We start from the raw sequence: 72,089 nt of genomic DNA on the forward strand, positions 1-72,089 counted from the left end.
GTGCTACTCAATAGATATTACATTGTACATGAACTATACAACTTATGGGGGAGGGAGGTTGAAAGGGAAAAACAGGGAGAACATGAGGAAAGAGGTGACACTATTCAAAAAGAAATGTGCTCATTATCTGACTTAAGTAATTGTAACCCTTCTGTACATCATCTTTACAAATTAAAAATGGACTTCATAAAAAGGCCAGAGGAGCTATACTAATATTAGATAAAATATGGTGTAAATTAAAAGTGGTATGAAACTTAAAAGAGACAAAGAAGTACATTAAATACTGATAACGAAAACTCTCCATCAGAGGGATATAACAATTCTCAATATCAATGCCCTGAATCCTAGAGCTCCCAAATTCAACCGAAAAATACTACTTACCCTAAAAACATGCATACATCCAAATACATTGTGGGTTGCTTGAACACATCAATCTTAACTGTGGACCAGCTATCAAGGTAAGAACTTATCAAAAAAACTTCAGAGCTAAATAACTGGATAGACAAGCTATACAGAATATTTCACCTAGGAGTGTCACAATATATATTCCTCTACAGAATACTTCACCTAGCAGTGTCACAATATATATTCCTCTCAGCAGCCCATGGAACGTTCTCCAAAAGAGATCATATCTTAGATCACAAGGAAAATCTGTGAAAATTCAAAAATAAAATGAAATTACTCTTTGTATCCTGTCAGATCAGGATGGAACCAAATTAGATCTCGACATCAAAAGGCATAACAGAAAATTATGAAACTCACAGACTGAATAACACATTGCTAAATAATCAGTGAGTCACTGAAGAGATATGGAGGGAAGTTTTAACGTTTAGGGAATTCAGTGGAAGTGAACACAAAATACTACCACCTCTGGGACACAACAGCACAGGCAATACTCAGAGAAAATTTATAGCTTTGAGTATGTACAGCAATAAGAAATATCTTGAATCAGCACTAATGATGCATCACTAGGTCCTTGAAAAACAGGAACAAACCAACCCAAAAACCAGTAGACAGAAATAATACAAATTAGGTTAAAGAAATAAATGAATCAAAGTCTCAAAAAAACATACAATCATAATTGACTTTTATCCACTAGTAGCTCACAAATTAGCCCAATGAATGTCAATGTAGCTATTTTCAGAAATAACTCAGCCAGCTCAAACCAGTGAACAAAACAAACTTCTAGGATTCTAAGAAACAACATATTGTTTGCCTTTGTAAAATAAATTTACTCTGTTGTTCTTACTAAGGTGGTATGTATATATCTGGGCTCAAATCATAAGGGCTACTGGAAGAAAATTTCAAAATCTAGAGCAACTAACACAGCTGTGCAGTTGTTTGTAGGTTTCACTACAGTCTCATCTGGACATCAACTGTACAAAGTAAATAATTCTACTGCTTTGCAGGCAAGAATGTGATGAAAAGCATACTTTTATCAACTTTGATGAAATAAGAAGACCACACTTGAAAAGCATACTAAACGATCAGCCCTTTGAATAACAGTGCCATTTTTAAAGCACTCTAGATAATTCAAGTCCCTTATCCCTCCACAACCATTAATGCCGTTAACAAATCATTGCCGAGGGGAATTTCCAGTTATATTTGGTATTCCAAATGCCTTAAGAGTATCATAAACAATAATTCAAGTTGTTGAGAAAATTTAATTTAGAATTAGCAAACTAATCAGCTTCAACTGCATAGCATAACCTTTAGGAAATATGAATTAAGGAATATGGCATGTCCTTTGTATTTTAATATTAGAAATTAGGGGAAAATGTTAGAAATAGACTTTGCAAGAAAGAAACAGAAGTCTTTGATAAGATATATTAATGATTACCTAGGGACAACTAATTTTACCTACATTTTGTATTATATGATAGCATATTTTTTCTGCTAATCAGAAGGACCCAAAAAGATTTTTAATTATGGTATGAGAAATGCATCATCATGAATGAATGAAATCAGGGAGTAGATGGCTCAAGAGTTGGTTGGTTCTATTAAATATTCTCATTATTTTGAATGGTCTGATATTTTGGTATGTGTGGAATTATGAATGTATTTTATATCTGGGCAAGAAAGTTTGTTTATTAGATCATTGCCTGATACCCAATGTCAGGAACCTAACATGAGTTAGAGTGGTAAATGTGTGTGTGTGTGTGTGTGTGTGTGTGTGTGTGTGTGTGTGTGTGTGTGTGTGTGTGTGTGTGTGTGTGTGTGTGTGTGTGTGTGCATGTCTGCAGGTCTGTATTTAGAAGCAAGTATCTTATTTCCCTCAGAGTATTTACTTAATTGTATTAGTTATGCTACATTAATGACAGCAGATAACGGTACTTAACATTTTGAGACATATATTTAATTCCAATGATTGCATGAACAAACTAAAAAGTTATGTTTGGGGTGTGAGTTTTGTGGAAGTTCAGCTGAAAATATTAACATTTGGGATCTTGAGAAAGCTATCAACGGCAATCATTTCAGTGTAGATAAATTTTAGACAACGCTTGCAAGGATATGTAATTCTTTATGAAAATTCAACACGTATTCATTTTCCAAAGCTACATTATTCTAGAAATTTGTAGGAAAATAGGTTAAATTATGGAAACATAAACGTAATGTGATTCTTTATTGCATACAGTTTTACATTTTAGTTTTGTCAAGTAAAAATATCATTTATTTCTACTGTATAGGAAGGAAAACCCTAAATATTACAGTTTTGCCATATTTCACATTGGGAAGCTTTTTCTATATCAATAAGTTTATTTCTTCTGTTTCTGCTTTCCTGTTCATAATTCTGCTTCTTTTGGTATTCTTCTAAGGACTTTTTTCTCCCAGTTTGGGGCATGAACATACCTCATGCTCTCAGTTTATTTGCAAACAGTAGTCAGTCTACCATTTGAACCATGCCTCCAGCCCAGAAATTTTTGTAGTTAATTGGAGATAGAACCTCATGAAATTTCCTACCAGCCTGAAAAACATTATCCCCCAAGTCACATCCTTTTTAATCACTAGGACTATAGAGATGAGTCATGGACACCAAGAGTCAATGACATTTCAGGTCTTATAAATTCCACATGTTTGCTAGTAATGTAATAATAAACTACCACAGGTTGTGTAGCATTAACACTGTAAATACATTGCCTCTGAGTTGGTAGATCTAGAACTCCAAGATCAGAGTTGGCTTCTTATTCCTCTTTCTTGGCATATTCAAGGCCTTCTCTATGGAGCACCTAGGCAGCAAAGATGGCACTGAGAGGAAGTTGAGTGGGCAGAGCCCGAGTTTTTTATGTTAAAATCTGACGGGATACCAAAATCAGGTGAAGTGACATCAGTGCGTGCACAGCAGGGAAAGTATAGAAAGCTTTGGCGCATAATAGGGCGCATATAATGATTGGTTGGTTCCTTTTCTTCCCTTTCCATGACACACAGTTATTTTCTTTAAAAAGTGCTTGCAGTTTCCCTTATTTGTAATAATGAGTATATATCTCACACCAATACTCCTCCAATTCTTCAATGAAATTGAAAGAGAAAGTTCACTACCAAACTCATTCTATGAGGCCATCATAACCCTCATCCCAAAACCCAGCAGCGACTCATCAAAGAAAGAGAACTGTAAACCCATTTCTTCGATGAATATTGATACAAAACTTCTCAACAAAATTTTGGCCAATTGAATCAACAATACATCGAAACAATCACACACCACGATCAAACAGGATTCATTTCAGGGATGTAAAGCTGGTTCAATATACACAAATTAATTAATACAATTCATCACATCAACAGGAGCAAGGATAAGAAACAGATTGTTATCTCAATAGATGCAGAAAAAGCATTTGACAAGATCCAACACCCCTTTATGATGAAGGTTCTGGAAAAGTTAGGAATCCATGGAACGTTCCTCAATACAATAAAGGCTGTAGATGACAAACCTACAGCAAAAATTGTATTTAATGGTGAAAAACTAAAACCATTTCCTCTTAACTCAGGAATGAGACAAGTATGTCCACTGTATCCACTGCTCTTCAATCTAGTACTAGAATGCCTAGCTACAGCAATAAAACAAGATACAAACATAAAGTGAATCCAAATGGGGAAAGAAGAAATAAAACTCTCCCTTTTTGCAGATGACATGATCTTGTATTTAAAGTATCCCACAGACTACACTCCCAAATTTCTCAAGCTGATTCAAAACTTTGGCAAAGTAGAAGGGTATAAAATTAACCCTCAAAAATCAATGGCTTTTCTGTATGCCAACAATAAGAAAAGTGTGGCTGAAATTAGGAAAGCAACTCTATTTGGAATAGCCTCACAAAAAATAAAATACCTAGGAATTAACTTAACTAAGCAAGTGAAGGACCTTTATGATGAAAACTTTAAAAACTTGAAAAAAGAAATCAAAATAGAACTTAGAAAGTGGCAAAAACTCCCATGTTCCTGGATTGGAAAGATTAATATTATGAAAAGGGCAATACTTCCCAAGGCTATCTACAAATTCATTGCGATACCTATTAATATTCCATCCTCATTCTTAAAGGAAATAGAGGAGGCAATCAAAAAATTCATATGGAACAATAAAAGAATAGCTAAAAAGATCCTTAACAGAAAGAACAGTGCTACAGGAATATCAATTTCAAATTTCAAACCTTACTACAAAGCCATAGTAATAAAAACAGCTTAGTATTGGGACAAGAACAGACCTCAGGACCAATGGAATAGAATTGAAATCCCAGAAATGAACCTACAGACCTATAGCCATCTAATTTTCGATAAGGGAGATAAAAAAAAATGGAGTGGAAAAAACACAGCCTCTTCAGTAAATGGTGCTGGCAAAATTGGTTAACTACTTGCAGAAAATTAAAGCTAGATCCTTATATATCACCCTGTTTTGTTTTCTGATTTCACAGTTTTGTACCCATGGCTATTCTTTTCCCAGGGAAAAGGGGTTTCAGAGGAGAAAGTAAATTTCTAACAGCAGGAGGGACTGAGGCCAGACAACGGAAGAAATTTCTGCCAGTGAATAGTAACTTGGATATTACAGAAAACCAAAGATCTGGTGTTTTAATGCATTAAGCTGTTCACATTGTAATCAAATTATCTGACTTCTCAAAAATGTAAAGGATTATTGCATTATTTTGAAGAAGAACGTTAGTTAATTTTCAAGTTTTTGCTAACACCAAAACTTGATGACTTTTCTTGGGAGTTTAAAACAACTCATTTATGTTTTTACATGATGATGACAAGCAGAAATTTACTGGTAGAACAAACTCCAGAGTTCATTTCAGGGGTTTCACAGAGCAAGGGCACCTGGGACTGAGGAATGTCTCTCAAGGCCTTCCACTAGGTGTGGCCATGTGGCCTGTCCCCTGACACAGGAGTCAGGTCATGACAGGTGTTGTCCTGTTCAGGCGAGAATAGGATCTCACTGGGGCATCCAGATGAAGTGGACTCACCCCCTGGACAAAGTCACAGACGCTGACCAGTATCTTAAAAGATAGTTTATTCAATTGATCAGCCAGGGTTAACTCATCTAGGGAATGAGCAGTCCCAAACTCAAATAGCTCAGGGTTTATAAAGGTTAAAAAAAAGCATTCTTTTAGAGCAGATTCAAGCAAGGTGGTGTACAGAAGAACTTCGCAGTTATTTTATTTTGCAAGCTCTTAAGTCACAAACATTCCCGAAACAATTAAAACCATAAGTACTCCTGTAACAATTTCTTGACCTAAAGCAACGGGCAGTTCCTGGTTTCGGGGCCAGGTATTTTGCTTTTTCAAATCTAGTAATTACAGTAGAAGGAACAGCTAGGGGGTAAATAGGCCTACTCCTTTCCTCGTAACTATTTGTTCCAGTTCAATCCTGCCTTGCATAGTTTGGCCCTATTCTTAAAATTCAATAATTTTGTACAGTTTCTATTTTAACATTTCACATTCTTCTTTTTGTCGGGGGGGGACAGGGGGTCATCACACTGCATTGATTAACTCCCTAAATGGCTTGGATCACCAGCCTCTGAGTAGCCTCTAAGCATACCCTAGATAGAAAAGTTCTGCTGGTACCTGAGTAAGTCCATTTAAGGTTTGAAATCTTCATAGTAGGGGAGGGTGATGCTCCCACACCCCCTCAGGTGATAGGCACCCCTGGATCCCTGGAGATGGGAGTGACTACTTGACTGATAGGTTACTGAACCTGTCAGTTCAGTGCCTGGGACTGAGGGTCATGTGACCCATCCCCCTAGTGGGGGACACCATGCCATGTGTATCTCCATGTTCCTGCCTGTCTCTCATCTCCTGGCTTGTCTCTAGTCATCATGGTGTCCAATTCAGCTATCCATCAGAGAGCTGAAATTTTGGTTTTTTGTTCTTTCCTCTCCAGCCTATTCCCTAGCTGTGTTAAGTGTATTTGTGGATTGCAGGCCTTCATTATTAAGTTAGCAGTCTGTAGGCAGTGCATTGTCACAAAAACTCCAATATTCTACCTCTCAAAATATGGTTTCTCTGAATTCTGATAATTTACCTTACAACATCTGAGACCCTTTCTGTAGACTTTTCTTCCAAATAAACCTGTGCTAGTGTTTAAACTACCTCTTTGCCTATCTTCTGTGGCTTTTAGGGGCCTAATAGCTATGTATCTTCTTTTGCTTGTTCTCATTCCTCCAGTGTTAAGATTCTAGCTGAAAACTTGAAGTTTATGGCACAAATGTGGTACAAAGAGCAGTGTTACTCATAAAGTAATCCCCAAACCCAAACATGTGTTAATATAGAACCTATTAGAAACTCAAATTCTCAGCAGTCCCAGCCCCATTGAATCTGAAGCTACATTTAAAATTCCCAAATAATTTATATGCACATTACTGTTCAAAAAGTAGTGCTATAGGCTGGATCTTAAGTGTCCACCTAATGCCTGTGTTTTAAAGGCTCGGCCCTTAGCTTCTTGGAGATGGTGCAAATGAGAATATAAGACCTAATGGGATGTCTTCTGGTTATGTAGGGTGTGTCCTTGAAGTGAGAAATGGAACCCCAGATTTTTCTTGACCATGAAGTGAATAGTTTTCCTACACCGTACAACCATCATGTCATCCCCATCCTCCACATAGGAGGCCTTAACACAATAGGTCTGCCCAATTATAGATTGGAACCTCAAAATTTTTGAGCCAAAATAAGCTTTTCTAAGGTGACTATCAAGTATTTGTAATAGCAATACAAAATTAACTCAAGCCTAATTGTAGAGAAGTCCACAAAATATTTTCAAAACCTTGTATTCGTGACATCTCTGCTAAAGACAGATTACTCCCTTGTGTGTATGTATAACTTACATAATAGTTTGTCACCATGCCACAATGGACCACCTTGAGCACATACCTAATTTGCAGATTTCTGTCTAGCACACTGAGTGAACATAGCATTTGACTACTTGCTCTGCCACTGCTCAACTTTATTCCAGGAAAGACTGCAGAGCGAAAAGCAAATTGCAGAAGGAGAAGCAGATAAACTATAACCAGAACCAAAGCTCCAATAAAATGAAAAATACCCTTGCTCACTAACAGACAGGCTCACCACCAATGGGTGCCTATGTTTTCAGAATAAGTAATGGGAGATGCTTATGATTCAATGGTTAAACAGAAAATAATAAACACTTCCGATTTGAAAGCAGGCCCCTCATGGAAAAGAATGAAAACAAAAGTTTGAAGATAGGCATATCTGAGTTAACATAATGCATCTTCCATTCTAAGACTTTTTAACCTTGTTAGCACAGTCTATAGTGTATTTTCTGTAAGTAATTTTGCTTACAATAACTTATGCAAAAGATATAAAAGGCAAACAAGAAACCTCAGACTGGAGCAAGAATCGGCCAGACGGGGAATAGGAAAGGTGAAAGTGATGGAGATGAAGATGATTGAAGTACATTCTATAAAGGTGGCCATAAAAAGGGGAAGAGCAATCAAATTCTTTAAAAGTACACCTTGTATATATGGAAGTAACAGTAAAATTCCTTTGTATAATTAATATACAATTTTAACTTGTGCTTTTCCAAAGCTATACTAAATAAGGAGTTTAAGTTCATCAGAGCAGTTGTTGTAAATATCTTGATGTTTTCTCCTATGTGACACCTCAGATCCCACAGCTCAAAAGGAACCCAGCAAGGCATAATTTACTTCTGCAGAAGAATCTGATACTGACAGGAAGCCAAGCAAGCATGCTGAGCAGGAAGTCAACCATATCTCTCACTCATCAGAATTTTGGGATCATAATCTTTCTTGCTCAGATACACTTTCAAATTAGGAAAAACCAGGGTATCTGGTCAAAGTTTGTCAGAAAAGGAGTCTTATCTTCTTGTAAGATAGCAGCTCATCTTTAAAAGGCAGTGCTTATGTCAAGCACTTTGGCAGAAAAGATTCTAACTCCTACAGTCCTGCCTTGTTTTATCTTTTTTTCAAACCTAGTCAGCTTTGCTAGACTTTCCCATTCAGCAGTATCCAAAGGTAGACTATTTAAGAAATGGGTGTTTTGCCCTCATTCATACAACAACCAACACAGGCATTGTTATGAAAACAAGTACTAGAGGCAAATTTGGACAGCACCATTCCTTTGTCTTCCAAATTATTGATCAACAAGCTAGTAAATGGCTCACCTTTTGCCAGCCTTCAATCTATGTAAGGCCTTGGCAGCACCACTTATTAATCACCACAGAAATAATTCCCTTTCCAGCTAAAATACCTAAAGCTAGTCTTTCCATGCAATCCTACTAGTGGCATTTAGTTGTTCTGTTATTACCTTGATGGTGTCTAGTATAATTATCAAGGATCTGCTGATAATAAATATAATCTATGAGTTCCGGGAAGATGGCGGAGGAGAAGCTGTAATCTGAACAAGCTCTTGCATAGAAAGCAGTTTTAGAGTTCCAGTGAACAGTCTTAAGCCAGAGAATCACACCAAGTGTGCCATCACAGGACAGAGAGTTAGACAAGAGAGGGAAACCAAGGCAAAAAGAAACACCTGAGTGCTCGCCAGCAGCCGCCGCGGCGGCGGCGGCGGCAGGGTCGCAAGCGGCAGAGACCGCAGCCGGGGGCCATACCTGAGCGCTCACACAGAGTGTCCAGGACAAAGGCGCCAGACGCAGTGGGCGAGCGGATTCTACTCAACACCAGCAAGAACCAACAAAGAGTGGACAGCTTCATCCTGCAGCTTGCAGACCAGAGACGACCCAGGATCCAAGACTCGGCGTGAGTACAAGCCCGACGTCCTCACTCCTTCTCAGGGAGCAGAGGAGGGAAGGCCACCCCTCCCCCCCCAGCACCGGGGATCTCCATCTTGGATACCGACAAAGCCCGGAGGAGCTGCCAACTCGAACCCAGGCCTTGGAATAAAACGAGTCATTTAGCAGGTCACAAGAACTTAACGGCAAAGTGACCTGCCAGACTCGGCTACATCCAGGGAAAAGTCACCCAGCTCAGGCGCCAGCCATTGGAGTGGCTTCCCTCACTGGGTAACCAGAGCCAGAGGCTGCCCCTCCCTCTAGCAGCCTCAACAATCAATTGAAAAACAGAATCCCTGAGAACGGCTCCAGGCTGGGCTCTGGGAGATTTTTTTTTTTTTGCACAAATCAGCCCCAGGAAAAAGCTACTGATTGTTGAAAGGCCACAACTCTACCCAGAACCTAGCCTCACCACTGCATCCCCCTCTTTTGTGATTCTCAAAGCAGATCACCCTCCTAGAAAACTAACCTGGGAGGGGGATCTCAAAATCTTGGGTAAAGCAGAGCATTTTTCTGCCTCTTCCAACAAATCAACTTAAGAAACCAATCAAGTCACAGGACCTCAAGCTGACCAGAGACTCCAACAAAAGGCTGGTTACAGACAAAAGGGAGATACAGGATTCTTCCCACCCCTCCCCCCCCAAAAAAAATCAAAGGATTTTTTTTCTTCTTTTCTTTTTTTTTCTTTTGTTTGTTTTTTGTTTTTTGTTACCTTATATATATATAAATTTTTTTCTCTTTTAAAACTTTTATTAATCTTTAATTTTTGCCTCTTCTGAAAAAATAATTGATTTCCAGTAACTTTTTTTTTGTTTTCTCCTCTTATAATTTTTATTTTAGGAATATGTAAATGAGCGTTTTCCTTTCTTTTCTTATCTTCTTTCTCTTTTTCTTTCTTTCATAATTATCTTTTTGTTTTTTGTCTAGCTCTACTGAACTTCTGTTCTTTTCTTCTCCCTTTCCCATCCTTAAAGTTTTTCACATCTTCTCTATGTCCCTCCCTTTCTCACAACATATTCACATTCCTCTCTAAATAGATGGTCTTTTAATCTCTACAATAACTTTAATTTTTACGTTTCTATTTTTTTTCTAGTCTCTTTTCATTCCCCTATCCCTCTCTTCTTTTTCTCTCTCTCTCTACTTGCATCCTACCCAACCCATTTCCTGCATTGTGATTAGGACATAGTTAACTCTCCCTGTGCTTCCCCACACCAATCTATTCCTATTTTTCACCCACATCTCTCCCTAATCCTAATAATTTCTGGTTTTCCAAATTCTTTTCTGCGGTTCGAAGTCCTTTAACATATAGTTGTTTGATGTTGAATAGATGTATCTGTTGAACTAGATTGTATCTGTAGACTATTGACTGTACAAATGCAAACTTTGGTTGATGGTTGCCTTAAGATAGTGTTCTAGCACAAAACTGGTACTATCTTCATCTCAAATGGGCAGAGTAAGCCGGAAAAACACAAGAAAAATGGCAAATTCGGGTATCTCAATTCCCAATCTTGATAATCAGGGGTCAGATCAGATAATGAACACTCCAGAGGAGAGTTCCCAAATAGCTCTACAAACACTGGTGGCAAACATGATAAATGAGAAGTTTGACAACTTACAAAGGACTCTCTATGAGCATGATAGGGAGAGAGAGGAGGCATCACAGAAGTTTAAACAGGAATATCATAAGCGTGAGGAAGCTAATCAAAAACTGATACAGGATTTGCGTGAACAACTTGAGAATACTCAAAGAGAAAGGGAGGAATGGCGTGAGCAGGCTGAGAACACTCAAAGAGAACTGCAGGAATCCCACGAACGTGAGGAAGCTAAACAAAGAGTAGTACAGGAATTGAGAGACCAGGTAGAGAACACACAAAGATCACTAAAGGCATCCATAGAATCCATTAACAAAGAGCTGAAGGAAGTCAGGGAGACCACAAAGGGAATGCTGAATGGAACCCAACAGAAGGAATGGGAGTCCAAAGAAACCATATCCAATCAACTAAGTGATTTGAGGACAAACACTGAACACCAAACTAAGGAAGTAAAGAGATTCATACAAGACCTAAAACAGAGCTTCAACAAAGAACTTGAAGCCATCAAAGCTGACCAATTAGAAGGAAAAGAGATTAAAAACAAAGTAGAGAGTCTTGACAGCAGGTTAGACCATGCAGAAGATCGAATCTCAGGGATTGAAGACAGCCTAGATATTATAGAGAAAGAACATACAACCATCCAAGACAAGTCCAAGAAATACGACAGATCTATCCAACACCTGGAAGACACCATCAGAAGGCCTAACTTAAGGATAATGGGTGTAGAGGAGCACCTAGAAACAGAAGTTAATGGTCTAGGAAATTTGTTCAACAGGATCCTAGCAGAGAACTTCCCAAACATGCAAAAAGATAGGCCTATTCAGATACAAGAAGCCTTTAGAACCCCAAATAGACCAGACCAGAATAGGACATACCACCGTCACATTATAATCCACACAGGATCAACTCAGAACAAGGAAAAGATCCTTAAAGCTGTCAGGGAGAAAACGGTAATCACCTATAAAGGGAAACCAATTAGAATCACCTCAGATTTCTCAGCAGAGACAATCAAAGCAAGAAGAGCCTGGAATGACGTATGCCATGCCCTAAAAACAAACAACTATCAACCAAGAATACTGTACCCAGCTAAACTCTCCTTCATAACTGAAGGCCAAATAAAAACCTTCCACAGCAAAGAAAAATTGAAACAATACATCTCCACCAAACCAGCCCTACAAAAGATTCTTAAAGATGTCCTACACATAGAAAACCAACAAGACCACAATAAAGGCCAACAAACTGCACCCAAACGGAGAATCCAAGAACCATAGGAAGAACCCAGTTTTCGCAGCCCCCAAGAAGGTAGATAACATGGCAGGAACTCCCAAATACCTCTCAGTCCTATCGCTTAACGTTAACGGACTGAACTCTCCAATTAAGCGACATAGACTGTCTAGTTGGATTAAAAAACAAGACCCTTCTATCTGCTGCCTGCAAGAGTCACATCTTGCCCGTAAAAACAAACACATTTTCAATGTTAAAGGCTGGAACAAAATCTACCAAGCAAACGGCCCTCATAAACAGGCGGGAGTTGCAATCCTAATATCAGATAAAATAGACTTCAAATTAAAAATCGTGAGAAGAGATAAAGAAGGTCGCTACATACTAATCAAAGGATCTCTCCTTCAGGAGGATATTACAATTCTCAATATCTATTAGCCAAACAATGGAGCACCCAAATTTATCAAAGAAACACTACTTTCCCTCAAATCCCATATAGATCCAAAGACATTAATTGTTGGGGATTTTAACACACCACTCTCCCCACTAGACAGATCAACTCGGCAAAAACTCAACAGAGAAACCGCAGATCTAAACAGCTGCATAGATCAACTAGACTTAACAGACATTTACCGAACATTTCACCCAGCAGCATCAGAATACACGTTCTTCTCAGCAGCACATGGAACGTTTTCTAAAATAGACCACATTCTAGGCCACAAAGCAAACTTGTCTAAATTCAGAAACATTGAAGTTATACCCTGCATTCTCTCTGACCACAAGGGAATAAAATTAGAACTCAACACCAAAAGCCACCAAAGAAAGTCCGGTATCACTTGGAGGCTGATCAACACACTGCTGAATCAAGAGTGGGTCATGGAAGAGATTAGAAAGGAAATTCAAATGTTCGTGCTATTCAACAAAAATGAACACACAAATTACCAGCTCCTCTGGGACACAGCAAAGGCAGTACTCAGAGGCAAGTTTATAGCTCTGAGCTCCTACATCAACAAATTGGAGAGATCTGAAACTAGCAATTTCATGACACATCTAAACCTCCTTGAAAAAGAGCAGCAAGATAAACCCCAATCCAGTAGACGGAAAGAAATAATCAAAATTAAATCAGAATTAAATGAATTAGAATCCAAAACAACTATAGAAAGAATCAACAAAACAAAGAGTTGGTTCTTTGAAAAACTTAACAAAATTGACAGACCCTTAGCAAATCTTATCAGAAAAAGAAGAGAACACACCCAAATTAATAAACTCAGAGATGAGAATGGAAACATCACCACGGAAACAACCAAGATTCAGAACATTATAAGGGAATACTTCTCAAAACTTTATGCTAATAAGTTCGACAACTTGACAGAAATGGACCTCTTCCTAGCAAATATTGACATGCTAAAACTAAACCAAGATGAGTTAAACTATCTTAACAGGCCCATATCAAGCATTGAAATAGAAACAGCAATAAGAGACCTCCCAGCTAAGAAAAGTCCAGGACCAGATGGTTTTACAGCGGAATTTTACAAGGCCTTCAAAGCAGAGCTCACACCAATTCTCCTCCAACTCTTCAATGAAATTGAAAGAGAAAGCTCAGTACCGAACACATTCTATGAAGCCATCATAACCCTAATCCCAAAACCAGGCAGGGACTCATCAAAGAAAGAGAACTATAGACCCATTTCTTTGATGAACATTGATGCAAAACTTCTCAACAAAATTTTGGCCAATCGACTTCAACAATTCATCCAAAAAATCATACACCACGATCAAACAGGATTCATTTCAGGGATGCAAAGCTGGTTCAATATACGCAAATCAATTAATATTATTCATCACATCAACAGGAGCAAGAACAAGAACCACATGGTTATCTCAATAGACGCAGAAAAAGCATTCGACAAGATCCAACACCCCTTTATGATCAAGGTTTTGGAAAAATTAGGAATCCATGGAACATTCCTCAATACAATAAAGGCTGTATATGACAAACCTACAGCCAGCATTATACTCAATGGTGAAAAACTAAAGCCATTTCCTCTTAACTCAGGAACAAGACAAGGATGCCCACTCTCTCCACTTCTCTTCAATCTAGTATTAGAATGCCTAGCTACAGCAATAAGACAAGATGCAGACATAAAGGGGATCCAAATAGGGAAAGAAGAAATAAAACTCTCCCTCTTTGCAGATGACATGATCTTGTATTTAAAGAATCCCATAGACTCCACTCCCAAATTACTCAAGCTGATTCAAAACTTTGGCAAAGTAGCAGGTTATAAAATTAACCCCCAAAAATCAATGGCTTTTCTGTATGCCAACAATGAGAAAAGTGTGGCTGAAATTAGGAAAGCAACTCCATTTGTAATAGCCCCACAAAAAATAAAATACCTAGGAATTAACTTAACTAAATAAGTGAAGGACCTCTATGATGAAAACTTTAAAATCTTGAAAAAGGAAATCAACACAGAACTTAAAAAATGGCAAAACCTCCCATGCTCCTGGATTGGCAAGATTAACATCGTGAAAATGGCAATACTTCCCAAGGCTATCTACAAATTCAACGCAATACCTATCAAAATTCCACCCTTATTTTACTTTTTCTTCCAACCTAAAGCACTGACTTTCCTATTCAGCAGTATCCAAAGGGTATTTTGATTAAAAAGTGATTGGTTAAGGCAGTTTTTCACTGAACAAAACCTCTTATACAGGAGATAAAGCACCCATCCACACATTCCTCTGAAAACAGTTACTAAAGAGGTAAATATTGACACCATGACTCATTTTTAAAATGCTTGTTTCATCATCAAGGTACTAAAGGGATCTGCCACCACACAGACACAAACTTTTTTTTTAATTTAATTTTATTTTATTTGTGAACATACTGTACAGAGGAGTTACAATTACGTGGGCAGGATAATGCGTACATTTCTTACCAAGCATTGCAGCCTCCTCCTTTGTTTACCCTTCACATCCCTTCCCAGCCTCCCCCCTCCCCCCAATCCCAATCCTTCTCCTTCCCCCCCCCCCCGCACCGACGTTGTAAAGCTAGTTTTGGACATGACAACTTGACAAACTTTTTTTTTAACGGACTGTAGGCTGGTCCGGGGTTTGATCTCATCTCTTTTTTTTGCTCAAGGTTACCACGTTAGCCACAACTCCAGTAGTTTATCTTTTTGCAGGTTAGTTGGAAAGTCTCATCTTTCCTGCCCAGGTAAACTTCAAACACAGATCCTCAAACAGCCACCTGAACATCTAGGATTACACTCAGCTTCACCTGAGTTTTTAGGTAACTTGTTTGCCAGTATTAAAACCTTGTAAGTCTTTCTGTGGCATTGGCCTCCAACTACCACACAGATTCCCTTTCAAGTATTATACTTAGAGCTAATTTCTCCCATTCAGTCCTTCCAGTGGCTCCTAATTTCCCCCCACCCCCGCCCTTGGCGGCATTTCCAATTAACAAACCCTGCTGATAAATAAAAGCATATATTGGAATAATCGATTGTGGAGATCAACAGAATAAAACTAATTTGAACTGCTGTTTCTGGTTTCTTGGAAAATTTTAGGGGCTCCTAAATACCATATTTGTAAATATGATTCTTGAATGAGCTACTATGAAGTCTCTCCTTACCTAAGGTATTTGAGAATGGTCAGGTGCAGGTTGGACAATTGAACCAAAGCACAGATTCCACTCCAGTTCTACATTGGTCTTCTGCAATACCACCAGATATTTCGCCTGGCTATGATTAGTGCTTATTGCTCATCTCAAGGGGTGGCCTTCACTACATCCAGGTAAGTTTCCCAGAAATGTCAAATTTTCCCCAGGTATAGTTGGCCTGGAAAGAATGGAGCTGATCAGTTTCAGGGGTTTTTGAAATAGACTCTTCCTTTTGAGAAGAGCAACAGGGTGTTCCAAGTTGTCTTGATGACTTATCATGCATTTCATGCCCATGGGGTCTGAGATCCATGACAGCACAAATAAGACCACTTGTGTGGCCTCCCTGCCACACAGTCATAGCAGTACTTAGACTGTGGACAGAATCACCACAGTATTTACCTCGCTTATCCGTTTCAATTTCAGTCCTGGTAGACTCAAAATTGGAAGTCATACACAGTGTCTGCTCCAAGACTGAAGTGGCAACCATATTGTAGGATTAACTAGAGGGTGGATTGAGGCCCTGGAGCCAAGCATGGTCACCATAAGGTCATTAAGACTGGAGTTCCCCATGCAGGATGTTTTCACAAGTCAATACCTGACAAACATTAGACACTTATTTGGGCAGTATGAAACTGAAACAATTTGATCAGAAGCCCCCTCCTTACTAGAAGGCAATCCCCCTCCCAACTAGAAGGGAAACCTGCTTTCCTGCTAGATAGAAACCCCCAAGACTCCGTCCCTCTTTGTCGGAAACCATTTAGGTGTAGCTTTTTTTTTTTTTTTTTTTTTTTGGTAGGTCTTGGGGCTGAACTCTGGGCCTGGGTGCTCTCCTTCAGCTCAAGGCTAGTGCTGTACCACTTTACCTACAGCACCACTTCTGGTTTTCTGAGTGGTTTATTGGCAAAAAGTCTCATGGAATTTCCCTGCCCAGCTTGGCTTTGAATCGTGATCCTCAGATCTTAGCCTCCTGAGTAGCTAGTATTATAGGTGTGAGCAACCAACACCTGTTTTTTTTTATTGTTACTTCTATTTTCTTTTCTTTCTTTTTTATTGTGGAAATACTGTACAGAAGGGTTTACAATTACATGGGCAAGATAATGAGTACATTTCTTTATTTTTATTTTTATTTTTTTTTATTTAATTTTATTTTATTTGAGAGCATACTGTACAGAGGGGTTACAATTACATTGGCAGGATAATGCATACATTTCTTACCAAGCATTGCAGCCTCCTCCTTTGTTTACCCTTCACCTCCCTTCCCAGCCTCCCCCCTCCCCCCCACCCAATCATACCCCCCTCCCCCCCACACACCGACATTGTAAAGCTTGCTTTGACATGACATTTTGTAATTCTCCTTGTTGCAACAGGTCCACCTGAATCCTTAAACGACTTGTTTGTCCCCATCTCCTCCACATTTTATACTGACATCAGATAAAGTGAAAGCGGGGGTTACACTGTGGGGGAGGGACATACAAAGCAACAAAGAAATAATCTTATAAATGCGTTAGAAACACATGCATGAAAGAAACGAAAACATTAAAATACATATTTAAGGGTTCGTTTTCCTAACATCACATTATCTGACCTTTTCCGCTTGACTCATACCTATACTAGATATTGCAAATAAGGGAAACCATGGGACCTATGTTTCTTTGGGCCTGGCTTACTTCACTTAATATAATTTTTTCCAAGCCTTTCCATTTCCTCACAAATGGGGAAATGTCATTCTTTCTGATGGAGGCATAGAATTCCATTGTGTATATATACCACATTTTCTTGATCCATTCATCTACTGAGGGGCTTCTGGGTTGGTTTCATATCTTAGCTATGGTAAATAATGCTGCAATAAACATAGTTGTGCTGGTAGCTTTAGTGTGGTCTTGTTTGTAAACATTTGGGTAAATGCCCAAAAGTGGGATTGCTGGATCATAGGGGAGATCTATGTGAAGTCTTTTGAGGAACCTCCATACTGCTTTCCAAAGTGGTTGAACAAGTTTACATTCCCACCAACAATGAAGTAAGGTTCCTTTCTGTCCACATCCCCTCCAGCATCTGTTGTTGTTAGAGTTCTTGATTTTTGCTGTTCTAACTGGAGTGAGGTGATATCTGAATGTTGTTTTGATTTGCATTTCTTTTATGGCTAGGGATGTTGAACATTTCTTCATGTGTCTATTGGCCATCCTTCTTTCTTCTTCAGAGAAGCTTCTCTTTAAGTCTTTCGCAAACTTATTTATTGGGCAGTTGTTTCTTTGAGGATTTGTTGTTGGGTGGTTTAATTTTTTGAGTTCCAAGTATATTTTAGATATGAGACCCTTGTCCGTTGTATGGCTAGTAAAGATCTTCTCCCAATCGGTGGGCTTTCTAATGATCTTGCTAGCTATGTCATTTGCCCTGCAGAAGCTCTGCAACCTTATGCAATCCCATTTGTCCAACCTTTCTTTGATTTGTTGTGTTTCCGGGTCTCTATTCAGAAAATTTTGGCCTGAGCCAAGAAGACCTAGGGTTTCTCCTATTCCATCCTGTAATGTTTTCAGAGTGTCTGCTTTCAGTTCAAGGTCTTTGATCCATTTGGAGTTGATTCTCGTGCAGGGTGATATATAAGGATCTAGCTTTAGTTTTCCACATGTAGTTAACCAATTTTGCCAGCACCATTTACTGAAGAGGCTGTCTTTCTTCCATTCTATTGTTTTAGCTTCCTTATCGAAGATTAGATGGCTATAGGTCTGTAGGTTCATTTCTGGGTTTTCAATTCTATTCCATTGGTCCTGAGGTCTGTTCTTATGCCAATACCAAGCTGTTTTGATTACTATGGCTTTATAGTAGAGTTTGAAATTTGGTATTGATATTTCTCCAGCAGTGTTCTTTCCGTTGAGAAGTGTTTTTGCTATTCGGGGTCTTTTATTGTTCCATATGAATTTTTGGATTGCCTCTTCTATTTCCTTGAAGAATGAGGGTGGAATTTTGATAGGTATTGCGTTGAATTTGTAGATAGCCTTGGGAAGTATTGCCATTTTCACGATGTTAATCTTGCCAATCCAGGAGCATGGGAGGTTTTGCCATTTTTTAAGTTCTGTGTTGATTTCCTTTTTCAAGATTTTAAAGTTTTCATCATAGAGGTCCTTCACTTATTTAGTTAAGTTAATTCCTAGGTATTTTATTTTTTGTGGGGCTATTACAAATGGAGTTGCTTTCCTAATTTCAGCCACACTTTTCTCATTGTTGGCATACAGAAAAGCCATTGATTTTTGGGGGTTAATTTTATAACCTGCTACTTTGCCAAAGTTTTGAATCAGCTTGAGTAATTTGGGAGTGGAGTCTATGGGATTCTTTAAATACAAGATCATGTCATCTGCAAAGAGGGAGAGTTTTATTTCTTCTTTCCCTATTTGGATCCCCTTTATGTCTGCATCTTGTCTTATTGCTGTAGCTAGGCATTCTAATACTAGATTGAAGAGAAGTGGAGAGAGTGGGCATCCTTGTCTTGTTCCTGAGTTAAGAGGAAATGGCTTTAGTTTTTCACCATTGAGTATAATGCTGGCTGTAGGTTTGTCATATACAGCCTTTATTGTATTGAGGAATGTTCCATGGATTCCTAATTTTTCCAAAACCTTGATCATAAAGGGGTGTTGGATCTTGTCGAATGCTTTTTCTGCGTCTATTGAGATAACCATGTGGTTCTTGTTCTTGCTCCTGTTGATGTGATGAATAATATTAATTGATTTGCGTATATTGAACCAGCTTTGCATCCCTGAAATGAATCCTGTTTGATCGTGGTGTATGATTTTTTGGATGAATTGTTGAAGTCGATTGGCCAAAATTTTGTTGAGAAGTTTTGCATCAATGTTCATCAAAGAAATGGGTCTATAGTTCTCTTTCTTTGATGAGTCCCTGCCTGGTTTTGGGATTAGGGTTATGATGGCTTCATAGAATGTGTTCGGTACTGAGCTTTCTCTTTCAATTTCATTGAAGAGTTGGAGGAGAATTGGTGTGAGCTCTGCTTTGAAGGCCTTGTAAAATTCCGCTGTAAAACCATCTGGTCCTGGACTTTTCTTAGCTGGGAGGTCTCTTATTGCTGTTTCTATTTCAATGCTTGATATGGGCCTGTTAAGATAGTTTAACTCATCTTGGTTTAGTTTTAGCATGTCAATATTTGCTAGGAAGAGGTCCATTTCTGTCAAGTTGTCGAACTTATTAGCATAAAGTTTTGAGAAGTATTCCCTTATAATGTTCTGAATCTTGGTTGTTTCCGTGGTGATGTTTCCATTCTCATCTCTGAGTTTATTAATTTGGGTGTGTTCTCTTCTTTTTCTGATAAGATTTGCTAAGGGTCTGTCAATTTTGTTAAGTTTTTCAAAGAACCAACTCTTTGTTTTGTTGATTCTTTCTATAGTTGTTTTGGATTCTAATTCATTTAATTCTGATTTAATTTTGATTATTTCTTTCCGTCTACTGGATTGGGGTTTATCTTGCTGCTCTTTTTCAAGGAGGTTTAGATGTGTCATGAAATTGCTAGTTTCAGATCTCTCCAATTTGTTGATGTAGGAGCTCAGAGCTATAAACTTGCCTCTGAGTACTGCCTTTGCTGTGTCCCAGAGGAGCTGGTAATTTGTGTGTTCATTTTTGTTGAATAGCACGAACATTTGAATTTCCTTTCTAATCTCTTCCATGACCCACTCTTGATTCAGCAGTGTGTTGATCAGCCTCCAAGTGATACCGGACTTTCTTTGGTGGCTTTTGGTGTTGAGTTCTAATTTTATTCCCTTGTGGTCAGAGAGAATGCAGGGTATAACTTCAATGTTTCTGAATTTAGACAAGTTTGCTTTGTGGCCTAGAATGTGGTCTATTTTAGAAAACGTTCCATGTGCTGCTGAGAAGAACGTGTATTCTGATGCTGCTGGGTGAAATGTTCGGTAAATGTCTGTTAAGTCTAGTTGATCTATGCAGCTGTTTAGATCTGCGGTTTCTCTGTTGAGTTTTTGCCGAGTTGATCTGTCTAGTGGGGAGAGTGGTGTGTTAAAATCCCCAACAATTAATGTCTTTGGATCTATATGGGATTTGAGGGAAAGTAGTGTTTCTTTGATAAATTTGGGTGCTCCATTGTTTGGCTAATAGATATTGAGAATTGTAATATCCTCCTGAAGGAGAGATCCTTTGATTAGTATGTAGCGACCTTCTTTATCTCTTCTCACGATTTTTAATTTGAAGTCTATTTTATCTGATATTAGGATTGCAACTCCCGCCTGTTTATGAGGGCCGTTTGCTTGGTAGATTTTGTTCCAGCCTTTAACATTGAAAATGTGTTTGTTTTTACGGGCAAGATGTGACTCTTGCAGGCAGCAGATAGAAGGGTCTTGTTTTTTAATCCAACTAGACAGTCTATGTCGCTTAATTGGAGAGTTCAGTCCGTTAACGTTAAGCGATAGGACTGAGAGGTATTTGGGAGTTCCTGCCATGTTATCTACCTTCTTGGGGGCTGCGAAAACTGGGTTCTTCCTATGGTTCTTGGATTCTCCGTTTGGGTGCAGTTTGTTGGCCTTTATTGTGGTCTTGTTGGTTTTCTATGTGTAGGACATCTTTAAGAATCTTTTGTAGGGCTGGTTTGGTGGAGATGTATTGTTTCAATTTTTCTTTGCTGTGGAAGGTTTTTATTTGGCCTTCAGTTATGAAGGAGAGTTTAGCTGGGTACAGTATTCTTGGTTGATAGTTGTTTGTTTTTAGGGCATGGCATACGTCATTCCAGGCTCTTCTTGCTTTGATTGTCTCTGCTGAGAAATCTGAGGTGATTCTAATTGGTTTCCCTTTATAGGTGATTACCGTTTTCTCCCTGACAGCTTTAAGGATCTTTTCCTTGTTCTGAGTTGATCCTGTGTGGATTATAATGTGACGGTGGTATGTCCTATTCTGGTCTGGTCTATTTGGGGTTCTAAAGGCTTCTTGTATCTGAATAGGCCTATCTTTTTGCATGTTTGGGAAGTTCTCTGCTAGGATCCTGTTGAACAAATTTCCTAGACCATTAACTTCTGTTTCTAGGTGCTCCTCTACACCCATTATCCTTAAGTTAGGCCTTCTGATGGTGTCTTCCAGGTGTTGGATAGATCTGTCGTATTTCTTGGACTTGTCTTGGATGGTTGTATGTTCTTTCTCTATAATATCTAGGCTGTCTTCAATCCCTGAGATTCGATCTTCTGCATGGTCTAACCTGCTGTCAAGACTCTCTACTTTGTTTTTAATCTCTTTTCCTTCTAATTGGTCAGCTTTGATGGCTTCAAGTTCTTTGTTGAAGCTCTGTTTTAGGTCTTGTATGAATCTCTTTACTTCCTTAGTTTGGTGTTCAGTGTTTGTCCTCAAATCACTTAGTTGATTGGATATGGTTTCTTTGGACTCCCATTCCTTCTGTTGGGTTCCATTCAGCATTCCCTTTGTGGTCTCCCTGACTTCCTTCAGCTCTTTGTTAATGGATTCTATGGATGCCTTTAGTGATCTTTGTGTGTTCTCTACCTGGTCTCTCAATTCCTGTACTACTCTTTGTTTAGCTTCCTCACGTTCGTGGGATTCCTGCAGTTCTCTTTGAGTGTTCTCAGCCTGCTCACGCCATTCCTCCCTTTCTCTTTGAGTATTCTCAAGTTGTTCACGCAAATCCTGTATCAGTTTTTGATTAGCTTCCTCACGCTTATGATATTCCTGTTTAAACTTCTGTGATGCCTCCTCTCTCTCCCTATCACGCTCATAGAGAGTCCTTTGTAAGTTGTCAAACTTCTCATTTATCATGTTTGCCACCAGTGTTTGTAGAGCTATTTGGGAACTCTCCTCTGGAGTGTTCATTATCTGATCTGACCCCTGATTATCAAGATTGGGAATTGAGATACCCGAATTTGCCATTTTTCTTGTGTTTTTCCGGCTTACTCTGCCCATTTGAGATGAAGATAGTACCAGTTTTGTGCTAGAACACTATCTTAAGGCAACCATCAACCAAAGTTTGCATTTGTACAGTCAATAGTCTACAGATACAATCTAGTTCAACAGATACATCTATTCAACATCAAACAACTATATGTTAAAGGACTTCGAACCGCAGAAAAGAATTTGGAAAACCAGAAATTATTAGGATTAGGGAGAGATGTGGGTGAAAAATAGGAATAGATTGGTGTGGGGAAGCACAGGGAGAGTTAACTATGTCCTAATCACAATGCAGGAAATGGGTTGGGTAGGATGCAAGTAGAGAGAGAGAGAAAAAGAAGAGAGGGATAGGGTAATGAAAAGAGACTAGAAAAAAATAGAAATGTAAAAATTAATGTTATTGTAGAGATTAAAAGACCATCTATTTAGAGAGGAATGTGAATATGTTGTGAGAAAGGGAGGGACATAGAGAAGATGTGAAAATCTTTAAGGATGGGAAAGGGAGAAGAAAAGATCAGAAGTTCAGTAGAGCTAGACAAAAAACAAAAAGATAATTATGAAAGAAATGAAAAGAGAAAGAAGATAAGAAAAGAAACGCTCATTTACATATTCTTAAAATAAAAATTATAAGAGGAGAAAACAAAAAAAAAGTTACTGGAAATCAATTATTTTTTCAGAAGAGGCAAAAATTAAAGATTAATAAAAGTTTTAAAAGAGAAAAAAATTTATATATATATATATATATAAGGTAACAAAAAACAAAAAACAAACAAAAGAAAAAAAAAGAAAAGAAGAAAAAAAAATCCTTTGATTTTTTTTTTGGGGGGGAGGGGTGGGAAGAATCCTGTATCTCCCTTTTGTCTGTAACCAGCCTTTTGTTGGAGTCTCTGGTCAGCTTTAGGTCCTGTGGCTTGATTGGTTTCTTAAGTCGATTTGTTGGAAGAGGCAGAAAAATGCTCTGCTTTACCCAAGATTTTGAGATCCCCCTCCCAGGTTAGTTTTCTAGGAGGGTGATCTGCTTTGAGAATCACAAAAGAGGGGGATGCAGTGGTGAGGCTAGGTTCTGGGTAGAGTTGTGGCCTTTCAACAATCAGTAGCTTTTTCCTGGGGCTGATTTGTGCAAAAAAAAAAAATCTCCCAGAGCCCAGCCTGGAGCCGTTCTCAGGGATTCTGTTTTTCAATTGATTGTTGAGGCTGCTAGAGGGAGGGGCAGCCTCTGGCTCTGGTTACCCAGTGAGGGAAGCCACTCCAATGGCTGGCGCCTGAGCTGGGTGACTTTTCCCTGGATGTAGCCGAGTCTGGCAGGTCACTTTGCCGTTAAGTTCTTGTGACCTGCTAAATGACTCGTTTTATTCCAAGTCCTGGTTTGGAGCTGGCAGCTCCTCCGGGCTTTGTCGGTATCCAAGATGGAGATCCCCGGTGCTGGGGGAGGAGGGGTGGCCTTCCCTCCTCTGCTCCCTGAGAAGGAGTGAGGACGTCGGGCTTGTACTCACGCCGAGTCTTGGATCCTGGGTCATCTCTGGTCTGCAAGCTGCAGGATGAAGATGCCCACTCTTTTTTGGTTCTTGCTGGTGTTGAATAGAATCCGCTCGCCCGCTGCGTCTGGCTCCTTCGTCCCGGACTCTCTGTGTGAGCGCTCAGGTATGGCCCCCCGGCTGCGGTCTCCGCTGCTTGCAACCCTGCTGCCGCCGCCGCCGCGGCGGCTGCTGGCGAGCACTCAGCTGTTTCTTTTTGCCTTGGTTTCCCTCTCTTGTCTAACTCTCTGTCCTGTGATGGCACACTTGGTGTGATTCTCTGGCCTAGGACTGTTCACTGGAACTCTAAAACTGATTTCTATGCAAGAGCTTGTTCAGATTACAGCTTCTCTTCTGCCATCTTCCCGGAAGTCCTGAGTACATTTCTTATCAAGCATTGTAGCCTCCTCCTTTGGTTTCCCTTCCCATCCCATCCTCCCTCCACCCACCACCTTCCCCTCCTCACCCCCCCACCAAAGTTGTAAAGTTCGTTTTCGACATAACGACTTGTACATCTCAATATTTCAATGGGTCCATCTGTATCCCTATTTAAATGATTTGTTTTTTCCCTTCCCCTCCACAAATTATAACATCAAATACAGTGGAATCAGGGGTTATACCATGGCGGAGGGACATACAAAGCAACAAAGAAATAATCTTATGTGTTAGAAATAATCGCATGAAAGAAAAAAAAATGTCAATACATATCTTAGGGTTAATTTCCCTAACATCAACTTAACTGACCTTTTCTGCTTTACTCAGACATATAGTTATTGAAACTAAGGGAAACCATGGGACCTATGTTTCTTTGGGCTTGGCTTACTTCACTTAATATAATTTCTCTCCAAGTCTTTCCATTTCTTAACAAATGGGGCAATGTCATTCTTTCTGATGGAAGCATAGAATTCCATTGTGTATATATACCACATTTTCTTGATCCATTCATCTACTGAGGGGCATCTGGGTTGGTTCCATATATTAGCTTTGGTAAATAATGCTGCAATAAATATAATCGTGCTGGTAGCTTTAGTGTGGTCTTGTTTGTAAACATTTGTGTAAATGCCCAAAAGTGGGATTGCTGTGTCAGGGGAGCTCTATGTGGAGTCTTTTGAGGAACCTCCATACTACTTTCCAAAGTGGTTGAACAAGTTTACAGTCCCACCAACAATGCAGTAAGGTTCCCTTCTGTCCACATCCCCTCCAGCCATCTGTTGTTATCCTGGTTTTTAATATTTTCCCTTTTTTTTTTATGGTGTCTTTCTTTCTTTTTTTTTTTCTTTTTTTTCTTTTTTATTTAATTTAATTTTATTTGTGAACATACGGTACAGAGGGGTTAAAATTACATGGGCAGGATAATGCGTACATTCTTACCAAGCATTGAACCCTCCTCCTGTGGTTTACCCTTCACATCTCTTCCCAGCCGCCCCCCTCCCCCCCAATCCTTCTCCTTCCCCCCCTTTCCCCCCCACCCCCACCAACGTTGTAAAGCTCATCTTGGACATGACAATTTGTATTTCTCATTGTTGCAACAGGTCCACCTGTATCCTTAAACAACTGGTTTTTCCCCATCTCCTACACAAGTTATACTGACATCAAATATAGTGAAAGCATGGGTTATACTGAGGGGGAGGGACATACAAAGCAACAAAGAGATAATCTTATAAATGCGTTAGAAACACATGCATGAAAGAAAAAACATTAAAATACATATCTAAGGGTTCATTTTCCTGACCTCACATTATCTGACCTTCTCCGCTTGACTCATAATGGGATTGCATAAAGTTGCAGAACTTTTGCAGGGCAAATGACATAGCTAGCAAGATCAATAGAAAGCCCACGGACTGGGAGAAGATCTTTACTAGCCATACAACGGACAAGGGTCGCATATCTAAAATATACTTGGAACTCAAAAAATTAAACCCCCCAACAACAAATCCTCAAAGAAACAACTGCCCAATAAATAAGGGGGCGAAAGACTTAAAGAGAAACTTCTCTGAAGAAGAAGGAAGGATGGCCAATAGACACATGAAGAAATGTTCAACATCCCTAGCCATAAAAGAAATGCAAATCAAAACAACATTCAGATATCACCTCACCCCAGTTAGAACGGCAAAAATCAAGAACTCTAACAACAACAGATGCTGGAGGGGATGTGGAGAGAAAGGAACCTTACTTCATTTTTGGTGGGAATGTAAACTTGTTCAACCACTTTGGAAAGCAGTATGGAGGTTCCTCAAAAGACTTCACATAGATCTCCCCTATGACCCAGCAATCCCACTTTTGGGCATTTACCCAAATGTTTACAAACAAGACTACACTAAAGCTACCAGCACAACAATGTTTATTGCAGCATTATTTACCATAGCTAAGATATGGAACCAACCCAGATGTCCCTCAGCAGATGAATGGATCAAGAAAATGTGGTATATATACACAATGGAATTCTATGCCTCCATCAGAAAGAATGACATTGCCCCATTTGTTAGGAAATGGAAAAACGTGGAAAAAATTATATTAAGTGAAGTAAGCCAGGCCCAAAGAAACATAGGTCCCATGGTTTCCCTTATTTGCAGTATCCCTTTTTTGTCGCTTGTGAGGTTTCAACTCTGGGCCTGGGCATTGTCACTAGCCCTTCAGCTCAAGGCTAGTGCTCTACCACTTGAGCCACAGCGCCACTTCTGACTTTTTCTGCTTACATGGTGCTGAAGAATGGAACCCAGGTCCTCATACATGCAAGGCAAGCACTCTACCACTGGGTCAACTTCCCTGCCCTTCATCTGAGTTTTTAGTTAACTTAGTTGCCAATGTTCAATTGTTCTAAGGCCTTTGTGCAGCTTTGGCCTCCAATCACCACATGAACTCTTCCCTTTTCAGATAACATTTCTAGAACTAATTTTCCCATGCTATCCTACTAGAGCATTTAGTTTATGGCTTAAAAAAATCTTTTAACAACCCTCTTTTTTTGCCAGTACTGGGACTTGAACTCAGGGCCTGGGCACTGTCCCTCAGCTTCTTTTGCTGAAGGCTAGCGCTCTACCAGTTGAGCCACAGTGCCACTTCCAGCCTCTTCTGTTTATGTGGTGCTGAGGAATAAAACACAGGACTTCATGTGAATGCTAGTTAAATAGTTTGCCAGCCCCCAAATTACATTTTTTATTTATAGTAATCATCAGAATAAAACTGATTCATAAGCTGCTATTTGGTTTCTGGCTTTGAACTTTTTGGAAACTTTTGGGGAATCCTGAATAGCACCCATGAAAATATGAGATATGAATGACCCTCTAGGGAAGGGCTTTCTCCTTACCTAGTATAAAATGTTTGAGAATGGACAGGTAGGTGAAATGCTAGGGTGAAAGGGATGGCCAATTGAACCAAAGCACAGGTTCTTCTCTAGTTGGCCATGGTTAGTGCATACTGCTCATCTCTTCACAGGATCGGCCTTCACTCATCCTGATAAGTTTCCCAGAAATGCCAATTGTCCCCCCAACCTAGAGAGGCAAGGGGTATAGTTGGCCTTGGGAAGATGGGGTTTTTGTCTTAGATCCTTACTCTTGCGAACAGGAACAGCAGGGTCTTACAAGTTTCCCCAGGCCGTGTTTGACCAACAGATCATGCACCACATGCCCTTGGGGGTCAGAGGTTCATCACAGTGGGAAGTGGACCACTTGTTTTTCTGGCCTTTGTGCCACACAATCTTAACAGTAATGGTGGACAGAATATTTAATCCATTTCACCCAAGCATTTTTCTTGTTGTTGGTTGTGGGACTTGAACTCTGGGCCTGGGTGCTGTCTCTGAGCTCTTTAGCTCAAGGCAAATGCCCTACCACTTGAGCCACAGAACCACTCCCAGTTTTCTGGTGGTTAATTGGAGACAAGAGTCTCAAGGGCTTTCCTGCCTGGGCTGGTTTTGAACCCCAACCCTCAGATCCTGAGTAGGTAGGATTACAGATGCAAGCCATTGGCACCTGGCTTTTGACCTAAATTTTAAGTCTACCCTGAAAGTCTGCTTCTGAAACAGTTTCCAATGCCATACATCTGTGGATCAGCTAGAGGATCCATCCAAGCCTCAGAGTCAAAGTGGGTCAGCTGAAGGAGTTTAGTGAGTAGGATATTTTGAGTTCTCCCTTCCGGATATAGGATTTAACACAAACATGCAAGCACATATACACAAGTTTTTGTTTGGACAAGTGCATATTCTAGAGCTCAAAAATGAAAATCATTCATAGTGTTCTCAGACATTTTTCAACATTCTTCCAGTGGATTATCAGGAGCAGGTCTATGGATCCATTTTTCTTGGGTTCCTTAGGTCTACAATTCTTATTCCCCATTTTAGCAGGTCTCTTGTGATTTCAGTTTTGGGTGCACTTAATCCTCCCTATTGTAAGTTTCTTGTGCAACCCTTTCATATTCAACTCTCCCCTTATTGGGATTTGTCAAGTATGTCTTCCTCCAGCTCCCACATTTTTTTCTTGGGCCAGAGAATGAACACGCAGGTCAAGACTCAAATTCTCTTTGTGCCTAAGACACACTCAGCCCATGAAAATTCTCACCAACAAGGTACTATACTCTAGTCCAATTTTTCTTTTTTTTTTTTTCTTTTTTTTTTAAATTTTATTTTATTTTATTTGAGAACATACTGTACAGAGGGGCAACAATTACATGGGCAGGATAATGCATACATTTCTTACCAAGCATTGCAGCCTCATCCTTTGTTTACCCTTCACCTCCCTTCCCCGCCTCCCCCTCTAGTCCAATTTTTCTTCTCATGGTCAATGCATGAGGTTACTTTTTATTGGGTGTTTCCTTGGGCTCCTTCCTGACATGGCTGATAAACTTTCCATCTTGGGTTCATCATTAACCACATGGGACGGTGTTTAACCAAGCTTGAGCTACCTCAACAAGGTAGGATGTGTCTCCTCCTGAGGGATTCCCAGGATCCCCTTGAGTAACAAGGATCCTGGACAAGTCCCCAAATTGTTGGGAATACTCCCATAGTGTACCCCAATATCTCAAGAAAGACCATCAACTTGAAAGAACTTTGCATGGCAAAGTTTAGTTCTGTCAAAGGGCATGTTACTGACAGGAAGCCAATTAAGCAACCAGCCCGGCATCCACACGGGGTCGTTGCCCCACCACCGCGCGTTGGGACTGGGGTCCAGTGCTGAAAGCCTCTCATCCTGGGAAACAGGGTGAGGCTGGAAAGGGCACTGCCTCCCTCCTGTCATGCAATGCACCTTTGTGTGGAACCTGGCACAAAGCCATTCATAGACGACCTGCTTCTGAGTCGGGGTTTCATAAGTAGGAGAGCAGCTCCCTCGCTGCAATCTATTGAAAGTCAGCCCTCCACACAAGGGTTTGTCTTTTCACCCCCACCCCCACATGGGCAGGCAATTGTCCTGAGCCCTTCCCATACCAGTGGGGTGGGGATTGGGGGCGGTCCCCTTCCCATCCATCCTTTTGGGTTGGGGCCTCCTCCTTCCCCTTGCTCTCTCTCCACTCTCGCATCTGTGTGGCTGGTGGGCCTCTCACAAGCACAACCCTGCCAGCCCGAGGCTTGGGTTGTGTATGTGCCAGGCTAGGCCAGTGTGGCATTGGGGAGGGGGTGGACATGCAGTTCCAGAGTGCTGAGTGGGAATCTGAACAGGTTTTACCCTTAATGAGCTACTACTTTTCTTGATCAGAAGTTGTGCTCACAGTCTTGTTCAATTGTCAATTTTGAAGCTCAGCTGGCTATTTTCAAAGGGGTTAACAGTTTCAGAGCAAACAACTAAACCAGGACAACCAGGCCACAAATTTTTAGAAAAATCTTAGTTTGTGCTCTATGAGTTAATCCATGCCTCCAAAGTCCCTAGAACCATTCTAGTAACAGGATATACTTTAGTTAAAATAGCTTTTTGTAAGATGGCTACTCTTAGTTGCTTTAGTTCAAGCAATCACTTTGAGAGAAAAGATTCTAACTCCTACAGAATCCATTCCCAGACAGAATTTATTGTCAGCAGCTCACTCTTTGGAATGGAGGCTTATAAGCTTATGAGCTTAGTGGCTGGGAAGGTGGCTCAGTGGGAGAGCACTTGCCTTGCATGCTCGAGGCCCTGGGTTCGATTCCTCAGCACCACATAAGAAAAAAGCCGGAAGTGGCGCTGTGGCTCAAGTGGTAGAGTGCTAGCCTTGAGCTGAAGAGCTGAGGGACAGTGCCCAGGCCCAGAGTTCTGGCCCCACGACCAGACCAAAAAAAAAAAAAAAAGCTTATGAGCTTATTCACATATTGCCTTGGTTCCCTTATGCAAACCCACCTCAGTGGATGGTTATGAAACCAACAGCTGTGTGTGGCTGCTTCATATAAAGAACCTGCCTTGTACTTCTGCTCCTATGACTACTAGAAAGAGGAGGTACGTAGCTGTGGACTTAAGCATACATATTGAACACAGAGCAAAGAACACAGAGCAGGCTGTAGCATTTTAAGAGATATAGATGAATCAGTTAGATCCTAGCTGCTTGGCTGACCACAGGGCACTTTCTTGATGCCACATTTCTGAGGCAGAGCATTTCCAAGCTGCCAAGACACTATGGTAGGAAGATGCCTGAAGGAGAATTCTTGGTGGGAAGGAAAAGTTGAAAGTTTGGATTTAGGTTTTAGAAAATGCAAGCCACTTTCTGAATTGCTTGAGGCAGCAAGCAGATCAACATGTTTTCTAGCCCTCTAGATGAAGAGTATGAGAACACTTCCCACATCTTAGTCAATCCTGCCTGCCTGGCAGTCTTCTATTCCCTCTTACAGGAGTTAAGCAGCTTTTAAGAAGTCTTACAGGGTGCTCATTACATTCTTCTGGGCGCCCTTCAGCTGGGCTAAACCCCCAGCCCCTCAGGTTTGTTTTCTTTAAAGAATTCGAGAGCAGAAATTTTTTTTTAAAAGATAAGTTTTTTCTTGTGAAAATACCGTACAGAGGGGTTATAATTACATGAGCATTGTTGCCTCCTCCTTTGTTTTTCCCCTACCATCTCTGCCCTCCCATCTCCACGACTACACTTCCTCCACCCCACCTCCCCCCAATTCAACCCACCTCCCCATTTCACCCCCACCTCCCCATTTCACCCCCACCTCCCCATTTCACCTCCCCACCTCTCCATTTGAACCCCACCACCACCCTGCTTCAAAAGTTGTAAAGTTTGTTTTTCGCCATAGCGTGTTGTACATCTCATCTCACTGTATCCCTATTGATTCAATTTGTATTTTTCCCTTCCTATCTCCCCCCTAAAACAGGTTTCTTCAAAGCGAAAAGAGAGCAGTGAAAGAGACCCCTCAGCAAAAGGAGAAGCCAAAAGCGGATCTGAAGAAGCCCACATCCCTGAGTATATGTACAGCCCTTTGACTCTGCCCTGTAGGGCGTGTTCCTGGATTGATTGGTCAAGGGGTGGGCTTGTGCTGCATGGCATCTGGTGATTGGTGTCCCAGTCTCAGAGCATGAGTAGGAAGTTTCCTTATTGGATGCCCCATCTCAAAGCACAAGTGGGGAAAACACTTTTGTTGGATGGAAGGTAAAGGGACACGCCCCAGACCATAGTCAGAAACAGCACATGCATTAGCACCTGAAGCCTGATGGGAACAAGGTGTGTATTTTTTGCTGAGTCATTCATCCCCGCCGTGTTGGAGCCAATTCCAACCATCACCTATTATCCATAACTACCCAGCTGAAGTGGTTCAACTCTCTCGGAGTGGCACATCTACACTTGTTACTCACAGGGTTCTGGTCTCCCATGAAACACCATGCTGACAGAGAGATTGAATGGCTAAATAGCTGTTTGAAGCAGCAAAGCCCTCTGACATAAACTTGTATACTTACCTTGAATGCAACTTGATTTCTCCTTACAGAAGGCAAATTCAGTTCTGCTTTGAGCCAATATGGTAAGATACCGTTAGCAAATCTAGGGCAGAGAAATAACTGGACTGTATTTCTAAAGTCAGGTGAAGTAGGGGCCACCATTCCTGAGTGCTTGTATTATCTTCATAGTCCTGTATTTTGTTGTGGGAAGTACTTTCTCCTGAAGGTACATTGTGAGCTAAATTCAGGCCGAAGATCATATTTGTGCATCTGAAAGCATATACTTAGGAATTTAACTGCAGATGAAGCAAGTTCTTAGTAGCAGAACGTGTGTTCTTTATATAACTGGTAATGTCATTTTGAAAGAAAAATCATGAAGGAACGATAACTGACTTGTTGAGTGATGACCCTTTGTACACTACCTAAAGGATTATATATACATATATATATATATATATATATATATATATATATATATATATATAAAAGCAATACAATGTATTTTCTGTGAGTGCATATCCACAGTGTAGGTATCTTAAGGAAAGGAGAACTCAAATGTATCATAACAATACAACTAATAATGGTTTAATCTCTTATCTGTTGAAAGTCCAGAGGAAGACAGTAAAAGCATGAAGATTCCAAGAGCATGGAGGCATACCCCAAAGTTAGTATACAGCCCTCACTGTCTTGGCCCAAGGTGAAGGCTAAAATGCCCTTAATCACTTTCAAGTTCCAGGAAGTGAGGTGAAGGAACAGAAAGAAGGAAATAAAGAAATACAGAACATGTGCAGACTGTCCTTTAAGACAGTATTCTAGAAGCTATCAGGTAACATTTTTCTCTGTATCGTTATCTAAATATTATCACCATTGGGAAATGTTATCACTATTTTACTTAGCCTGGGGTTCAGTTAAATGGAAAGGTGTCTCTATTGATTCAGAAAGGAAGGGTGGATATTATGGTAGGCACCTGAGATGTTTGGCCATGTATATCAAGGGCTATGGACCTCACCTCTAATGTTTTACTGTTTTGTAAACAGAATAGATGATGCATTTTCTGTGCAACTAGAAACTACTTTGAAGCTTAAAAAAAAGAGGAAACATATCTCAGATGCTACATATGCTATTATATTTTTTAAATGTGTATGATAACATCCAAATTACCGCAAATTGACTATTTTGTACAAAAGAGATGATTTCCCTGAGCCTTCTCTCTTTACATTGAAAAAAACAGCTTCACACACTTAAGTGAGATATAGTTTTGAACCCAGGTTTATTGCTTACTGGCAATTTAAATGTTTTCCCAACCTGGGGTTGTTTTTTCTTTTTTTATCAGTAATTGTGGTCAAATGCAAGCAACTCAAAATTTATCATCTTTTTTACACTTTGTATTAGCATTACCTAGTTATATAAGTGGATTTCATTTTGATATATCCACATAGGTATACAATGTACCCTGATTATATTTACTCCTTCATCATTCTCTTTCTTCTCCTCTCCCAGGTTTCTTATCTTAATTATTTTAAGAATACAGCATAGTAGTAGTAAGTATAGTCAAAATATTGTATACATTCGATGTCCACACTCTTTTCATCCTCCAAGATTAAAATTCTATATTCATTAAAATAATTTTCCACTCTCCTCTGCTTCAAGATCTCCATCAAGTACGATTTTATTTCCTATCAATTTGACTGTTCTATGTAACTGATATAAGTAGAATTATGCAATATTTGATCTTTTTATCACTGACTTTGAGGAGACTGAGGCCTGAGTGACTCCCTGTTGAGCTAGCTGTCATCTTCTGAAGTATGAGTTATGCAGCTGAAGATGAACCTGGCATAGGAAGGAACAGAAGAGGCAATTCTTGGCCACTAGGAACATGAACAATCCTTGAGAAAATCGCAGGCAGGCAGGTGCTGGAGGGCATGGTGACCCCAACACTCAGGCCACAGGTGGTGTTTGTTTAAGAAAGGAACCCTGCAGTTTAGCACAAACCTCCATGAGACTCCCTGTTGTGGAAGCCAACCATTTAAAGTGTGTCAGCCCTAGGGGCTGGAAAGGTGGCTCAGTGGTAGAGCATTTGCCTTGCATGCATGAGGCCCTGGGTTCGATTCGTCAGCACCACATAAGCAAAAAGAAAAAAGCCGAATTGGCGCTGTGGCTCAAGTGGTAGAGTTCTAGCCTTGAGCTGAAGAGCTAAGGGTCAGGGCCCAGGCCCAGCGTTCATGCCCCACGACCGGACCCCCCCCAAAAAAAAAGTGTGTCAGCCCTCTGATCTACCCAACAGCCTGTTTCTGCTTTGTAGTGTGCCAATCATACTATAGAATTTTATTATCATTTCCCCGCGACTTGTAATAATTTGTTGTAAGATGCTGTGATGTATACAAAGTCCCAGCCTTCCCTAAAAATGTGTATAAAAATTACTATAACCCTGGGCTCAGGGCCTCTTAACATTACCTGGTGCGTGGAGGACCAAGCTGGAGCTTGCAATAAGAACTCCTTTGCTTTTACATTTGTGAATGTTTCTGATGGTTTTTTGTGTAAGGATTTCTGAATTCAGTTTTACAGCTTATTTCATTTAGCAGTGTCCCCAAGATTCATCCATAATATAGCATCTGTCACAACATAGTTCTTTTTTTTTTTAATTTAATTTTATTTTATTTGTGAACACACTGTACAGAGGAGTTACAATTACATGGGCAGGATAATGGGTACATTTCTTACCAAGCATTGCAGCCTCCTCCTTTGTTTACCCTTTTTAAAGTTGAAGTTATATACCATTGTATGTTTAAACCACATTTATTTTATCTATTCATTTGTTGATGGCCATTTGGATTGCCTCCATGTTTTAGTATTGTAAAAAATGAATATGTGTGTTCAAAGATTTCTTCAAGACCTTGCTTAGATCTTCAGAGTATATGACCAAAAGTGGAGCCATTGTATAATATGACAATTCTCTTTTCTTTCTTTCTATCTTTGTCATGGGCTTGAACTCAGGGCCAGGTCACTGTCTCTGAACTTTTCCTCAAGGCTAGTGTTCTACTACTTTAAACTACAGATCCACTTCCTGTTTTCTACCCAGGCTAGCTTTGAACCTCCATCCTTGGATTTCAGCTTCCTCTCCTGAGTGGTTAGGATTATAGGCATGAATGATCTTGTTTTTAATTGTTTGAAAAGATGCCATACTAGTATGTTCACAAATAAAATAAAATAAATTTAAAAAAAAAAGAAAAGATGCCATTCTATTTCCCATAGAAAGGTTCCAATTTTATCACACTTTTGTCAGTATTGTTACTTTGTTTTTTGTAGTTATACTAATTCATATGAAATGGTCATTCATATTCTTCATTGTTTTGACTTACACTTTCCTGGTGAATAGTGATGTTAAACAACTTCTTCATGTGCTTGTTAACACTTTAATGGTCTTCTCTGGAGAAACATCTGAGTTCTTTGCACATTGTAAAATCAGGTTGTTTGTTGTTGTTGGGAGGATGTTCTTTGTATATTCTTGATGTGAACCACTCATCAAATATATGCTTACAATGGCTTTATCCCATTTTGTGTTGCTTATTTGGACATTGATGATTGCATCCTTTGGTGCATCCTGTTTTGTGTTTTCCTACAGTGACTGACCCTTCTCTGATGTCAGTTTTCAGTATGTCTTCTGGTCCTGTAACTATGAACCATCATATTGATTTGCACACCTGTTTTTGTAACAATGAACTAAAGCTACATAATAATGCTCTGGTTGCCTATCGGCTCCCATTTTTGGATCTCTTTCCCTCGGCTTTTAGTAAAAAGCCTTGGGGGCATATCCACAACTTATTAGGACCGAAACATCCTGTCGAAAGTTGCAGCCATTAAATTTAGTTAGTTCTGATTGAAATATGTGACTTCTAATTTCTAAAATAAGGCAAATAATATGAAAATTGATACAGAATAATTTTTTAATTGCCAGACATAAGGCCTGAACTCTGGGCTTGGGCAATGTCCCTCAGCTCTTCAGCTCAAGGCTAGTGCTCTACCACTTGAGCTACAGTGCCACTTCTGGCCTTTTCTGTGTATGTGGTACTGAGGAATCAAACCCAGGGCCTCATGCATGCAAGGTAAGCACTCTACCCATGAGTTGCTTTGCAATGCTTGATAGGAAATGTATTCATTGCTTTGCTCATGTAACTGTAACCCCTCTGTACAGTATTTTTACAATTAAAAATTTATTTTAAAAAAAGATGAAAATTGAGAGCTTTCTTTGTAATGTAGAAGCACACCAAAACTCTAGGTATATATATTTCTTCATATGAGTATTTAGACTTCCATGAAGCTAGAAATTTAAACTACTTGCAAGTTAATAATGAACTTGTCACATTTTCATGGATGCTAGACAATTTGTGATACTCTTGGGTCAGAGACAAAAGGCACTTAATTTTTACAGCAATAGTGAAAGTTAGTGATGTGTATGTGTGTATTTATATATTTGAAGTAAATATCCCAGCCCTCAGTGCTACTGAGTGAGGTAAAGATAGCCAGATGAAACCTAAATAAACAACGGGTTCTGAATTTGAGCAACTGCAATCTATATAATGAGCAATAGGCATGCCTGAACTTTACTCTGGAGGATGACAATAGCTTAGAAATAGCTTGTAAAAATATCTTTGTAAATATACTATAGAATAAAGAGCAACTAGTGTTCACTTGAAGATATGCAAATACTTGAGACTGCTGTGGAATTGTTCTTTTTCTTTTGTTTCTTGAATGTTCCTAGCTACCAAGACCCATACATATTTCTCCTAATAAATATATAGCTCTCCTTAAAAATGAGGCATGACAATTTGTTGAGATTACTTATTCTTTTTCTAGCCTTAAGCCTTAAGATGAAATAGGGACTTAAATCTTATCTAGAGTACAAATTCAACAAAAGAAATAGATGGAGTTCATATTTTACACATCTAGAAACTTTTCTCTTAGAGCCATTTTTAATGCAGGTGTGGAAGAAATTAAGGAAAAAATAGGTCCACAAATATATTTTATGAAGATATTCTATGTATTTTAACAGTAATAAAGGATTACATTTCTGTATGTTAGCCTGTGAATATTTACAGAGTATGTACATAAAACTAAAGTTTATTCCAGAACCTATCATGGAATAGAATGTAGCAAATTTTCTATATATTACTTGTATATTTATACAATTCATCTGTCTGATTTCTCTCCTATTTTGATAAACAGAGCACCTGTTTTACACTTTGAAATACATTTTTCTACCTACAGCATTCTAGACACTTCGCTGTCTACTAAATATAGAAAAGATTCATGCACAACCCTCACCTTCAAGGAGCAGTTCTCAGTATCCCAAGTAGCTTGTGTTTCTCCCCACCCCTTTCCACCCAGCGGTCAATCTAGGTGAGTGATGACTGAATTCTATAAGACAGAAAAACTCAGATAATTCACAGACATGCAGTTAGTATCCAATGGAAACTTCTTCACTTGGATTATATATATATATATATATATATATATATATATATATATATATATATATATGTATGTATATGTATATATGTGTATATATGTGTGTATATAAATATATAAATATGTATATATATGTACATATGTATATATGTATATATATATACATATGTACATGTATATGTATATGTATATATAGATAGATAGATATAGATATTTTGGTCGGTTGTGGGCTTGAACTCTGGTCTTGGGCGCTGTCCCTGCACTCTTCAGCTCAAGGTGAGTACTCTACCGCTTGAGCCACAGAGCTACTTTTGGTTTTCTAGTGGTTTATTGGAGATAAGAGACTCACTGACTTTCCTGCCTGGGATGGCTTTGAACCAAGATCCTCAGATCTCAGCCTCCTGAGTAACTAGGATTACAAGTGTTAGCCACCTTTGCCCAGCTTGGATTATATTTTATCACTATCATTGCGAGAACTTTAGCTTCCTTATTTGGAAACTGAGCTGTCCAGCTCAGTTTAAAATTTCATTTAACTTAACTAAAATTGGAAGAATTAATTTCTGACACTATTCACATTTGATATTCAGTAGCTACATGTAGCCAGTGGCTAGTCTGTTAGACAATACATGTATAGAATATTGCCATTATCACAGAGTTTCTGTTAGAACTGTTTTAGAGCGTGCTTCTGCTTGTTAAGGGATGGCCCATGTTTCTAAACTACATATGCTCAATAGCGGTACTCAGACTGAAGATCAGACCAGAAAGGCAAGACACCCGTAAAGTTAAAATATAGTTATAAATTGTTCTACATAGGCATATTCATTTGTGAGGAGGAAGAGGATCAAACCATCCACATCAACAGAATCAACCCTCTCAATTTTAGGACTGAATAGGTGAGCATTTCAGCAATTCTTTGCAGCTTGTTTCTGTGATTGAAATTGGCTGTGGTATTCTCAATGGTGATTTTTTTGGAAAGTATAAATCTGTAATTACCACATTAGCTCACAGAATAATTATGGTTTGTGCTTTGTAAATGTCATTTGGTATTTACACGTGACATTTCAATTTCTCCTGGTATCAATACACCACAAATATCTTTATATTGTTTCTGAGTTATTTCTTTCATTAATTTTGATTCTTCTTACAGGAGGCATTTTAAAAATTAGTGGAAAAATTAAGACTTTCTTGTGTTTTAGAATCCCATTAGTACTCAGTAAGCTTAATAAAGAATGAGAATGCAAGAACTATGTGTGTAGAAATTTTATCTCCAATAACCTGTGTCCTTTCATTAATTATTGGAGCAAAGAGAAGTGGCTCCCCAGAATCTCACCTTCAGAATTGAAGAATGAGGTGGGAATAAGGCAAGGAAAGAGAGACATAGTAATTTGTGCTGAAGTTGCTGTGCTGTCACAATGAACACATGTTCTCATGCAATCTTTTTGAATCCCACAGTTAGCATTTTTGTGGTTTTATTAGTATGACAAGAATGACTGACTTTCCTAGACTGAGGGTTGGAAATGTGTGGGACACATCTATCTATGGACTCTTCCTCAAAATTGTGTATCATTCACTATGGCTCTTTTCCATCCTTGTCACAGGTATGTATTTCTACAAATGGAGAAATAGGTTCATCATTTCCCTTTAAATGATCAAATTATGTGGATTGGGGGGTTGTGTGATTTGCTGTAGAAGCAAGGTATTATGAGTAGGATCCTTTGGTCATGTTGACATTTCTTTGTAGAATTCTTATTGGGGCTCTTACTCATGGACTCGTGTAAATAATTCTCCCCATATTCCAGTCCAGTAGAGTGGGGCAATGCATTAGAACTTTTAAACATGCCTATAATTCTTTTAAAATATAGTTTTAAATACAATAAGTAAAAGCTTTTAGTTTTCTTTTTTAGTTTTTTTGTTTTAATTTTATTGTCAAGGTGATGTACAGAGTTACATAATAAGGTAGTGATTACTTTCTTGTCTAACTTATTACCAACTCCCTCATTTTTTCCTCTTTCCCTCCCTCTCTCAATGCCCCACAAGTTGTACAGATCATTTCCAATATATTGTCACTCTTGATTTTCTTTAAGTAAATGTTTATGTTGATCCCATTTTGGACTTCCACAAGGTGAACATTGGAACACACGGTTAGACCTTTCTGCCATGCATATATGCATATACATATTTTCCTACAACTTTGAGGTCATATATTTGTTTGACTATTCATTTGTTTATTGCCAAATTGGAGCTTGAATTCAGGGCCTGCACATTGTTCTCAGCTTTTTTTTTCTCTCAAGGCTAGCCACAGCTCCACTTCTGGCATTTTGGTGGTTAAATGGATTTTCCTGTGGGGGCTGGCTTTGAATCATGATCCTCAAATCTCACCCTTATGAGTAGGTAGGATTATAGGTGTGAGCCTACTTTATAAATTGACTTTTCATGGCATCATATCATGCATATATTTCCTATCTAATAACATCCTAAGAAATTGCACTGTTCTAAGAACATCATTTATAATGATTACATGGGAGTCCAGTGCTTATAAATACCATAATTTATTGAATTGTCTCTACACTAAAAATCTTTTGTGTCCCCAAAATATTAAATGCATCATCAAAGTTCTTTTGAATTTTTCATTCTAGTATTTATTTTTTATAAATAAGTATCTGCTAGTTGTCAGAAAGAACCAAATACAAACTTTCTTCTTACATAATAATTCATCTTAACTTGGCTCATCTAGAAAAGTAAGTTACACCTCCCTGTGAATTTATTCTTTTCCTATCATGCAGTTCCAGTTTTGTACAATTTTATATACATTACCCACTATAAAGCCTTTTCTAAAATCCCTCTTGCTATCATCCAGTTTTTTATAAACCTTTTCTAAGTTATTTCATTAATAGGAAGGCATAATTAACTAATACCAACTTAATGTCATCATTTCCACGGGTATTTGCATTTTAACCTGGATCAAAACTTGATTCTAACAAGATTATACTTTAATGGTAGAATCAGAGCATCAATCAGGAGGTTGAGAGTATCCTCATGAACAAATTTCATCATGCATTGCTTATTCTCATTTTAAGATTTGAAGGCTAAAGATTACCAGTTCATATAACCCTCGTTCCAGTGCCCTGCATCTTGTATATACATTTTTCTAATTTGGGAAGGGGCAGGGAAATAAAAAAAATGCTGAAACAAGGATTCAGGTTGACTATTGTAACAATGGAATGTACAAGACATTGAAAACGAATTTTACAACTTCGGGAGTAGGGGGAAGGAGGAGTTGGGGAAGTAGGGAGGAGGGAATATAGAGGGAAAACAAAGGAAGGGTAACAATGCTCAATAGGAAATGCACTCATTACCTTACTCATGTATCTGTAACAACTCTATACAGTATCTTTACAATAAATAATATTTTTAAAAAGATTACCAGCTCATACTTCCACAATTAACTTGCTATACACCTTAAATACTTCATATGGATCAAAATAGGAAACAAAAAGAAGCAACTTTCAATATAGATTGTCCATTGTTGTAAAACAGAGATGCCAAATGCAGTGCCCAACGCACAGGAATCCAGAGTACAGTCATTAACCTCTAGAATGCTGAGTTGTCTTCTTTGGCTGGAAATCTCTTAATTTTATTATAGACATTATGCAGAAATGTCCTGAGACAATATTCATGGAGAATAAATAGTTCTTCAAAATCAGGAAAATTTTACCAAGTCAAAAAGAGGAAAACAAGACAAAAAAATTCTATTCCTGGTTATATAAAAAATAAGATTGAACAATAGTCTACCAATAGTCTGAAGAAGAGAACAATTATTTAAGTGAGTTGTTATTATAAATGTAATAATAGAGTGATATGCATGGTAAAATAGAACCTGATAATGAGCCATGAATTCTGCCTTGGGAGGTCAGGAAAACCCTTCTTGCACAGTGTCTTGATACATGGGAAGGAAGAAAAAACATGAAAAGCTTATGAAGTTTACTAATCTCCAAATATTATGACCAAGGAATGCAAAGTACCAGGAACAGGGTAGCAGTGAATCAAATTGGAGAGATGGAAATGGCCATGTAGCTTAGTGTTGTTGCACTTGCTTAATATGCACAAGGCCCTGGGTTCAATCCCCAGCACTAAAAAGGAAGGAAGAAAGAGACAAAGATATGTGAGGTGGATCTAGCACCATCATAGAAGTTTTATTCTCTAGCTCAGGATTTCATACTGTTATTTACACATTATTACTGCATGGGAGATTTAAAAGTACAGTTGCCCAAGTCTCAGCCATTTGTATTTGAGTGGGTACAGATGTATCAACTTCAGCTGATATGACTTGGCGGCAACAAGGACAGAGATATCATGGTAGCACATATGAGTGTAGAACATGGAAAAAAGTTCGTGAGCCTTTTATTTCTGCAGAAAAATAAATGCACATGGTATGTCAGCCTAAGTATGGATATAGTTTAGTCTGCATTTAAATGTACAAATATACCAATTTTGCAAACTTGGGTAAATTACCTACCTCTCTTTCAGCCTTAGTTTCCTATTTTGGACATGGGAGCCAATGAGACTATAGTGAGAGAGTGTTCATAAAGTGTTTTCTGGCTATGCATTTTAAAATTTATTATAACTACCTTTAGTTGACCTGTTTATATAGTGTAAATTTTCACCAGGTGCTGAAGAGCAAAGCAGACGAGGATCAACTGTCTTGTCTTAGGTCTCTTGAGTACTTGATGTCATTCTTTACATTCCAAAAGTTTTGAAGTCAGAGTTGGACAAGAGGAAGTTTTAAAACTTTTCCCTATGGAGCCTTCACATTTTTCAACATCACAGGGACTCTGGAAAGATGGAAGAATAAAACATAGAGAAACCACAACAGTCCTTTTCAGCTGGCTTACTGTTCATCCTTTTGACCTATGATGGCAAATTACCAGACACTGTATTGGTTATAAATACTAAATTTATTTCTACATTCTGGAGCCTGGTGATACAAGATTGAAATGCCAGCATAGTCAGGATTTTTTTTCTGAGTGATGCTCTGTATTAAAGATCAGGAGTGAAATCTATTTGGTTTTGTTTATTTAAATCCCATTCATGAAGGCTTGCCTCCGTGACTTAATTACCATCCACTTACACACAAAGGACCACTTCTATAACATTACATTTGAGATAGGATTTCAATAAGTGAAACTGGATGAAGGGTGTAAATAAATGCATTGTCCTTATACATTCGTTCCCCCCCCCCCCCCACATAACATTGTGTATCTAAGAACAGGAAGATCCAGACATTGAATGATCTTAAAGCTGACCTCTGGGCCACTCTGTGATTTTGGAGTATTATATTGATCTGGCTTATTCAATTCTCTGCCTTCACTACAAGATTATTTGGAGAATACATAAGATAATTAAACTAAGTGTGTAGTTATCTAGAGAATTATTTCATATTATTTACTTTTAATTTTTTGGTAGGGTCTTGGGTTTCAATTCAGAGCCTTGCATTTGCCAGGCAAACACCTTACCTCTTGAATCATGCCACATCCAGCATGCTTTGGTTGTTTTTGAGATAGAGTCTTGCATTTGTTTATTCCTAGGCTACCTGGATAGTGAACTTCCTAGTTGGATGTCCAGTAGGATGACAAGCCACACATTGGCACACCCAGCTTTTCTTGATTGAGATGGAGGTCTCTTGTATGTTTTCCAGCTTGACCTTGAACTCCCACTATCCACAGGTCCATTTTCAGAGTATCTAGGATTATAGGTATAAACCATCTCACTTGCTTTCTATTATTTATGTTTATGAAAAGTCTGAAAGCTATGAGAAAATCCCCTAGAGTTTACTAACCATATCCAGATTCTAGGTGATATACTCATGTTTATTCTGTTACAAACTGTGTTTTTCATTCTGTTTTATATAGAGATATGGCACATCAAGAATAAAAAATATTATTACTATTGCCAATTCAAACAGCTGTGACTATCTAATTTCTATGTGTGGATTTATGTTTTCTGGAAAAACATCCTGAGCACATACGCCAAAAATCTGACAGTCCTAACAAGCAAAAATTTGTTTCCAGTATAATCAGCAGTTTGCAAATTGGGGTTCCATGCCTGTACAGGAGACAGGTCACAGGGGAATTCCCTACTTGTGACCCTAAAATAATTCTGTCCTGTTCAAAATAGCAGGATGGTAAAAATTTGTCAAACTTATTATATGGGAACTTTCTTTTTTTTGGGGGGGTAGAGGAGGGTCTGGTTGTGGACCTGAACTCTGGGCCTGAGCGCTGTCCCTCAGCTCTTCAGCTCAAGGCTAGCGCTCTACCACTTGAGACACAGTGCCACTTCTGGCTTTTTTCTGCTTATATGGTGCTGAGGAATAAAACCCAGGGCCTCATGCATGCAAGGCAAGCACTCTAACACTGAGCCACCTTCCCAACCCCTATATGGGAACTTTCTTGACCTGATATAGCTACTGCATTAGAATGAAAGAATTCCCAGTTGCTCAGAAATCAGGCAAAGATGTCATCCATTTCTGTTCAACCACATAGCAGGCATTTTTGCTAATGAAGCAAAATATAAAGTTCTTGACAAATAGATTTTATTCATAATATATAAAGAACTCTTAAACTCATGAATAAGACAATAATAACCCCGTTAAGAAGATACAGAGAGAAGGCAAATAAGTACATCAAAAGCCCATACATTACAAAACTGTTGTAGAAATTCTTCTCAAATGTGTTCAGATAATGCTTTCTGGAATGAAAGGAATGTGAATAATCTCACTATCTTGATTCTTCAAATAATAATTTTAAGACAAACTGCACAAAGAACTTCAGAGTTCATGGAATTCTTGTTTCATGTTCTGAGCATAACACTTTACAAAAGGCATAATCTTTAATTCTAGAAAACACCAATATTTTTAGCTTTTTACAGAAAAAAAGCAACACATGACAACTCTAAGAAACATGTCCAATGTCACCCAGCTAGCAGAAGAGTTTTAGATATTAGTATAGTCCCAGGGTTTGCAAATAATCAATTGAATTTGAGCCATGGATTCTGGTTTCTACTCAGTCTTAATTGTAATTTATACTTCAGCCTTCAGAAATACACCACTTCTCTTCTTGCCTCCATTTCTGTATTCTGAAAATTAAGATAACATTCTCCCAACCTTAGATGATGAGATATGTAACACCATCAGATGATACAGAACACATTTACATTGTTGGGATTTATCCAACAATTGTTGAATATTTTTTATAAAAAAAAATCTATGTAACAATTGCGTTATATTTTTTATAAAAATCTCAACAATAATTTTATTGTCTTAACACCTTGCTTAAAGGTGTTAAAGTACCAACCAAATTTACCCTAATTTTAAAAATTGAGGGCCTGGAAGGTGGCTCAGTGGTAGAGCGCTTGACTTGCATGCCTGAGGTCCTGGGTTCAATTCCTCAGCACCACATAAACGGAAAGAAAAAGAGGGAATGGAGCTGTGGCTGAAGTGGTAAAGCGCTAGCCTTGAGCTGAAGAACTGAGGTACAACGCCCAGGGCCAGAGTTCAGGCCCCACGACCGGACCCAAAAAATAAAAATAAAAATAAATTGAAATGAAATCAACGCAACCCTCCTGTTCTTTTAAGAAGTACATCCTCTTTATGAGCTCCTCACCTTCTGACATGTAGTTATTAAGTGCATTTTCATGAAACCATTACCTCTCATATTAATCTCATTGAACTCAGTTTTACAGAGTTGTTCTGTCTTACAAAACTGGTTGCAAAGACTTTCCCTTGATTTCCCCAAATGATGGTAGTCATTTGTGTAAATGACTTCTCAAAACTTTTAAGGCAATAGAAGAAGGAAATTATAGCAGAAAATTGCATAGAAAATACCTTGAAAATTGTATCAAGAATCTTTTTCCTTTTTCTTGTCTTTACTTTCTCAGTAGAAGGGATGGAATTCAGGGCCTCAAACTGGCTGGATAATTGCTCTTGATCCAAATCCCTAGCACTTTGTTGAGCTTTAGTTTGCTTTTCAGATAGTCTTATCTTAACTGCCTCAAACCATGGTCCTCCAACTTCTCCCTCTCTTATCAACATGTGGCACCAGTTTGTTTTAGAGATTGGCACTTCAGTATTATATTTTTACCATACCAACAGCAAAATCCAATGTCTACCTCACAAGTAGTTAGAATTATAGGCATGTACCACTATATCAAATGGCATTTTTCTAAAAAGAAATCATCAGTACTTCTGCTAACAAGGAATTATTCACTAACTTCTTTTTAGTTTCCAATTCTCTGCTTCTGTAACTTCTTTTTCATTTTTTTCATCACTGAAGACTGCAAATTTGTCATAACTTCAGTTTTATTCAAGCTTTCAAAATATTCCTGTTTAGTCCACATTCTTCATGCCTCATATTCCATATCATTGTGATTTTCCTTACCAAAATTATTTGTCTCAGCCAGGAGAGGTGACTGATGCCTGCAATCCTAGGTACTCAGGAAGCTGAGATGTAAAGATTTTGGTTGGAAGCCAGCCACATATTTTCTATCTAAAAGGAAACTGGGTGCCACCTAGTAACATAAAAATATTATTTCATATTTACTATAATAACATCTTACAAATTTAAAGTTATTCATTTGATAACCTTGAAAGAAACAAGGAATTAAACATGAATTTCTCTCAGGAAACCCAAGTCAACATCTTAGGCTTTTGAGAAGCTCTAGAGGGTTGGGATGTAGAACTGTGGTGGAGAACAAGCCTAGCATGTGCAAGGCCCTCAGCACTGAAAAAAGGAAGAAGTATAAGAAGGAGGAGGAGGAGGGAGGAGGAGGAGGAGGAGAAGGAGGAGGAGGAGGAGGAAGAGGAGCAGGAAGAGGAGGAGAAGGTACAGAATCAAATTTATCCATATTTTATTTAGTGAGTAATTATGGCAAAATAAGAAGGTCAAGTTTCTGTCTTTTTGATGTTTATAGTAGTTCCAGATTAGCCTCTGGAGATGCATTCCAAATGAGTACGTGAAATCAGTGAAGTACTTTATACAGTTAATCGTAGGTATCCAGAATTTCCACATCTAGGAGTTCAACCAACCAGAAATTTAAAATAGGAAAAATTTGTTGTTCCCTAAACAGACAATATAGCAACTATTTACATACCTTTACATGTATATTGGTAATAGATATAACCTTGATGCGATTTAAAGTGTAACTTATTTTGTATGAAAATGCTATTTTCTATATGGGATTGGATCCTATCCTGATTTTAGTATGCTCAATCAGTTCTGGAATCAACCATATTAATACCAAGATGATCATATATACTATGTTTTTCCCAGACAATTATAGCTACAATAAAGCTTAAGTTATAAATTAGGTTCAGTAAGACAATAATAACAGTAACTAATAAAATAGAAGAATTGTAACAATATGCTGTAAAAATGTAATGTGAAATGGGTGTGGAAGTGCACACCTGTAATCCTAGGAAACAGAAGCTAAGGCAGGAAGATAATGAGAGAGATATACAGTGAGACCTTACATCCAAAAAACCAAAAATAAAAAACAAAAAAGGTATTATGTGAATGTGGTCTCTTCCAAAATATGAGAGTTTTCCATTTAATCTTTTCAGATCACAGTTAATCACAGGTAACTAACTACAGAAGGGGAAATTACAGTGAAGGGGACTACTGTATAATTAAGTGTTATGTAAAGAGAAAAACCATATCCTATTTAAAGGTTCTGATCTGAGAAAAAAAGCCATGCACCTTTCTTTTGCCTTTTTCTGAAACTCTATGACCTTTCTCCCATCCTACCTAACCACCATCCCACCTGGCTTGTGGAAAGGACAAGCCCTCAAAACTAGCTTGGCTGTGGAAGAAGACAAACATTCTATTCCTGAACAAGCAAGTATCTTGCAGCCTGTTTCACTCCTCCTATTTTGCTTCCAGATGCCCAGAAGACCTTCCTTTGAAGACATATTCTGTATTTTCAGGTGAGTGAGATAAATGACTTCCTTAGAAGACAATGTGACTTTGAAGATTGAAATTGAGAAAGGAAATCAAACTCTTCCATCTTTTTTTTACTAAGGGCCAGAAAAAAAATTATAGGTTCTTACCTGCTGAGAGTAAGCAACTTTTGCAGCCTGTGCTAATGAATTTAATCTTGATGCTGATGTGAAATGTGTCTGAAATGTGTCCTGAGCCCTAATTCCTTACTTTCTGAGAACACCACCCCTTCAGAAATTCTGATTTATGATGTGAATATTTACTTCCTATAAGAAGTAGTTGCTTTGATATTTTGATTTTGTGAAGGCTGAGTGAATTTGATATTTTTCTCTCAGTTAAATTATAAGCATGTAAAAATGAATTGAACCTGATTAACTGAAGTTCTTTCTGCCCATTTTCTCTGATACAGATTTCTATGATTTGGGGAGTCTATATTTTAAGTCATTTTGGATGCCTAACTAGGTCTGTGAATGTGGATGAGTCAATAAGAATGGCAGAATTCACCACACTGACTTTGGAGCAAAGAATTACAGCTGGTACCTGGGCAATGATTCAGAAGACAGCTGAGGCTGAAGCTATGTGCCTTCCTGCCTGTGTTCAGCTCCCAATCTCTTCTAACACACCCCTCACTCCCATGCGGTGGTTTCTTTTTCTATCCAAAGGGTTTCTGGAGCTTCATCTTATTCTGGTTTTATAGTATGCCAACATGAGAAGAGTGAAAGCAAGCAAGGCAGATGTGGCAGAGGGATTTTATCTGAGGCTCCATCACACTTGAGAGCTTCTGGCTGAAAACTCCAGAAAGACAAAAGTGAAGAAACAGCTAAGAGAAAATGTAAGAAAGGAATCCACAATGATTAAGCCTAAAAACAGTTTCTAGGATAAGGAGACTCAGGACTTTGTGTCACCTGAGGAGAAGCTGGTAGAAGAGGGAATATTCAGGAAAAATGAGAAGGGGACAGGAGGGAATGGAGAGAGAAAGGCCTAGATTACCTAGATTTGGGACCTCAATGTGAGCTTAATTATACTGTGGCAAACCAACCCCAATGACCCAATAGCTTACAACTTTCATTACTCTATCATGCTACAAGCCTAATCCATGTCCACTTCCACTCAGCATGGTGTTCATTCTGGGATTCAGACTGACTGCTGGAGGTTCCCAAGGGAAGAGAACAGTGTGAAAACCACATGACTATAACTCAGAAAAGACAGGTCATCACTTCTCATATGTCATTTGTCAAAAAGTAAGTAATAATGTGAGCACCGTTATATATTACAGACTGTGATAGACAATTTGCTCCAGGAAAGTTAGAATGAACTTGTGACTTTAAATGAGCATCATTATTCCACAATACTATGAATTTCCGGAAATTATGTAATCACTTAATCACAATCAAAAAAAAAAAAAAAGAACCTCGGGGAAGGGAGGGAGGGAGGGGATGGTAGGGGGAAAACAATGGAGGGGGTAACAATGTTCAAGAGGAAGTGTACTCATTACCTCACTCATGTAACTGTAACCCTCTGTATAGTATCTTTACAATAAAAAAAAAGTAAGTTATACAAACAAGCCTGATAGCAATGGGGATGGGAATACATATTGTGAGCATTATAATAATAGCTATTATTATTGTCATATAATAATCACCAAAGGGAAAGAGATGGTATTTCTCCCTTTTTAGGAGTATTGGACAGGGCATTCTGTAGAATATTCTTCAGTTGGGAGCTCTCTGAATCTTTTCTCCTAAGATTGTGGCTATGAGGTTTCAGGGAGGAGAATTACAGAGAAAAAGTATGTTCTCACGCTGGGCACTGGTAGCTCACAGCGGTAATACAAGCTTGAGATCTGAGGATTATGATTCTAAGCCAGCCTGAGCTGGGAAAATCCATGAGACTCATCTCCATTTAACCAAAAAGAGCCAGAATTGGAGCTATGGCTCAAGTGTTAGAGCACTAGCATTGTGTGTGGGGGAAGGAGGGGTGGAGAGGAGAAAGCTCAGGGACAGAAGCCAGGCCTTGAGTTCAAACCCAGGATTGGGGGATTGGGGGAAAATGTGTTCTCAGTGCATGAAATCGAGGGTGTCTGTCAACATCACTATTGATGTTAACTTCGGAGTAGAGTTGATCACTTTTATTCTGGAAATGATTTGTTCTACTCTTCTCTGTCCTATATTCTTTAAAAGAGGCAGCTATGCACAATCTAGACCTAAGAGGTATGGATTGCACTGATGCACTGGTTTCATTGTTTTTCTACTTAAAAAATTATACCTATGTACTTGTACAAATGAGTTCTAATTTAACATGTCACTTTGTGAGTACAGTACATCTTGATCATTGTCACCACTTAGATAGTTCTCCATCTCTCCCAACCCCATGCCCTCAATTTTCCTGGTTATATTTTCATACATGTACATTGACTACTCTTAGTGGATTCACCCACTGCAAGAATTTTGCCAAGAAATGTCTTCATTCTACAAGGCAATGAATATGAAGTTGAGGACGATAAGCCCAAGACAGCATAGTTATTAATTGACATCAAGATGACAAAATCTTCACCAAAAGAAGCATAAGAAAAAAGAACATGGCCAGGAAAATGTGAAGCATCTATCTTTGTGTGTGTGTGTGTGTGTGTATGTGTGTGTGTGTGTGTGTGTGTGTGTGTATGTGTGTGTGTGTGTGTGTGTGTATGTATGTGCTGCTTCTGAGATGTGAGTGCCTGAGTGCTGCCCCTGAGCTGCTTTGCTCAAGGCTAGCATTCTACCACTTGAGCCACAGCACCATTTCCAGCTTTTTGGTAGTTAATTGGAGATAAGAATCTCATTTACTTTCTAGCCTTGGCTGGCTTTTAACTACAATCTTCAGACCTTAGTCTCCTGAGTAGGTAAGATTGCTAGTGTGAGCCACTGGCAGCTGGCAAAACATCTATTAATGGTCCCACTTAAGCATGTGGAGCAGTAGGTCAATTGATACTTGTGACACTCAGACACTCTCTTCTTTCTCCCCATTTCCTCTCTCCCCTTTTCCAGCTAACTTCCCTCCAGACCATTCATCTCCTCCTCTTCTTCCTCTTTCCCTCTTCTCTTTCCACTTCTCTTCCTCTTCTCTTCCCTTCTACCTTCCTCTGTCCTCATGAGACTGCTTTTTCTCTCCTGCCTCTCTAGAACTTTCTCTTAGAGTTTGCATGTTCATAACGGATGCTGTACCACTTGAGTCACACCTCCAAGCCAGGATTTTTCTAGTTAATTGAAGATGAAGTCTGCTCAGGTTGGCTTTAACTGTGATCTTCGGGGTGTTAGTTTCTAGAAGAGTTAAGCTTTCAGGCATGATCCACCACCATCAACAATGCTTTTGATCTTGTTAAACTGGTGTAGCACAGGATGGCTTCTCTGATGTGTAGTTATCTGAGGGACAGGTGTGTGAGGAACACCTTGAAAATGGTTGAGGGAAGGACAGGTGCAGTAGGCTGCTGTGCCAAATGCACCGGGTGAGAAGTACGTGCACAATTGAAGGGTGTGAACACTGAGTGATGTCATATCTGGGTAGAGATTCTGTGAGTTCCCAGAATACCCAGCTAACACCTCCTTCCCCAGACTTTGGGCATGGTGCTTCCTCTCCCCTTCAGTTCCCATGAGAAGGCTCTAAGCCTCATGGAAGAATAGCAGAGCCCTGTTTTTGTTCTTGGGGTATCAGAGTGCTGATGAGCAGCATTCTGAACATCCAGAACTCATTTTTGAATCACAGAAATGTATGAATTAAAATACTTTTCCTCCCTCTCTCTAGAGGTGGAGAAATCTGTGAAGGAGCAAGAAGCCTAAGAAAGCATGAAGATATAGGATGGACCCTGCCTGGGATGACTGCATCTGGACATGAGCAGAAGTTGGGAAAGTTTGGATGTGATCATCCATCCATGGGTTATTAGTGTTGATTCAGCCAGGGACATTAGATCTGCACACAGAGGCAGTTGCTGAGGGCTGATGCTGCCATTAGTGACAAGTGTGTAATGGAGGACTTAGGCCTTTGCTATGTGTGCACTGGGATCAGGAGGCTGAGCCTGCAGAGAAGACTTGAGATTTGCAGCAAGAGATGGGCTTGGGGCTCCTGGTGGATGAGGAGTCCAGGTCAGTGCTATTTGGGGAGCAGAGCTCAGCAAACAGAATGAAATGGGATTCTAGTAAGAGAAGCACTGAGGGCCACAAGAGGACAAAGATGGGTACCTGGTAAATGACAGGATGCCCACTAAATCTAAATGAGAAATGACAGGAGCCAGGTTAGGAAGGGAGCTGAGGAATCCTGAATTCCACATGGACCAGTGTTCAGTGAAGAGGGTGGGTGAAGGGAAGTACTGTTGTTTTACATGATTCCTCCATGCTTTTTTCCCCTTTTTCTTTTTGTGTGTATGCTTGTGCTGGTACTGGGGGGCTTGACATCAGTGCTTTTTTTCTTAATTTCCTTTTCTTTCTCCTTCCTCTCTACCTTTTCCCCTCATTCCCTCCTGTACCATCTTCTTCCCTTTTCTTTCTCCCCATAACTTCTCCTATTCTACTTCCCCTATCCCACTTCTTGTTCCCTTCATGCACACTTCCATTCTCTCTCCTTCTCTTCCTGCTCTTGAATCTGACTCTGACTCTCTCTGGTTTTCCCTCCTTCTCTCACACTTTCTCTTTTTCAGCTTGCATGGTCATGACTGGTTCACTATCACTTGAGTCACACCTCCAGACTTGCAAACCTCCAAATAGTCTGCAAACCTCCAAAGGGGAAGGCTTTTCCTCTTGCTTCCTTCCTCCTCCTCTGCATGCCTCTCCAGTGGCCTATCCTCAGGCCTCAGGCCTCTTCACAGGGCAGCCCTGCTCTGCTCTGCTCTACTCTGGTTGGAGCCTATTTCTATCTTTCCCCAGCCCCTGCTCCTCAGAACAGACAGCATATATATAAACTGGGCCCCTCCCCCACTCCAACAGCTATAACAGTTTCAACCTCCACTCATGCCCTGCACCCAGGAAGTGCATTGTCCCATCCCTTCTTGACCCCCCTCCTACAGCTAGGCACAGGGGAACATTGAGCTCAGCATGTGGGGGGAGGAGGATGCCTTTGGCCATGTTGATTATTACACTACCACTACATGATAGCTCCAGGCCTGAATTTTTCTAGTTAAGTGAAGATGGAGTGTTTCCAGACAGGCTGCTGGGATAGTTAGGATGACAGGCAGAGCCTCCAGCATTAGGCAGTGCATTTGACTTTGTTAGTCTGTTGGGACATAGCTTGGTTTCTGCGTTGTTATGAAAGGGATTTGTGTACTTATGTGAGGCACAGCTGTGTGAGGGACACCTTATAAATGGTTGTGGGAGAAAGGGGGTGATGGGCTGGTAGACGAATTGAGGGAGGGTCAGCACTGAGTGTTAGCTTATCTTGGTAGAGACCCAGTGAGTCCCCAGAGAGGCCACCAGCTGACACCCCTTCCCCAGAGCACCAGGCTTTGGGCATGGTGCTTTCCCTTGGCAGTTCCAGGAGAAGTCTATTGGCCTCATGGAAGAGTAGACCCTAATTTTCTGCTTGGTGAATCAGTGTGCTGGGGGAGCTGATGTTCAATAATCAATCATTCTGAACACCAAGAGTCCATTTTTTGAATCACAAAGTGTATACATTAAAATTTACCGACTTTGTTTCAGCTAAACATGGTGAAATATATGAAGGAACAGGAGACCTGAGAAGACATGGGAGATATAGTGGTACTTGTGGATGGATGGGACTGGATGAACTCTGCCTGTAGCTACATCCTGCCTGGACTGACTATTCCCACATGAACAGAAATTCAGGAAGATTAGATATGAGCCTTCACCACTGTGATATTTGTGTTGGTTCAGCCAGGTCATTATCTTTGCACAGAGAGGCTATGAGGAGGCTGATGCTGCCTTTAGGTGACAAGCGTGTGATGGGGAGGAGTTGGGTAGACGTGGCCTTTGCTATGTGTACACTGGGAATAGGAGGCTGAGCCTGCAGAGCAGACTGATGAGATTTTCAGCAGATGGAAGGCTGGGGCTTCATTGGTCCAGCTCAGGGATATTTGAGTAGCAGTGATTCCTTCAAAAAATGGATGGGATTCTAGTGAGAGAAGCAATGAGGGCCAAAAGAGGGCCAAGATGGGTACATGGTGAATGACAAGGGTACACAGTAATACTAAAGGAGAAATGATGGGATCCAGGTTATGAAGGGAGCTAAGGAATCCTGAATTCCATATGGACCAGTGTTCAGTGAAGAGGATGGGTTGGAGGGAAGTACTGTTGATTTCACTATCAGTTTTTTTCCCTTTGTGTGTGTGTGTGTGTGTGTGTGTGTGTGTGTGTGTGTGTGTGTGTGTGTGTGTGTGTGTGTGTGTGTGTGTGCGTGCGCGCATGCTGGAGCTTGGGCTTGATGCCTGTGCAATTTTTCTTATTCTCTTATTCTTATTCTTTCACTTCATTCTCTCCCCTTTTTCCTCCTTTCCTCCCATCATCTCTCTTCCCTCCTCTTCTAACCTATACCTTCTCTTCCTCTACTTCCCCTTCCCCTCATCTTCCTCTCCTCTCTCTTCCATTACTTCTCTCCTTCTTGAATCTCCCTAACACTGTTTGTTCATACAAGGCTAGAACTCCACTACTTAGAGCCACAGTGCCACTTGGTTTTCTGACGGTTACTTAGAGATGTCTCACTCTCCTGCCAATGCTGGCTTTGAACCAGGTCCTCAGAGCTCATCCTCCTGAGTAGCTAAAATTTCAGATGTGAGCCACCAGAACCCAGCTAGAGGTGAACTTTTGGTTCAATCCTGACCTCCTGCACATGAACTGCAACACAGGAGTGCTTTTCTGTCACTCCATTCAACATTCGACATTCTTCTTTCTCTCGTGCAACATTCTCATCTTCCTCTTTGCACCTTTCTCCAAAGTCATCTAAATCTAATTATTAGGTCCTCTCAATTTTCCAAAGTACTAGCTAGCATTCTCATTCACTAGCATCCCCTTTCATGTAGCTATTTGTTAGAAAGTAAAAGCTTTGAGCCTAAGTGGCTTTGGTATTTCTTGAGAAAATTTCTAGCAATTTGTAGTGATCTTAAACACTGTACTGAATGAATGAAAACATCATTCTACTTTGTGATAGAAAGTTTGAGATTTAATCTCAATTTTTCTAGAATCTGATCACAGCCTAAACTGCCACTGGGGACATCCCTGAAAATTTCCTAGAGATGGTATTTTCCTTTCCAGGCATTCCGTCAGAAGTCTCACTTTATTCTGAATATACAAGTCTGCCAAAAAAAAGCAGTTGGTTTCAACCTACTTAGTGAGGGGGAGGGAAACTTGAGTTTTATTACAACCTCTCCTTTATTGTGCAGAAGTGGGAGAAAAGAACAGTTGTCACTGAAATACTGTCCTAGGTAAGGCATCAAGCAGGACTCTATAAACAGTTATATCAGACCTTGAATCTAAGGCACTGGTAGCTCACTCCTATAATCCTAATACTTGGGAGGCTTCAGATTGTGAGGATCAGAGTTCCAGGCCAGCATCTGCAGAAAATTCAGAGATGTTGGCCCTTGTGGCATACACCTGCTGTCTAAGCTACAATATGAGGCTTAAAATAGGGAGATTCAGCTGTGCGCCAGGGCCTTACACTTGTAATCCTGGCTATTCAAAAGACCTAGATCTGAGTATTGTGGTTTAAAGCCAGCCCAGGCAGGAAAGTCTTTGAAACTCCTATCTCCAATAAACTACTCAGAAAAAGCCAGAAATGGTACAGAGGCTCAAGTGGTAGAGAGCTACTCTTGAGCAAAAGAACCTCAGGTACTGGGCCCACGCCCAAGAGTTCAAGCCCCAGGAGCAGAAAAAAAAATAGCACTCATTCCAGTGTATTACAGACAGGTAATGAGACTCAATCCAAAAAGTAGTAAAAGCCAAAGCCAGGTGCCAGTGGCTCAGGCATGATACCTTAGATAGTCAGGGGGCTGAGGTCTTTGGATTGCAGTTCAAAACCAGCCTGGGCAGGAAAGTCTGTGAAACTCTTACCTCCAATACACTACTCAGAAAAAGCCAGAAGTGGTACTGTGGCTCAAGTGGTAGAGTACTAGCTTTGAGCTAAAGGGCTCAAGGACAGCACCCAGGCCCAGAGTTTAAGCCCCAGGACTGACCAAAAATAAATAAATAAATAAAACCAAAAATCACGTACACAAAACAGTGCAAAAACCCACACTTCTCCAGACATGAGGAAAACTTATAAGACTAAAAATTTCTCTGAAGAGGAACTAAAATGGCCAATAGACACATGAAGAAATGCTCAACTTCTCTAGCTATAAAAGAAATGTAAATCATTACAACATTGAGATTCCACCTCACCCCAGTTAGAATGGGTATAATCAAGAAATCTAATAACAACAGATGCTGGAGGGGATGTGGCCAGAAGGGAGCCCTACTGCATTGGTGGTGAGAGTGTAAACTTGTTCAACCACTTTGGAAAGCAGTATGGAGGTTCCTCAAAAGACTCCATATAGAGCTCCTCTATGGCCCAACAATCCCACTTTTAAGCATTTATCCAAAAGAACAAACAAGGCCATACTAAAGCTGCTAGCACAACTCTGTTCATCACAGCATTATCCACTATAGCTAAGATATGGAACCAACCCAGATGCCCCTCAGTAGATGAATGGATCAAGAAACTGTGGTGGTATAAATATACAATGGAATTATATGCCTCCATCAGAAAGAATGACACTGCCCTATCTGTTAGGAAATGGAAGACTTAGAAAGAATTATATTAAGTGAAGTAAGCCAGGCCTAAAGAAACATAGGTCCCATGGTTTCCCTTATTTGCAATAAGTAGTGTATGTCTAGGATAAGCAGAAAAGTTCAAAAGCTATGTACATATGACCACATAAGATGATGCTGAGCGAAATGAACCCCAAGAGAGGGACACAAATGGTTTTTTCTTTGTTGTTGTTTTTAATGTACTTATAATGTACTACATGATTTTTTTTTGTTTCTTTTGTATCTTCTTCCCCCACGGTATAACCCCTGTTTTCAGTGTATTTGATTCCTGTGTCCTGCATCTTATATATATACATTTTTCTCATTTGGGGAGGGGAAGGGAAATAACAAAATGCTGAAATAAGGATAAATATGTACAAGACACTATGTTGAAAATGAGCTTTACAACTTGGGGAGGGGCAGGGAGGAAGGAGGTGGTGTAGCAAGGGATGGTGGGAGAAAAACGAAGGAGGTGGTAACAATGTTCCATAGGAAATGTATTCAACCTTACTAATGTAACTGTATCCCCTCTGCACAGTATCTTTACAATAAAAATATTTTGTTTTAAAGCCAAACTTTTTTTTTTCTAAGTGCATGTGGTGGCTCATGCCTACAATACAATGGTAGTAGATGGCGATCAGGAGGATCATGATTCAAGGTCAATCTTGCCGAAAAATAAAAATAAAAATAATTTTTTAAAAAAGCTAGCAAGACCCTATATCAACAAAAAAAACCTCCCATCTATGAGAAAAGCATTAGTAGAAGGATCATGGTTCAGGCAAGCCATAAGATCTTTCTGAAAAATAACTAAAGCAAAAGAGAACTGGGTACATGGTTCAACTTGTAGGCTACTAAGTTCAATGCCCTAAGTTCAAATGCCAGTCCTGTCCAAAAAAGAAGAAGTATCCTTGTTATCACATCCATATTAGACTTTGGGGGATAGGCCATCTAGCTGAAGCCAGAGGCACCAGGATGGGAGGGGGAGGGGACCAGCCAGGAAGGTTACAAGATGCTGTAAAGGGAAGGAGCTTCCAACTCCATGAAGAGGCTCCCCCAGGCAGGGCAGGTGGGAGGGGCACATCAGGAGGAGGGAGAGTGGGCTGGCTTCAATGTTCTCATAGCTAGCATGCTAGCACTTGAGCCACAGCACCACTTCTGATTTTTGAGTGCTTAATTGGAGATAAGAGTCTCCTGGACTTTCTTAGCTAGCTTGGTTTGAACCATGATCCCCAGATATCAGCTGCCTGAGTAACTAGGATGAAAAATGTGAGCTACTGGCATCATGCTTTTTTTTTTCCTCATGCTTATAGTTGTGCTTGAACGAAGGATCTGGGGACTGTCCCCTAGCTTTTTCACTCAAGGCAGTCTACCACTTGAGCCACAGCTTTATGTCTGACTTTTTGGTCATTAATGGGAGGTTAAAAAGTCTCAAAGACTTTCCTACCCAGGCTGGCTTTGAATCATGATCCTCAGATCTCAGTGTCTTGAGTAGCTAGGATTATAGACATGAGCCACACACTTAGATCAAGGCTAGAATTCTTACATTAAATTTGAATGCTAGCTAATGTTGAACTTACTATATTCTACAGATTAATGAATGTGAAAAGAAAAAGAATGAAGACTATGAAAGCCAAAGCAATCTTGTTTTTAGAAGATACATTCAGTAAAATTTTAATTGAAGCTAGAAAGTTTGAACTTGTATGTATTTGGGCAAGTTAATCAGCATAGTGAGTATTTCTAATGTGCTTATTAAAGAATAAATAGAATTCATAAAGGATTATTATGCTTTAGTAGAAAGCTACCTTGGTCTTTCCCAAAAGTAGTGCTTTCAAAAGTAAAGGTACCAGCCTGCTTTGCTATGATTTGCTGTACTGCGTGAGGAGTGGAGTGCTAACGCTGCCCTGACCTCACTCCTCCTCCTCCTCCTCCTCCTCCTCCTCCTCCTCCTCCTCCTCCTCCTCCTCCTTCTCCTCTTCCTCCTCCTCTTCCTCCTCCTCCTCTTCCTCCTCCTCCTCCTCCCCTTCCTCCTGCTCCTCTTCCTCCTCCTCCTCCTCCCCTTCCTCCTGCTCCTCCTCCTCCTCCTCCTCCTCCTCCTCCTCCTCCTCCTCCTCCTCCTCCTCCTCCTCCTCCTCCTCCTCCTCCTCCTCCTCCTCCTCCTCCTCCTCCTCCTCCTCCTTCTTCTTCTTCTTCTTCTTCTTCTTCTTCTTCTTCTTCTTCTTCTTCTTCTTCTTCTTCTTCTTCTTCTTCTTCTTCTTCTTCTTCTTCTTCTTCCTGGGGCTTGAACTCATGGCTTGAGCAATGTCACTGAGCTTCTTTTGCTTAAGGCTAGCACTCTACATCTTGAGCCACAGTGCCACTTCCAGCTTTTACTGTTGATGTGATACTGAGGAGTTGAACCCAAAGCTTCATGCAAGCTAGGCAAGCACTCTACCCCAAAGCCACATTCCTAGCCCCTCACTACTTCTATTCTACCATATCTATGCTTTTTTGTGCACCAGGTTTCTCTGTGTGTGTTTGTCAGTGTTGTGGTTTGAACTCAAAGTGTGAACTCTGTCCCTTCACTTTTTTAAAATTTTTATTGTAAAGAGGCTATACAGAGGAGTTATAGTTACATGAGTAAGGTAATGAGTTCATTTCTTGTCAAACATCTTTAACACCTTTTTTTCAAGTTTTTAATTTTTAATTGAGATTAAGTGATTACATACATTTCATAAAATTCACAGTATTGTGGGATAGAGATACTTAAAGTCACAAACACTTTTTAACCTTCATGAGGCGCATTGTCATTATCATGGTCTATAAGGCTTATGGTCTTTACAAACTTGACTTAAATTTTATTGAGTAGCTTTGCATATGTGTTCATCAAAGAGATTGGTTTGTAGTTCTCTTTATTTGTTGGATCTTTGCCTGGTTTGGAGATGAGTGTGATACTGGCTGTTTTTTGAGTGGTAAGGACTTTCCTGTCCAGGCTGTCTTTGAACTATGATCCTCAGACCTCAGTCTCTGAGTAGCCCAGCTCAAATTATAGGGTTCTGTGTGTTTTTTTGCTTGCTTGTCAGGCTTGAACTGTGGGCCTGGGCTCTGTCCCTGAACTCTTTTCCTCAAGGCGAGGGCTCTACCACTTGAGCCACAGTATCACTTCTGGTTCTCTGGTAGTTTATTAAAGATAAGAGTCTCATGGACATTCCTGCCTGTGCTGGCTTTGAATGATGATCCTTAGATTTCAGCTTTCTGAGTAGCTAGGATTACAGGCGTGAGCCACCGATGCCTGGCTCATGATATAGTTTTGATAGTGAAAAGATCCTATCCAGAAGTCAAGATTGCCTGCTCTGGTTCTGGCTCTGCAGTCTTCTTCAATCTTGAAAATTTTTCAAGATTTTTTTGACTGTTTTCAAGATTATATGCCACTTCTTTTTTATCGATTGTTCTTCCACTTAGTCTTGTCTGAAGTTTTATCATGATTTGACTTGGGTCTTGCAGGACTGTCGTGAAGTGACACTGTGTGCCTCCCACTGCATCTCACCAGGTGGCTGGGGACATCAGTTTGTCTTAGGAGTGTAGTAGGTAATTTTGATCACTTGAAGATGGCCAAATTTGCCCGTTTTTCTACTGTAAAAATTCTCCTCTCCCTTTGTAACTGAGTGATGTGTGGGAAAACACATAAGGCTGTGGAAATATCCCATTCCTCACATCATTGACAGTTTGCTTATGTATTTACATATTTATTCATGTTTGAACTTGCTAAGGGATTCCTATTGAATGCATTGGGTTGTAATTCCACTCCTGTCATGGTTTTGATGAGTAAATGGTTCCAGACTTGGCCAGTGGGAGCCCCTTCTAACAGACTTTTATTAGTGCTTTTATTTTATTTTAATTTTATTTTTTTGCCAATCCTGGGGCTTGAACTCAGGGCCTGGGCACTGTCCCTGAGCTTATTTGCTTAAGGCTAGCACTTTACCTCTTGAGCCACAGTGCCACTTCCAGCTTTTTCTCTTTATGTGGCACTGCAGAACCCAGGGCTTCATGGATGCTAGGCAAGCACTCTACCCCTAAGCCCTCATTAGTGCTTTTGCTCTTCACTCATACACAAGATCAATGTTTATTTAGTACCTTCCATGCTCTAGCCTTTGAATTAACTATTATCCAGGAGATGTGGCTGGATGGCATTTAGAAACCAACATCTGAGTATTAGGTATGTTCTTTGCTTTTGAGATGTTATTGTTCCTAGGCCCTCTTGGAGAAGAGAACTGGAAAATACATGAAACGAATATACAAAATACATGTATTCATGTATATGGGTGTGCATTGATATATACAACCCCATACATGTATATTTACACATACACACATTTAAATTTATATTAATTTCTTTTAGTAGTAAAGAAATGTAAACTCAGAACCTCTTGCTTGCTTTGCTTGGGTCCTAGTAATTGAGCCCCCCTTTAAGCCCTGCTTTTTGCTGGTTAGTTTGGAGGTGAAATATAATAAACTTTCCTGCCTGGACTAGTCTCAAAATTCAGTGTTCAAGCTCTTAGCCTCCTGAGTGTCTCAACTTCTGATTTGTACACCAATCTATGTATATATATCCATCTATATATACTCAAAATCATGAGTTCACACTGACACCTCCAACTGCAATCTCACCCCAAATATTCTTCCAGTTTTTTTTTCCTTTTCCATATTTGTAACTACCAAGAAACCTATTACCCTTGATAGGATGACTTACTGAGTAATTCATTCTGTTTGTAAACAATCTCCTGTGATTGCCTGTGATGTAAATGTATTTGGCCTTTTTCTATGGTTCCTGACATAGAAATCCAAAAACACTCATGCTTTCCTGAGTAACAGGGGTGGTAGTAGGATCTTTTGCTCTACTATTTAGTCATTGACCCTGGTTCCTCAATCAGAGCTCCTAAGACCTTAGTCATTTCCTGAGTTATAGTAGCATCTGACCCAGAGCTATGAAATCCTTTGGAATTTCCTGTCACAAGAGCATGTTCTAAGAGGTGCAACCCTTGATGTACACCTGGATAGCCTCAGGATGGAAGATGATCTTTTTATGATGGACTGGTAGTGCAAACCTGTAATCCCAGTATTTAGAAGGCAAATGCAGAAGGCTCTTGAGTTCAAGGCAAGCCTGGGCTACAGTCAAACCATCTTTTAAAAAACAAGCTTTTATAGGTACATTATTTGGGGATTAGCTCTTAATTTTGTTTTTTGGTTTCATGAAATTTTGTCATGTCTGTAAAATTTATACTTGCCAAGAGACTCAAACCTGCCTGATCAACCCATTCTCTCTCTATGGCTCTGTATCTGTCTGTCTCTGTCTCTCTGTCTCTGCGTCTGTCTGTCGGTCTGTCTCTCCCCCTCTCTCCCTGTCTCTGGTCGATGTCCTCATGGTTACCACATGGTTGCCAAGGTAGCAGTAGCAGCATCCTCCCATGTGCCCAGTGGCCTTGGCAATGGTCCGCTAGGCCACATGGAAGAGTAGTAGTCCCCCAAGCTCTCACAGAGACTTGATTCTTGTGACTATTTACCAGTCCTTTACACACTAGTTCACTCATTTCAGGAGGCATGACTAGTGCTATGAGCCCAGCATGCCTGGCATAGTATCCGTGTAGCACACTCAGGCCAAGTGCCTGGTGCTACAGGATTCTGCAGCCGAGCTTCTGGTCAAAGTACATCTGACACTGAGCTGGCCTTCCCAGGCTGAAAGGAAAATGGAAAAGTAGCCTGAAGGTGTCTTTACCTTCAGAGGTGGTAGGGGTTGCAGCTTGATCACATGGTGACTTCACCTGACAACCATTCACCTTTGTCCTTGAGGTGGTTTTGTTCCAAATGCTACAGCAAGTAATCACCTTACCTTTCATGTAGGTTTCCTGTATGTTTATATACTTATTTGTTGTATTTACATTTCAGCTGAAGCCCATAGATCTGAGGGTCAGGAGGCATCCTGGACTCTGCTCCTCCTACTGTGGCCTCTAGATGACTGGGTCCAACTCCTGAGCACACCAGTTACACTGGCTAGGTTGGAGCATAAGGGCAAGTCTTCATTGGGAAAGAAATGAGACCTGTCTCCATGTACCATGACAGTGGTTTCTGCCCCACTTTCCTCCATTTCAACGCCATTTCTTCTGTGTGTGTTTTCTCTATAATCCTTTACTCATCACTATCCCAACATAAAGCCATCATCCAGGAGGACCCGATTTCTCATTTATTTGCTCACAATGGTAAAAGATAAAACACATATTTGAAAGACCCTAATGCATACACCCTGAAGTCGTTATTGCAACTTCCTCTGTTAGCCCAATTTTTCTCCTCAGGTAAACAGAGTGTTGTGAGTGCTGAGTTTCACATATGAGACCACTGTGAACATGTAGAGCCTATTTTTGGAATCACAAAGTGTATTAATTAAAATATGTTCTCTTCCTTTCAGTGAGAGCTGGAGAAACCTCTGAAGGAGCAGGAGACCTGAGAGAACATGGAGGTATAGTGGTGCCTGTGGATGGACCAGGCCTCTGTGGACTTGGTCTGGGATGACTACTTCTGGACATGAATGGAGATTCAGTAAGATTGGATGTGACTCTCCACCACTGCGTTGTTTGCGTTGGTTCATCCAGGGCTATTAGATTTCCACACAGAGGAAGTGCTGAGGGCTGATGCTGTCTTGGGTGACAAGTGTGTGATGGGGAGGAGTTGGGCACAGCTGGACTTTGCTCTGTGTACATTGGGGTTAGGAGGCTGAGCCTGCAGAGCTGACTGATGAGATTTGTAGCAAGAGGAGGACTGGGTCTCCTGGTGGACAAGTGCAGTTCAGGGTTATTTGGGGAGCAGATCTCCCCTCAAAGAATGAGGTGGGATTCTGGTGATAGAAGCAGTGAGGGCTAAAGAGGGTAAAGGATAGGCACCTGGTGAATGACAGGGTTGACACTAATGCTGAAGGAGAACTGAGAGGCGGAAGGTCATGAAGGGTGCTGTGGGATCCTGAACTCCTCGTGGTCCAGTGTTCAGTGAAGAGGGTACGTGGGGAGGGAAATACTGTTAAATTCCATGATGTTTCCATGCCTTTTATTTTTTTCCTTTTGTTTCTTTGTTGTGTGTATATGTTTGTGAGTGTTTGCTCGTACCAAGTCTTTATCTCAGTGCTTTTTTTCTTAATTCTCTCTCTGCTTCCTTTTCCATCACTTTCCTCTTTCACCTTTCCCCATCTTTCCCCCTCTCTACTTTCTCTTCCCTCCTCTTCTTCTACCTCATACCGTCTCTTAGTCTACTTTTCCTTCCCCTCATCTTCTTCCTCTCATCTCCCTCTTCTCTTACCTCTCTCTCTCTCTTCCTGTTCTTGAATCTGTCTCTAATTCTGTCCATTTCTCTGTCTTTCATCTCTCTGTTTCAGTCTTTCTTTTTCTTTCTCTCCCTCTTTCAATTTGCATGTTCATGCCTGGTGCTCTACCACTTGAGTCACACCTCCAGGTCTGCATTTTTCTAGTTAATTGATGATGGAGTCTTCCTAGACTGGCTGTCACTGCAATCCAGGTAGCTTCTAGGATAGTTAGGATTACAGAGCCTCCAGCATCAGGCAGTGCACTTGACTTTGCTAATCTCTTGTGGCACAGGTTTGTTTCTCTGTTCTTATGAAAGGTATTTGTGTATTTATCTGAAGGACAGCTGTGTCAGTGACACATTAAAATGGGTGTGGAAGGAAGGTGGTGTTAGTCTGCTGTGCAGAATGGACAGGGAGAGAAGGACATGTATAGTGCAAGTGTATCAAGACCCTTAGAATATCAGAACATGTGCACACTCAAGGACATGTGCACCCCCATTTCCTAGTGAAAGAGCAAGCAGCTCCCTTTGCATGATTGATTAACAGCTTCCTTCTCTCTTTACCAAGATGTCTCAGAAGCACACAAACAGATGGCTGCTCAGGAATTCCTCTGGGAATCAGCCTTCTACAAACCCAACCTGATGTGCACGTTGAGAGGGAATTAGGAAAGAAAATGTGCTCTTTTCTTCCTTCAAGTTCAGCTCTCAATGCAGAGCTAGATGTGTCAGAAATGATCTCCTCTGTGTGATGCAGAGACTGCCAGGAGACAAGGCCTTGCTGCCCCAAAAGCTGCAGTTGAGGCTCAGAGTGAGGGAGTGGGCTTCAATTCACATCTGTGGGTTTGGCTTAAGAGGCTAGTGTCTTGTAGTCCTAGTGCAGTAGAGAGTGTGCCTCATCGCTGCTGTTATTTCAGTGTTGGGTTGCATTGTGGAGATGGGGGAGAGGGGTATTATGCCAAGCAGGAGGCAAGTCATTTTATGATTCCATGCCAGTCTTGTCTTAAGGGGCAAGATGAGCTCCCTGTCTAAAACTCAGGTCTACCTTTGACTTTTCAATGGATAGTCTGATACACAGGCATGCTAGACCACTCCTAAACCTTTGTGGAACAGTTGGAGTGCATTTGGCTCAGTAGGTGAAGGAGACAGGACCAAAAGTTGGCCCAGAGAATGAGGCTCCCACAGCTTAGCTAGAATATCACACAGACCATTACATGGGCTTCTAACCAGCAGGATGGGACCAGTGCTGGAGGAAAGACTTGGAAGAACTGAAGAGGGAGGAGCCAGTGTGGGATGGAAAAGCTTCCCAGAGGAGGAGCAGGTGAGCTGGTGTGTGCACACCTTCTCCATATGTGAGATTGAGGTGCACAAGGCTTCAGGCAAAGGGCATGGAAACACAGGTGTGGAGACCACAAGGCAAGGGTGAGAAGGGCTGTGGAAGGGAGTCATAAGAAAGCAGTGGGAAAGAGCTTTGACCATGTGCAACAGGACACTTGTCAAATAAGTGTGTGAGGGAATGGGTAGGCCTTCAGTCAATGGACATTTATTGAGTGACCACAGGGTGAGAGACATCATGCTGAAGACTGACACAATGCTGAGAACAGCACAAAAATATCTCTCCTTGTGAGTTTACACTCAAGCATGGAGAAAGACTTTACCCAGATTTACATAAGTAATAAAGAGAATACATCAGAAGGAAGATGTAAGGCAGAAAGGATGAGTGGTGGGAATATTCTGTGTGTGTCTGCACCCATGTGTGTGTGTGCATGCATGTGCACAAGGTTGTATTTTTGAGCAGGGTATCATAGAGTAGATCTCTTTGGTGGGTGGGAGTGGGGGAGGATGGGGGATGAGCAGCTGGGTGTCTGGAGAAGAGCATTCCAGGCAGTAGAATAACAGTGGCCCCCAGCCTGGCAAGGTTATCTTGGGCTGCTGCAGAACAGTACAAATGCCAGTATGGCTGCAGCGAGGAAGCATGCGCTCAGTGGTAAGAGACAGGATCAGAGAAGGCACGGGAGCCTCAGGCTCTGCCCTTCACTGAAGGAGGACTATGAGCAATGCTTCAGCAGTGTCCTATGGTTTTCCTGTCTGCTCTAAAGCCACATTTCTTAATCTTCAAATATAAAAGGGTGTGTCTGATATTGGTGTTTCTGTACCTGCATTATTTCTTTTTTTTTTTTTTCTTCTTTTATTGTCAGTTGTGGGGCTTGTACTCTGAGCCTGGTCACTGTCCTTGCACTCTTCAGCTCATGGCAAGCACTCTACTGCTTGAACTACAATGCCACTTCTTGTTTTATAGTAGTTTATTGGAGATAAGAGTCTCAAGGGCTTTCCTGCCTGGCTGGCTTTGAACCGTGATCCTCAGATCTCAGCCTCCTGAGTAGCTAGGATTATAGGTGTGAGCTACCAGCACCCGGCTCTGCATTATTTCTTGAAGCTTAGTGTTCTACTGTGCAATTTATATTGTTGAAATTGTTTTCTTTTTATTTGTTTGAACATGGGTCTAGGGCACTGTCTCACTAGCACTCTACCATTTTGAACCATAGATCTGCTTCTGGTTTTCTGGAGGTTAATTGGAGAAAAGAATCTCATGGACATTTCTTCCCAGGCTGACTTTGAACTTTGATCTTCAGATCTCAGCTTCCTGAATTGATAGGATTACAGGCGTGAACCTGATTTTATTTTATTTATTTATTTATTTTTTACTTAAGGCTGAATAACATTCCACTGAATGTATATGCTCTCTTTTTATTGGTCCAATGATGTACACTTGATTGATTCCCTATCTTTATTGTGAGTGGTGCTACCGTAAATGGAAGTACATGCAGACAAAAAGAAACAAATAACAACAACAACAACAACAAAAGCAAGTATTCCTTCACTGGAATCTGATGGCTCATGGAATCTTGCCTTGGTAGGAATTTGCATGAGAGTCTTTTCTCTAGTTAATGACCAAATACCTGGTAGTTGAGCTGTGGCTTAAAGTAGTTGAGCATTAACCTTGAGCTAAAGAGCTCAGGGACAGCATCATGGCCTCAAGTTCAAGCCCCATACCACCACCACCAAAATCACTAAAAATATATTTGTTAAACCGTCTGGGAAGGTGGCTCAGGGGTAGAGTGCTTGCTTGCATGCATGAGGCCCTGGGTTCAATTCCTCAGCACCACATAAGCAGGGGGAAAAAAAAAGAAAAAAAAACCAGAAGTGGCACTGTGGCTCAAGTTGTAGAGCATTAACCTTGAGCTGAAGAGCTGAGGGACAGTGCTGAGGCCCAGAGTTCAGGCCCACGACTGGACCCAACACCCCCCCCTCCAAAAAAAATATTTGTGAAAATCAAACCTCACACAACTTACCCATTTTGTTGTTTGGTTTGGAAATAATATAAATGATTTCAGATTGACTACATTTAAATTCCAAAGCAAGTGACCAACCCTGCAACAGAAAGGCAGGGATGGGGGCTGAGGGGTGGTCTTTACCCACCCTGACTCCAAAGACCCTAAAATGAGCCAAGACATGACTAGAAAGATCTACAGCCAAAGAAACATACATGTGAGGGCTGGGAAGGTGGCTCAGTGGTAGAGCGCTTGCCTTGCATGCCTGAGGCCCTGGGTTCGATTCCTCAGCACCACATAAGCAAAAAAAAAAAAAAAAGTAATGTACATGTGTTGTCAGGAGAGAGGCCACAGGACCTAGAGGAAAGTTCTAGCTGGGCTCCTGAGACTCTAGTCTCCATTTTCTATTTGAAGCCTCTGGTACCTTCTATGTACAGATGATTTTGCCAATCTGAAAGTCATTCTAAACTGACTTCCCACTACAGGGTGTTATGTCAGTGTCAGCCCTATTGAACTGAACCCAATTCTCAGCATCACTGTTTAAAGAAAGAACAAGAACACAACTTGTTTTCCATACAATACTTAGAAAGCAATCTTGTTCCCCAGTTATAAGCACCATAAAGACATCTCCAAGGAATAAGAGCACACAAAGTCTGTCAGATGACATTGTACAGACTGAACTCAGCCCTGGCTTGAGCGAGCATGCACTGCCCTCTGCTGGTCAGAGATAGGCAACAACTGACTCTTGGGAGACCTGAGACAGGGACTTTTGGTGAGCCCAAGGCTTTTGGTGTGAGTGATGGTGCTGCTTTATAAAGCTCTTTTCTCCCTGTTCACCCAGCAATTGCAGGGACTAGGTTTGCTCTGTTTGAGAAAGCAAAAATTTCAAAACTTACTTTCTTCCCTTTGAGACATCGGCAATCTCTCCTGTTCCCATCTCTTTTATTTACTTATCCTAAGCACATACGTTTATTCAGCAAATATTTTCTGATTGCTACTAGTAATGTGCAAACTCTTTCTGGTTACTAGGAATGTCTGTAGGAAAGATAAACATAATCTTTGTTTTGGTGTTTATTTTAGGGGCTCAGCGAACATGAGTGTTAGTAATTATGGGCAAAGTTTACCAGTGGCAAGCAAGGGTGCCAGGTTCACATTTTCTCCTCCCTGTAGAGCTGAAACATGAAAGAAGTGATATTTTTCCCACAAGGCCTTTCTGGCATCTTGGGGGCTTTTTTGTTTGTTTTGTCAATCGTGGGCATTGTCCCTGAGCCTTTTTTTTTTTCAGGGTATCCCTCTACTACTTTGAGCTACATCCCTGCTTCCACTTTCCTGGTGCTTCTTTACAGATAAAGAGTCTCAGGACTTCCTGCCCAGGCAAGCTTTGAACCATGATCCTCAGAGATCAGCCCCCTGAGTAGCTAGGATTATAGAGATGAACTGCAACTCCAGGCTTCCCTTGTTATTTAAAATAGAATCCCCTAAATTGCAGAAGACTTTCAACTGAAGTTGATTCAAAGTCCACTAGATGGCAGGATTGCCTACTTTAATACCAAAGGCAAGCAGAGTCACAGATTCTCCTTTACAACTCAATACAGAGCCTCAGCTCTTCTGACAACTCTGGGATGTCCATTTGACTTTTTTTAAAAAAAATCAATGATCAATCATTAAGAGTCAAGATACAGTGCTGTCAAATTACATCTAAACTTACAAAGAAAAATTGCTGTGGAGGCAAAAAGTAGTAAGTAGGGAAATACAAGGTTAGTATTTCTATTTCTTTTTTTTATTGTGAAAATACCGTACAGAGGGGTTACAATTACATGAGCAAGGTAAAGGTTAGTATTTATAACCTTGTCTCTAATTCTCTATTTTCCATTCTTCATGGTCTTCTGGTGAACTCTGACGTGAATCACAAGTTTCTTCTCCTCACAATCCTTTATTTAGCTGGAGGACAGATTGCTAAGAGTGACAAGGGGCAGGTATAGAGGATTCCTTTGAGTTGGAAACAAAACTTAGTCTAAAGCTCTGGCTTGAAAAAGAACTGGGAGCCAATGGCTCATTCTGTAATCCTAGCTACTCACGAGGCTGAGATCTGAGAATCACTATTTGAAGCCACCTCAGGCAGCAAAAATCCATGAGACTCTATTTCCAGCCAACCACCAGAGAAGTAGACCTATGGCTCAAAGTGGTAGAGAGCTGGCCTTGAGCAAAAGAGCTCTGGGACAGACTCCAGGTTCTGAGTTCAAGTTCATGACTAATAACAAACAAAAAGAAGGGGAGTGTGTTTTATCACCATGGTTGTATTGGTCAGCTTTGCTTTACTACAGTAACATACTTGAAGCAATTAGCTTATAACTGAAAAGTTCCCTTAGCTACCCACAGTTTGTGGGTTCTAGTCCAAGGTCAAGTAGTCTCTTGCTTTGAGCCTCTGGCAAAGATTGTATATCCTGATAGGAACATGTGTCAGAGAAGATGCTCAGATGACAGGCAGAATAGGGGAGCAGGAAGCTCTTGACCTGACAACCTCCCCATAAAGACTCAACTCTTAAAGGGCCCCTAATATCTCCAGTACTGGTGTTTTAGAGATGAAATCCTTAGCACATTCAATACCCAAACTATAGCAGTGACTTTTTCAGGGTGAGACCTTGAGAATTTTAACATCTTTGAGACACAACATCTCCAAGGCAAAGTTATAAAACTAGGAGACTGTAATATCCAGTGATTATGAGAACTAAATAATATCATAATATCATAAGGAAATCCTGCTAAAATAGAATTGGAGGCAGGCACTGGTGGATCACACCTGTAATTTTATACTTACTCAGGAGGCTGAAATCTAAGGATCCAGGTTCAAAGCCAGGCTGGGCACGAAAGTCCGAGAAACTTTTATCTCCATTGCACCACTAGAAAACCAGAAGTGGTGCTGTAGCTCAAGTGGTAGAGCACTAGCCTTGAGCTGAAGAGCTGAGGGTCAGTGCTCAGGCCCAGAGTTCAAGCCCCATGACCAACAACAACAACAAAAAAAGAATGGATCCGGGAGCCTTATGGCATCTCCATCCTGCCTGTACCTGTCCCTTATGTATAGGGTCTTAGCTTCTCCCTCTGAGGCATGGCTTGGTCCATTTGGTGGGTATAGGGTTAGATAGGGTGTAGGGAGTGCTGTAGGGAGTCTCCTTGGTTTCTCTGTCTCTACTGAGTCATTACTGCATTGTGAGATTTGCATGCATCATCTTGCTGGGTCCTTCTCCTCAGGCATCTTGTTGAATCATCTCTCTCCCATATTGGAGCTGGTCCTTGCTGTTATCCTTTACCTAGCCAGGGAGGCCTAACTCCTTCATGAAGGAATATGGAGGGAAGCTCAGACACAGAGCTACCTAAGAGAAAAATCTCCTCTTAAGTAGCTACCATATTAGGAAACAAAGGGACAGAGAGAGAGGCAGATTTGCCACAACTCCCCAATGTCTCTTCAAACTAACAGCAGTAAACATTGGTGGAACAATGAGTCTTCATCCCATCTTTCTACCTCTAAAATATGCATATTTCTTCATCAGTCTTTCTCTTACTCTCTCTTATTCTTATCTTCACTCCAACCTCCATTCTTCCATGGCCTTTTAGCCCCAATTGCCTCTACCATGCCTCTAATTTTCTTCTTTTCTTCCATCCATCCTCAAGCTTGCTCGTGATTCCCAAAGGTAGGGCTTGGAGATATTCAAGACCTTGAGAAATAGAGAGGTTGATGACTCCTATGTTGAATGAGAAAGAGGGGGAGTAAATAAACCTAAATGCAGCCTTCAGCATTCAGAAACATGGCTCGTGTTTTCATTGGCCCCAGAATTGTTTTGGAAAGCAGGAGAATGTTCTCTCAACACTTTTAATTTATTTATTGTTGCAAAGGAGAAGTGTAGCCTTGGAGATTTGAAACAAGTGAACTTCGAAGGCATAGTCCTAGGTATCAATATCACTTCCATCCCATTTGCACAGTTGTCTAGTAACGTGTGAGTGAGCCCCATCCATCTCTGACCCACTTGCATGGTCTTGCAGCCTCTCTCCTGTGGGAGTAAGACTTGTGTTAGTACAGTGCCAATCCCGTTATTAACTGTCTTCTTTGCAAGTGAAAACAATGTTTTAAAAAATGCTCACAGGTTTTAAAAAAATGCTCACAGGGCATAAGAGAGCAAGGCATGATTGGCTCTGAGAGATAAAGTGGGATGAAGCTGTATTTCAAAACTGTTATTTAAACAGAGTTGGCAGCTTCATCCATAGTAACTCTCTCTTCAGGATGGACAGAAACACAAACTCCCAAAAACCAGTCTGGCCAAGAAAGCTACATGGACGTCCAATGATTCTGACCTTTTATTCTGTTTACAAGAGAGCTGAAGTCCTGGCAGGAAAGGGGACAGGTCCTATAGGGACAAAATCCAAGTGGTGGTGTCAATGCAGTGATAATAGTCCCTTGTCATTCTGGTGTCATCTCTCAGTCTGTCCAAATCCAGGTGTTGTGAACTCCCTGGGGAGTAGTCTATGAAGAGATAAAAGGGGAAATGCAGTTCCTTGATCAGTTTCTCAGGAAGTGCTGAGAATCATGTCAGGCAAAGTGACATTCTTTTTCTATTGCTGGAGTTTTCTTTTTTTTGGGGGGGGGTCCGGTCTTGGGGCCTGAACTCTGGGCCTGGGTGCTGTCCCTCAGCTCTTCAGCTCAAGGCTAGCGCTCTATCACTTGAGCCACAGCGCCACTTCCGGCTTTTTTCTTTTTGCTTATGTGATGCTGAGGAATCGAACCCAGGGCCTCGAGCATGCAAGGCAAGCGCTCTACCACTGAGCCACCTTCCCAGCCCCTCTATTGCTGGAGTTTTCTGAATTGTCAATATGACACCATGCCTAGTACATCTCCAAGTGTGTATCTATAGGGAAGAGCATCATTTTCTGTTTTACTTTGCAATACAACACTTCCTCTTGCATTCTTAAATAGCATCTTTTTGTACAGATCATCCATGAAAGCTCTACTTTGGGACTTAGCTATATAATAGATATGTCTTACATTTATGGAGCTGACCAAGTCCATCTGCAGTTCACCTTTGTCTTATTAGAAAGAATTTGCATGGATCCAGTGAAACCTTGTATGATGTGTTCCTCAGGCAGTGGTAGGAAAGGACTTACAATTATGTGGCATCTCCATCCCTTCCATAAACTCCTTTCTCCAATCTTCCATCTTGTCTTGATTCCAGTAGGAATGGTAGGCATCTCTGAGGGAGGTATATTGGGCCAACATACAAGTCAGTAG

This window comes from Dipodomys merriami, unplaced genomic scaffold, assembly GCF_024711535.1.
Source record: "Dipodomys merriami isolate MVZ:Mamm:240054 unplaced genomic scaffold, mDipMer1.0.p SCAF_818, whole genome shotgun sequence".
Classification (NCBI taxonomy): Eukaryota; Metazoa; Chordata; class Mammalia; order Rodentia; family Heteromyidae; genus Dipodomys; species Dipodomys merriami.